A 62,130-nucleotide genomic window follows, 5' to 3' on the forward strand; every position below is an offset into this window, starting at 1 on the left:
CTCTCTTCGAATCTACAGTCTCTAGAAACTTCTTTATTATCCCAAGCAACCCCACTTTTGCTCTCAGCTGTCACCTCTTCTCAATGTCAGAGAAATGGTTGGCTGGATATAAACCATCTCTTGCTCCTCACGGGTGGCCCCCTGAGGGTGTCTCCCCAAGCTCACACCCTCTGCTCCAAGAACTTATCAATTCCCCAAAGCAGTCAGCTATTGTGAGGAGGTCTCTGAGAAGAGACGGGGAGCTGATACGTTCATTCCACATTTGCTCCTGGTTTTTCCTGTTATCAGTAATGCTCCCCGCATTTTGGCAGATGGATCGTCACCTCGAGAGAGGATCATTAGAGCACAATGAAGAGAACAAGAGCTAAATGTTTGGCTTTGAGTATCGAAAGCCAAGATCCAAGTATGGAATAAAAGATCTGGAAAACTGTGATTGCCACAAGCCCGTTACCCCTGCTCTTGGAGAGGAGATCAAGTATGCCTCAGCAAGGGGTAGGTGTAGGGCAGGGCATGGGAACACAAGGCTGTAGCTATCTGAGGGCTCCTCCTCTGTGGGCTGAGCCCCTGTGTATTTTTTTTTTTTTTTTTTGAGCAGGGAGAGGTGATGCAGGGGGATTCAATGGGGCCTTGAGATAGGTTTGGGGAGCTGAGGGGCAGAACCACAGAATGAGCCTCTGTTCAGCGTGATGTGAAGTGGAAGAAATATTTGCATAGTTAATGATAACAGGACCAGATGCCGCTCATTCTGACCCCCTTGAAGACGAATGGAACAGAGAACAATTTCATGTACTATTTGGGATGTTTCTCTTGCAAGTAACAGAAAATACCTCTCCTGTTGACTTAAATGAGAGAGTTTATTGGCTCATGTAAATGAAAAATGCAGGGATAGGGTGGTCTTCAGGTGCAGTTTGATTGAGATGTTTCACAACAGCATCAGTGTGTGGCTCCATTTCTCTCCCATTCTCCTGGTTTTGCACTTTTCCCCATGTAGGCTTTGTCTTCAGCTCATGGTAGCCAGATGCCACACGTTTCCTTGCTTGTATCTTGGGGGAAACAGAAGAGAAAAAGATTGCATTTCTCTCCATCTAATTATTGGACAAAAGTCCTGAATTTTGCTCTAAATGGACTAACGTGGGTCATAGGACTTGAGCCAATGTATGGCCTACCATGAATGAAGGGGAGAGGTTGAGGGGGGTGAGTTCCTGGAGGTGGGCAGGGGCCACATCTGGGGCGGGGACTGGATAGCCAAAGTAGGGTCTGGACTCTATTCTAATGGCTTGGAGGAGCCAGTGGGGATGGAGCAGGGGTGTGATATAATCTAATTTACATTTTTAAAAGAACACTGTGCTAAGAGTGGAGAATGGATTAAATGAATGAAGCTTTTTGGTGTGGAAAGAAGTGAAAACTTTTTGCTACTTACAACCCCTGCTTCTTTTTAAGGAGAGTAGAGTCCATTGTATGAAAGACCCTTTTGTCTTGCTCTTGCAAAATCTGAGAGTAAGGGCTGGGCAGAACTGAATTTCACTGTGCAAGAAAAGGGAATAATTTTTTTTTTTTTTTTTTTTTGAGATGGAGTTTCATTCTGTTGCCCGGGCTGGAGTGCAGTGGTGTGATCTTGGCTCACTGCAACCTCCTCCTCTCAGGTTCTAGAGATTCTCCTGCCTCAGCAGACTGAGTAGCTGGGACTACAGTTGCATGCCACCACACCTGGCTAATTATTATTATTTTTTTTGTATTTTTGGTAGAGTCAGGGTTTCACCATGTTGACCAGGCTGGTCTTGAACTCCTGACCTCATGTGATCTGCCCACCTTGGCCTCCCAAAGTGCTGGGATTACAAGCATGAACCACCATGCCTGATGGGAAATAATTATTATTGTTGGAAGTTGTTCTTCTGAGAAAGAGGACAGAGTTGCGGGGAGAGAAACAGATGAGGCCAGGCATGGTGGCTCACACCTGTAATCCCAGCACTTTGGGAGGCCAAGGTGGGTGGGTCACCTGAGGTCAGGAGTTCAAGACCAGCCTGGCCAACATGGTGAAACCCTGTCTCTACTAAAAGTACAAAAAAGTTAGCTGGGCGTGGGGGTGGGCATCTTAATCCCAGCTACTGAGGAGGCTGAGGCAGAATAATTGCTTGAACCTGGGAGGTGGAGATTGCAGTGAGCCGATATTGCATCACTGCACTCCAGCCTGGGCAACAGAGTGAGATTCTGTCTAAGAAAAAAAAAAAAAAAAAAGATGGATCTAGTTAAGATCAGAAGTCTAGAGCTTCCATTTCAGAAATGTCTGGGGAGGGGCCATAGGAGATGGAGGATAGGGGTGGATCCCTAATGAACAGACTAATGCCATCCTGAGGGAGTGAGTGCGTTCTCAATCTTCCAGGAATGGATTAGTTCCTGCAAGAGCAAGTAGTTAAAGAATCTGGCTTCCCCAGTTTCATTCTTTTTCTTGTCTTGTGATCTCTTTGCACGTTTCCTTCCCTTCTTTCCACCATGAGTGGAAGCTACCTAAGGCCCTCACCAGATGCAGCAGCCCAATCTTGGACTTTCCAGCCATCAGAATTGTGAGCAAAATAAACCTCTTTTCTTAATAAATTACCCATCTTCAGCTATTCTGTGATAGCAACACTAAAAGGACTAAGACGGGGCATTTTTAGAAACTGGTTTATTGAACTTTGAATTTTAAGTTGTATGTGTCCTAAGGTGTGAGTCCTTCCAGGTACCCTAAAGTTTCAGTAGTCTGTGCACTATGAATAACTTTATGTGAGGAGGGTGTGTGCATGTATGTATTATAGAAAAGAGCACAGTCCCAAGTCTAGGTTAGTGTGGCACAGGCCACAACAGCATGTGTGGGATTATGAAATGAACCCAAATGGAATGATTTCAGGCCCCTGCCCACCTCCAGGAACTCACCCCCCTCAACCTCTCCCCTTTATTCATGGTAGGCCATACTCACATTGGCTCAAATCCTGCGACCTAGGTTGGTCCAATTAGAGCAAAATTTAGGACTTTTTTCCAATAATTAGAGGGAGAGAAATACAATCTCTTTCTCTTCTGTTTGGAGCTACAGTGAGGAGCTTGAAGTGACTTTAAAACTATCAACTCCCCCACTTCTCACCCTGCATCAGGAGCTTCCAAAACCTTGGGTGAGGCAATGGCTTAGGGAAATTCTGTAGAATGGAGATTGGAAGTGCTATTACTTAGAATTTAGGAGTAAATCATCACCGGCTGACATCTCAGTTGTAAATGCTTTAGAGTTTATAAACTAATTTTGTATGTTTTATCTAAATATAAAGTGAAATCCAAAAAAAGGCCTTCCCTGAGAAATTACCACCCTGTGGTTTTGGAGTTGAAGACTTATTCTGAAGGGGTGTGAATTGCAAGATCTTTCTGAGATGCTATCTGGCAGTGTCTACTGCAATTTGAACATAGGTTTCCTCTGTCGCGTAAATCTTTTAGACCACTTTTAGAACTTTGTCCTACAAAATAAAACTGCCAGTACAGCAGGAGAGATGCACAGTAATTATTACAGGGTCATTTATAATAGTAGAAAACACACCAACAAACCAACAAAAATCCCTAAACCTGAAACAATTTGAATGTCCATCAACAGAAGACTGGTTAATAAAATCATGGCACCTCCACACAATAGGATGCTATGCAGCTGTTAAAAAAGAGTCAGAGCCATATCTCCTGAGCTGGAACAATGGCCAGGATATATTGTTAAATTTTTCAAAAGCTAATTGCTTGTCCCAGTTTTGTCTGGGGGAGAAAAGCCAATAGGGGAATGTGTATTCATAAGCATTACATTAAAAAAGCATGAATAAAAAAAATCAATGATACACATCAAAATAGTAATCCTGAGAGTGGTGGGATTAGAAGGAAAGAGGAGAAGACCGTGAACTTTAAAATCTATATATTCCTATATAAAACTTTATATAGTGTGTGATTTGGTTCTATATTTATGCAATAAAGTAGAAAAATTTCCAACTTACTCTGAGGAGGAGCTGCCATTCCAAGCAGTGGGAAGTATGTTTCAGGGCTCTGTGGATGGCTGCTATTTTTCTCAGGGTCAAATCAGGACATCCAAATACCTGATTCTTTGCTCAGCCACCCAAGAAACATCTTCTGCACAACAGCGTGTGCGTGTGTATGTGTGTGTGGGTGTGTGGGTGGAAGGGGGGGCATACCTCCAGCCAGTCCCTATAAACCCCTCATCTCACACATCTTAATCCACAAAACCTCCAGGATAACCAAAAACAAACAAACAAACAAACAAAAAAAAACATGGGTGGGGGTGCAGAACCACTGTTGGGAATGGAGTTCTAAAATGGAGGCTGAGTTTCCACACACAGAGGAAGTAGGTGGAAAATTTGACAAAACTCTGGAGATGGCTGGCAGAGACCCAGGAAAAATTAAATTATCTCCAGATTTGAGTTTTTCTGGTAGAGGCTTAAAATCTCCTCATCCCGTTGCATGGGGAGCACAGCTGGCAAAGGAGTGTTGTCCAACATTGGCCCCTGCTGGATTCTCCACTTCCTGTCCCTCCACTTCCTGTCTCTCTGCTTCCTATCTCTCCATTTCCTGTCTTTCTGCTTCTTGCCTGACTTGCCTCTCCTTAAGTATCCTAACCTGCTGCTCAATGCTCTGGGGCTGGCCTGGGAGTCCAGATGGCTCTTGGTCTCAGCCCCAGTAGAGTTGGCTCCTTTGTGGGAGAATTGTGCCCAGGTGGCCCCACTCTGGCTCCGCAGAACAACATCACTTGGCGTTTTATCAATGGATTACTTTCCTGGTTTTGTTTACTCTTTCCTTCTCTTTTTAGCACCAGAGTGAGGAGAGGCTAGGAGGAAGAGGAGACTTTGAGAAGCTGCTTCTTTGCCAGGTGAACTAGGACTTGGACTGGAAGGGAAAGTGAGTTTTCTCAACCCTGCAGGCTTAATAGGAGGCAACTGGACACTGTCTCTTCTGGTGCCTGCCAGGAAGGTTTCTAAATCACACTCCCTGGGGTCCCTGGACAGAGCCTCAGCAGACTCAGGCTTGGGTCATTCAGCATAAAAAAATATGAAATGAACAATGACTTTCTGCAAATAAATGGCAATGTTCCATTGGGGAAAATTTATTTTCCATTTAAAAGCTAATGAAAACCAGTTATGGTGAAAAACCCAGCCAAAGAAAGGATTGAGTCTTTCTTTTCTTCATGAGGAGAATAATGCCAAATTCTGGCTGGTTCTTTGTGGAATCCAGATCTCAGGGAGAAGAGGGGCTGGGCCATGTGGAGTCCCTCAAACCCTGGTTGGAAAATGTGTCTTGGGGTCAGACAGGAAGCTTGATGGGGTTGGCAAAGGCTGGGGGGAGCCCAGGAAACATGCTCACTCTTCTGAGGGGGTGTGGGACATGCTTGAGCAGAGGAGAATTCTGGAGCATCTAAATATAGCATGAAAGGCAGAGCCCAAGAGCCCGAGACAGGAACTCAGTGGATTTAATACATCTGACACTTTCTCAGCTCTTTCTTTTTTAGTTTGCCCATGCTGAGGTGGAGGCAGGGAAATCCAAGACTGAGTCTGAAATGCTCCAGGTTTCATGTGCCTTGTCTGTGGCTTAATTTGACCATTGCCTTTTCCTATCAACATGCTACCTTCATCTGAGCATTGGGCCTAACTGGAGTGCCCTGCCTCTAGGAATCTTGTTGGCTCACCCTACGCATGTTCTTCTCTCCCATGACTCAGAGCCCTGACAATATGGTTTACTTCTACTGACCTGTGATCTTTCAGATGCTCTCTTCCCTGCTTAACAACCTTCAATGGCTCCCTATTGCCTCCAGAAGTTCTATTTTTTAGGTTTCTGTTCAAAGCTCTTGCTTCTGCCTCCCTTCGCAGCTACGTCTCCCACCATTACCTTGAAAACCTCTTAGATTTTAGAATTGAGCAAATAGCTCATGCCCCCTAACTGTGTTCTTTTATACCCAGGTGTTTTGCATATACTAGTCTTGTTCCAGGAATTCCTTGCCTTGCCTGGCCTGCTGGAGGTTGAGTCATTTAAGAAGCAGCTCAGACACTATTCTTCCCTGACCACAACTTTCTCTGAAAAGTCAGTCTGAAGCTCCCAAGGCAACGTGTGCAGGCTCTAGTTAGAGCACTTTGGACACCTAGTGGTGATTATTCAGACGATGGACACATTCCAGAGTCTAAGCTTCCTCGTCTGCAAAATGGGGATACTAGGACCTCCTGCATGAGAGTGGGTTAGGATTACAAATGAAACAAAGCATGCAAAGCCCCTGGAAGCCCTCAGTTGCTGAGTGGAATTATATTATTAGACGGTAAACATTTTGAGGACAGGGACAGTGTCTCATTCATTTTTGTATCCTCGACTCCTAAGGCAGAAGTTGGTTGGAGAGTTTTGCTGTGCTTGTTTGTTGAAGAGAGGGATGGCTGTCTTGTGGTGTGTTATTTGTCTCTCTCTCTCTGTGCATGTCTCCAACTAGGTCTGAATCCTTCCTGACGATTCTTATCCTCTTTCCCCCACAATGCACGGCTTACTGCAGGGGCTCAATGAACATTAGCCCAGCAAAGAGAGGCAGGGAAGGGGAAAGAGATGAACATCCTAGTGCTCCCTTGAAAGGCTCCTCTTCCCCTCCTCAGACACCTGGGGAGGCACCGTTTCTTCTCTCCAGGGAGCCAAGGCTGGGGACAGTGACCAGCCCTCCTAACCAGGGCTTTGCTTGGTTCTGTGGGGGAATGAGAGGGCCCCTCAGATTTTTTTTTTTTCTGAGATGGAGTCTCACTCTGTAGCCCAGGCTGGAGTGCAGTGGTGTGATCTCAGCTCACTGCAACCTCTGCCTCCTGGGTTCAAGCGATCCTCCTGCCTCAGCCTCCCGAGTAGCTGGGATTACAAGTGTGCACCACCATGCCCAGCTAATCTTTGTATTTTTAGCAGAAATGGGGTTTTGCCATGTTGGCCAGGCTGGTCTCGAACTCCTGACCTCAAGTGATCCACCTGCTTCGGCCTCCCAAAGGCTCATGCTGGGATTACAAGCGTGAGCCACCGCAGCCAGCCCCCCTCAGATATTTTGAGTCTCCAGCAGGATGAGACAGAGGCAGAAATGGCAAGTGGCAAGGAGGCACTTCCTCAAAAGGCAATGGTGCATTTAATCTTCAGCAAGAGAGCAGCCTCCTCTGTGCCCGCAAGCCACCAAGCATTGTGTGTGCATTCTCTTGTTGACTCTCACAAGTCTAGTGGGGCAGGCACTGTTATCCTGCCCATTTTACAGATGAGGAAACAGGCTCAAAGAGTTCAAGAGGCTTCCCGAGGCCAGCTTGTTTATAGAGGGGCTGGGAGTTGAGCACAGGCCAGCCTGAATCTATAAATTGGGCACATAGATGCCAGGTATAGAGCAAAAGGAAGGCATTGTTATACCACGTGTGGATGTACCATGCAGATGGCAAGGGCTTTAACCTGAGCTAGCCAGTTTACCCATCTGGTGGTGAGGGCTTTAACCTGAGCTTGTCCATTCACCAGTCTGGTGGTGAGGGTTTTAACCTGAGCTAGCCCGTTTGCCCATCTAGTGGTGAGGGTTTTAACCTGAGCTAGCCTCTTTGCCTGTCTGGTGGTGAGGGTTTTAACCTGAGCTAACCCGTTTGCCTGTCTGGTGGTGAGGGTTTTAACCTGAGCTAGCCCGTTTGCCCATCTGGTGGTGAGGGTTTTAACCTGAGCTAGCCCAGTTGCCCATCTGGTGGTGATGGCTTTAACCTGAGCTAGCCTGTTTGCCATCCAGTGGCTCCAGGGAGGTTCTTTCCAGCTCACAGAAGAAGAAAAGGGGATTTGCATCAGGTGGACCTGTTGCAGTCCAGCTGCATCCAACCACAGTGTCTTTGTTGCAGACCAGGCATGACCTCCCAGGTCCTGGTAAGCTTGTCTTTAGGAATCTGACTCCCACCACCATCCCAATCACCTCTGAGAGTGCTCACCTGCTTCCACCTCTCCAGGCTGAACCCAAAGATACAAGCCTCACCTGCAGCCAGAAGGGACTTAGGAACCCTGAGTTTCTCTGGCTGAGCTGCAGGCCAGCAGCCTTCTGGGCTGGGGCCCCTCCTTGAGGTGGGTCTCGGCCACATGACTCCAGGCATCTCCATCCTCCCTCCTAGGCACAACGACTTAGTTCCATCATGAGGCTTTGATCTCGGGCTGATTCTTCCTCAGGGGTCACAGTGCATGGGCTCCAGAATCTGTCTGGGGGTGTCCTGCCCAGTGCTGGGGACCAAACTGAGCCCTGGATGAGCAGGTGCTTCCACTGGACCCCCAGGCACTGTTTTCAGAGTGGCTGCCCTGAGATGTGTCCTTAACGAGGTGAAACTCTCCCTGTGGTGCTGGTGGCTGGGAGGGAATTTTACCTGTGGCCTCTGTTTGGAGGTTTGAGAATGGGCCATGTTTACTTTCATTAAAAATTTTAAAAAGTATATCTGGGTGTTTGAGACTAGGGGAAGGGTATATTGGGGCAAAAGGAGAAGGACAGATTATCATAGAATGGCAAGGGAAGCCCCCTGAATACCTTTGCAAAGTTTAAAGTGTACAGGAAGAGGCTGGGTGTGGTGGCTCACACCTGTAATCCTAGCACTTTGGGAGGCCGAGGTGGGTGGATCACTTGAGGTCAGGAGTTCAAGACCAGCCTTGCCAACATGATGAAACCCCATCTCTACTAAAAATACAAAAATTAGTCAGGCGTGATGATGCATGCCTGTAATTCCAGCTACTTGGGAGGCTGAAACACCAGAATCATTTGAACCTGGGAGGCGGAGGCTGTACCCCAGCTTGGGCGACAGAGTGAAACTCTGTCTCAAACAAAGCAAAACAAACAAAAAATAAAGTGTACTAGAGGAACACAGAGCCAGTTAGCTGCTCTGAGCTGCCTGCTCTGAGCCCCACCTGGGACTCAGTGATGGAGGGGTGGCCTGAGGACTGGCTAGGCAAGGTGTCCGGCTTCCACAGCTCCCCTTTGTGTGATAGCCGGGGGTTAGCTGGGAAGGCCCCTATTAGGGCTGGGACCCCAGGGCCCATCCCAAAGCCAACCCCTCCCATTCTAGAGGAGGAATCTGAGGCCCAGAGAAGGGAGAGACATTCTGAAGTCACTCAGGCAGGTGAAGCCAAGGCTGGCTCAGACCTGGGAGTCCTGCCTGTCATCATGATACTCTCTCTAATGCCTTGAACCATGCCTGAAGGTGGTGAGTGAAGATGATAAATGATGAAGATGATTAGTAAAGAAGACTCTTGGCAGGGCACAGTGGCTCACACCTGTAATCCCAGCACTTTGGGAGGCTGAGACAGGTGGATCACCTGAGGTCAGGAGTTTGAGACCAGCCTGGACAACATGGTGAAACCCCGTCTGTAGTAAAAATACAACAATTAGCCAGGAGTGGTGGTGGGCACCTGTAATCCCAGCTACTGGGGAGGCTGAGGCAGGAGAATCTCTTGAAGCTGGGAGGCAGAGGTTGCGGTGAGCTGAGATCGTGCCATTGCACTCCAGCAGCCTGGGTGACAAGAGCAAAACTCCGTCTCAAAAAAAAAAAAAAAAAAAAAAAGACTCTTCACCAACAGGTTGGGAGTTAAAGGTCAAAGGTCAAATTATCATCAGGATGCCACTCCCATTCCAAGTCCAGTGACTCAGGTCAGGGGATGACAGATCCACACTGTAGAGAGTCATGGAACATGCCTTCTCCTGGCTTCAACTGCTTGTTGTGAAACACTTTCACAGGGGCATATTTCCCTGGGCATGGGGCTACTTTCCAGAACTTCACAGACACTTGAATCTTCTGGACAAGTGCGTTTCACAGTGAGAGAATTCTGGGACTTTGCCTACTCTCCCAGGTAACAGGATCGTGGTCACGCTTGGGCCTCCGTGTGGGTCAATGTTGAAGAGAGATGCTAGACAAAGCATGCAGGCCTAAAGGCAAGGATTTCTAGAATTTCAAGAGCAGAGGGCAGGTAAGAGCCTGGGTTCCAGGGAGGGAGGGAGGGAGGGCAGGTGGGCAGTGGTGGCTAGGGAGCAGAGACCAGCCCAAACAGGAATGAAGTAGGGTCAGAAGATTCCATGTGCTGGAGATGGGGACACACGTTCCCCATCACGTACATTCTGGATGAGAGGGCCCACTGGCAGAACCTCTTAGGAGGGCACTGTGGCGCTATCTAACAGAAGCTAAAGGGCACATACCTGTTGGCCCAGCAACTCCACTTAAAGGTATTTATCTGATACACTCCCACATGTGTGCAAAGAGGTATTCAGAAATCATTCTTTATTTAGGTGAGAAATGAGATATCTCATTAGACCACCTCACTGGGGGACTGAGGCATCAGTCATACAATAAAATGCCAATATGTGATCCAGTCGAAAGAATGAGGTGGCCTCATGTAGGTGGATCTCTAACATATATTAGGTTGAAAAGCAGAGCAAGTGAATGACAAGGTGCAGGATAATACGCATAACATGCTCACATTTGAGTAAGAAAATCCTATTAATGCGTGTGCTTGTGTATGCGTGGAAGTGCTTCTGGAAGGACATCGAAGATGCTGGGGACAGTGATTGCCTCTGAGAAGATAACTGGGAGGCTGGGGTGCCAGGAGGGAGGAAGATCTGCTTCTCACAGTATGTCCTTGGATTGCTTACATTACCATGTTCAGTGCACAATGTATCAGATCCTTCTTTCATGCCCCCTCCCCTGTCCCCCGACAGCTGCAAGACAGGGAGGGAGTGATGGCCTGAGCTAGTGAGACCTGAAACACAGGGCCTGACTGATGGCCCCAAGGTGAGGGTGTGGGTGAGGACACACCCAGCACGCCAGTGTCTGTTTTGTGCTGATGAACAGATTTGTCATTGGCACTTTTGCAAAACTGCAATGAAATTCTGGCTCAGGGCACAATCACCCAGCTGGGGCCCCGAGGCTTTTGGAATTCACCCGTGGACAGCTTGTCAGCAAATCTTTATGGAGCAACAACTCTGTGCTAGGTGCTGAGTACACAGTGATGAGCAAAACATGCAAAGACCGTGCCCTCTTCAACTTGGATGGCCAGGGGGGATTAGGAAAACAAATAAGTCAACAAACCCACAATACCATCAGTGTTGTGTTCAAGTAGGCTATGCAGAGGGACAGGAGGGCCTGAGGGCTGCTTCATACAGTGTGAGGATGGAGGGGTTCTGAGGAGGGATGTCCAGGCTGAGACCCAAAAGGTGAAAATGAGCTGATAGGGAGAGGTGGGTGGCAGCCAGGAGTGAGTAGAATTACAGGTGGAGGGGCCATGTTGGGAGGCTCCACGGAGGACAGTCTGGAAGGACTGAAGGACAGCCAATGTGGCCAAAGAGTAGTGAGTGTGAGAGATGGGGAGCCAGGTGAGGTTGGTGGGGAGGCGGTAGGGATGCCATGCTCCTGCTGCCCTGACTGTGGGGCACGGGGTGGCAGTCAGGCCTGTGGGTCACCCACCTTCTCAGGGGCTGGCATTTGCCTTTTCTTGCCCTTTCAGTTGGATGCAACCACTCCATGACTCCAGTGGAGGATGAGACCCTGGGATCAGTTCCTGCCCTGGCCACAGGCTTTGCTCACCCTATGTTCTAATGATCAATATTTCTGCAGTAACATCTTGCAGAAATAGTTTTAGTTCACCCATGCTGAGGTGGAGGCAGGGAAAACCAGGACTGAGTTGAAAATGCTCCAGGTTTCATGTGCCTTTTCCGTGTTCTAGATGATCAAGATTTCTGCAATAGCATCCTGCAGAATTAGGTGGTGTGGACAAGGGGGCTTCAGGGTGCATCAGGCAACATTATGTTTGGCTGCATGGGACAGAAAACGCCAGATCATGTAGCTTAAAGAAGATAGAGTTTTATTTTTTGTAGATAAACAAAGTTTGGAGGTAAATCTAGACCCTTGAATTAGTCCTAGATCATCCATAAGAAGCTACCACATGGCCCAAGATGGCTGCTCAAATGCCAGCAGTTGCATCTACATTTCAGACAGGAGGAGGAATGTGTGGGGAAGAGAAGGGCACACTTCTGTTTAAGGTCCCTTCATGGAAATCGTATATGATTTACTTCTGCCTGTATTTCATTGTCCAGAATTTATCCCAGGGCTGCCCCTAGCTGCAGGAAAAGCTGGGAAAGGTAGTTTTTATTCTGGGTGGCGATGTGCCAAGCTAAAGACATCAGGAGTTCCATGTTAAAGGAGGAAGAGGGAAATGAAGAATGCCAGACACAGCATTTTCTGCCACATATGATCAAATAAATTTGAGAAATACTTGGTTAAACAAAATGAAATAGGTTTCTTTACTGCAGAATGTCTCAGCCTTTAGTGCGCTCATGGACATTGCTAATCTGTAAGAGGCTGTAGTAGTATGTAGCCTTTCCAAAACGTATTAAATTATAGAACTGGTGTGTGTGTGTGAAGCACTTTACGGAATTGGTGTTCTGCAGAGGCTATTCAGGTAAACGTAGTCCTTGATTATAGAGTTCAAAAATAACCAAGCTAGGCAACATGCTTTCATTTTAAAGACTAAATGCCATTCCTTCAATCAACCTAGACCACCTACCCTGGGAACGACAGGCCCTGGGCCAAGTGCTGGGATATATGGCTGAGTCATGATTCCTGCTCTCAATAAGTTCAAAGTCAAGAGAGACACATTCTCAGCAAAATAATGACAAGAAATGCCAGAATAGAACCTGGACTGGAAGAATGTGACATTGGCCTGCAGAATCAGGTGGCTGGGGTGGAGGCTGTGGATAGCATAGAGCGGGGTGGGCGGAAAAGGGTTGGTGCAAGGCAGTGAGTCTGGAGGGGTGAGTGCAGCCAGTGGTGAAAGGCCTCAAGTGCTGTGCCAAGGATGTGTGCCTTCTCGTTGTGGCACCTGGAAAGAGACCGTGGGGTACAGAAGGGCCATGTACCAGGGAGTGGATCGTGGTCTTTCCTCCTCCCTGGCTCCCAGCCTGCTGCCGGTATGAAGGGCTTCTTCCTGTCCTGACACAAGACAGTGAGTTGGTCACCAGAACACATAGCCCTCCTCCCGTTGCAAAGCTCTGTCATCTCCTTTCTCTTACATTGTCACAAGAAGCCTTAGAAGTGGAGCAGGCCGGGCGTGGTGGCTCATGCCTGTAAGCGCAGCACTTTGGGAGGCCGAGGCAGGTGGATCACCTGAGGTCAGGAGTTTGAGACTAGCCTGGCCAACATGGTGAAACCCTGGCTCTACTAACAATACAAAATTAGTTGGGCGTGGTGGCAGGTGCCTGTAATTCCAGCTACTCAGGAGGTTGAGGCAGGAGAATCGCTTGAACCTGGGAGGCGGAGGTTGCAGTGAGCCGAGATCGTGCTATTGCACTCCAGCCTGGGAGACAGAGCGAGACTCTGTCTCAAAGAAAAAAAAAAAAGTAGAGCAGAGAGGGCTGCCCTTCCCCCACTTTACAGAGAGGCAGGGACAGCTCCAGCATCCTGCCACCTGCAAGTGGCAGAGGTAAAGGGGAGGGATTTCACACCTTGGTCGGGTGTGCGGAGAGAGGAGGCTGAGAGAAGTTCCTCTGAGGCGGGTCTGAGCTCCATGTGGTACCTCTTCCTGCTAGCAAAGGCTCCCCTTGGAGGCTGCTCCACCAGGCAGGCAGGGAAGGGCCTGTATCCATTCCTGAGGGCTGCCATGATGAAGGACCACAGACTGGGTGCCTTCAAACAAGGGAAATCTGTTCTCCCATGCTTCTGGAGGTCAGAAATCTGGAATCAAGGCATCAGCAGTGCATGCTTCCTCCAAAGGCTCTAGGGGAGGCTCCTTCTCACCTCTTGCAGCCCCAGGGGGTTGCTGGCAATCTTGGCGCTCCTTGGCTTGCAGCTGCATCACTCCGATCTGTGCCTGCATTGTCCCATGGCGTTCTCCCTGTGTACGTGTGTCTCTGTGTCTTTGAATGGCTTTTTCCTCTTTGTGTGTCTGTGTCCAGATTTCCCTTGTCTTATGAAGACACCAGTCACTGGGTTAGGGCCTGACTAAATCAGCGTTGCCTCATCTTTCCTTGATTACATCTGCAAAGAGCCTGTTTCCAAATAGCACAAACAGAGGTACCCAAGGTTAGGACTTCAACGGATCTTTTAGGGGAACCCAATGCAACCTAAACAGACAGTTTTGCCTCTTCAGCTCACACCTGAGCCAGCCTGGGGCCATGGAAAAGACCCAGAGCTGACGCCAGATCCTGCAGCTCTAACCTCCAGCAAATCGACAAATCCCACTTATCTCTAATTTATTAGCCTTTGCATGGATCTAATGCCCTTCAGTGCAGAGCCCTACAAACACACACTGTTTTCCTACTGACTCCTAGCCAGGTATGTGGTGGGGGAGCTGGGCCAGCTGGCAGAGAGCATCACCTATTGCCAGGGAGGCAGGCAGGGATGTGGCCAAATTTTCTTCCTGGGCAGCTCCTCCTAGCCACAGGTGCTCCTTGGCAACCAGGCAGTGGGGCAAGCTGGCTCTGCAGGCAGCCTGGGCCCACCTGGAGCCCATCTCCCGCCCTGGCCCTCCGGCCTTTTCACGTGGCTGCATCATTTTGAACAGCTTTGAAAGTGATGGCCTGGGGTGGTAGTAATAGGGGCGCTTCGATTCTATTATTTTCAACAACTGTGGCCAGTTGGCTTTCTCTGTGCATTACAAATTCCTACCTGTCCTTCAAGGCTGTGTTAGCTCACTAGAGCTGTTGCAACAAAGTACTACAAACTGGGTGTTTAAATGACAGAAATGTAACATCTCACAGTTCTGGAGGCTGGAAGTCTGAAATCCAGGTGTCAGTAGGGTTCTTTTTTGTTTTTTTGAGATGGGGTCTTGCTCTGTCACCCAGGCAGGAGTGCAATGGCACGATCTTGGCTCACTGCAACCTCCGCCTCCCAGGTTCAAGCAATTCTCTTGCCTCAGCCTCCCGAGTAACTGGGACTACAGGTGCACACCACTGCACCTGACTAATTTTTGTATTTTTCTGTAGAGATGAGGTTTCACCATGTTGGCCAGGCTGGTCTTGAACTCTTGATCTCAAGTGATCCGCCTGCCTTAACCTCCCAAAGTACTGGGATTACAGGCGTGAGCCACCGTGCCCGGCCTGCTTCTTTTGGAGGTTCCTTCCTTCCTCCTTTTTGCTGGGAGGGAGAATTTGTTCGAGGCCTCTGCCTGGCTGCTGGTGCTTTGCTGGCAATCTTTGGCGTTCCTTGGCTTATAGCCGCATCAGCCGGGTCTCTGCCTTCATCTTCTTGTGTGTCTGTCTTCAAATTTCTGCTTTTTATAAGGACACGAGTTATATCAGATTGGGGTCCAACCTCTTCCACTGTGACCTCATCTTAACGAATTACCTCTGCTATGCTTCTGCTTCCAAATAAGGCCACATGCTTAGGTACTACAGGTTAGGATTTGAACATCTGAATTTTGGGGTGGACTCAATTTAGCTCATAACAGAGGCCAAGCAGAAATCTCGCCTCCTCCAGGAAGCCTTCTGCACTCAAAATCAGGCAATCCCCCTTTCTGGAACTCCCATAGCACATAATGTCTGAGGAACTCAGTGGCCCAGGGCCACTTGGGTATTTATATTCTGTCTCTCTGAGGCTGGACTTAACTCTGGGTCGACGGCATTTATAGTTTTTGAAAATAAGTGCAGCACAGCAGAAGCCCTTTTATCTGATGTTATTAGGACTGGTAGTTGGGTAGTAAACTGAAAATCCAAAAGGAATGCCAGCAAGCAGCATGGCTCAACATGCGGTAGGTGGCAGATTGATGCAGGAGTAGAGAGCAAAGGTTAACCACTGTGTTAGTGAAATCGACGTTGGCTGGGAGAGATTCTCCTGCACAAAAAACAAACAGCAGCCACCAAAGCCCAAGATGGATGAAATCTGGATGCGAAGTTATCCAGCTTCCCATTGAGAGTGGATTTCCTTTTAAAGAAACCATCAATACTCTGTGTCATTTAAGACTCCTATCTGGTTTGGGTGTCAAGGGAAGTGGCCATACAAGCTGTTTGGGACTTTAAAAGTGGAATGGAATCCAGGACACAGTGAGGGTCCCCTATGGAACCTGAATGATTTTGTTTTTGTTTTTTGAGATGGAGTCTTGCTCTGTTGCCCAGGCTGGAGTGCAGTGGCACGATCTTGGCCCACTGCAACCTCCGCCTCCTGGGTTCAAGCGATTCTCCTGCCTCAGCCTCCCGAATAGCTGGGATTACATGTGTGTGCCATCATGTCTGGCTAATTTTTGTATTTTTAGTAGAGACTGGGTTTCGCCATGTTGGCCAAGCTGGTCTCAAACTCCTGACCTCAGGTGATCTGCCCGCCTTGGCCTCCCAAAGTGCTGGGATTACAGGTGTGAGCCACCGCACCTGGCTGGGAACCTGAATAATTTTGGAAAATAAAGTTGTCTTTTGAGAGTTAAACTATAAAACAAACATAATAGGCCCAAAGCAGGGAGTGGCAAAGACTTTGTTTCACCTGCTTCACAGTGTCAACATACCCCCAAAAGATTGGCCATCAGAAGTGTGTGTGTGTGTGCAAGTGTGTGTGAATGTATGTATGTGTGTTGTGTATGGCAGTGTATGCATGTGAGTGTGAGTGTGAGCATGTCTGTGGGCATGTGGGCTTGTGTAATGTGTATGATCATGTGCATGTGTGTGAGTGGGTGTGGATGTGTGGACAGCCAGGGAGGCCAAGGAGAGGGAGAGCATACTGCCTTTGCCTAGCAAGGTGTAGCAAAGCCAGGCAGTGTGTCCCTGGCTTTCCCCAGGGGAAGAGGGGGACACTGGGCCAGAAACTTGAGCTCCTGGCCTCTGCTGAATCTCTGTGCATTCAGGGGAGATATGTGCATGAATTCATTGCAGTGTGACGCCTCTGTACTCATCAGATCACCCACGTCATCTAATGCACTCCCATCACATTCCAGACTCAGTGCTGCCATCAGCTCCCTAGGAGCTCTCCCTCCAGGAAGGGAACGTGTCCACCGTCAGACACTCAGACCCAGCATGTGGGGACAGAGGCTGATGGCCTGTGCGGCCATTCCTCTCAGTTCCTCTCCTCACTAGCTTGTGTCCTTGTGCAAGTCACTTACCCTCTCTGAGGTTCAGTTCCCTCCTCTTTGAAGTGGGTTTAATAATAGTACCTGCCACATAGGTTGTTGTGAAGATTGATGAGATTAACCATATAATGTGCTTAGCACAATGCCTAATGTATGGCAAGCCTTCCAAAAGTATACGCTACCATCATAATGATCAATATGATAATAAATCAAAACATCCGTATTGTTTTTCATATGTGCTCCAGCGGGCTGACTGTGCAGTCGGCTTCCTGATGGCACAATCTGCCATTCATCCTGTATCCCCAGAGCTGAGCTCAGGGCCTGGTGTATAGCATATGCTCAGGAAGTGTTTGTTGCAGAAGTGAATGAATGATAGTGAGTGAGTGAGTGGCAAGTAATGTTTCTAGGCCCATAGGTCCAGGGCTGATAGCTTTGCACAGGTAAGCCGTTCTATACACTTGCACTTGGCAACTGGGCCACCTTTCCCTGGGGACAGCAGACCCCAGTGAACTCTGGCACATTACTCACTCTTGGAGGGGAGGCAGGAAGGGAAGGAGTTTGGAGATAGAGCTCTCTGAGCAGCCACTTGGTCACCAGGCCAGGGCTTGGGTCATTATCACCAAACTTCTCAGGCTGTTGAATTGGGCCATTTATGTCTGCTTTTGTTTTATTTTAGTCTGGAGGGAAGCCCAAGCATCACTGAGCAAAGTCAGTATCCTCCTATACCTTGCTACTTATTCTAAGTGTGTTTCATGGACCAGCAAAATGGACCTCATCTAGGAGCTTGTTGGAAATGCAGAATCTCAGCCCGACTTACGGAATCAGAATCTACATGTCAACAAGATCCCCAGGGGCTGTGTGTGCACATCAAAGTGTGAGAGTTTTCTGCCCTAGTGCCACTGCTTTAAGAACTACAGCTTGGTCATCTCTAGAAGAAAATCTAGCATTTGTGAGTTGCCACTTCTCCTGCACTCCAAAATGCACGTCCCAGCCCCTGACCCATTAGAATGAGGTTGTCCAGGGATGTACGGTGCTCTTGCTCCTTCTGGCCATCTCATCTCCCCTCTCCTTTTCTGAAGCTCTTACACTGGTCAGCAACCCGGCCCTTCTTTGCCATTATGAGAGAAACTTCTCTGCTGTTTGCTGATCGAACTGATAATTTGTTTTCTTGAAAAGCGTGTTTTAATTCAAGGGAGTTGTTGTTAAGGCAAGTCCGTCTGCTGTGAGTTTTATCTCCTCTCTGTTGCTTCCTGGCAGTGCCACCCAGGGTCCTGGCATGCATATTCTGGAACCCAAAGGGCAAACAACACCCTTAGACTTCCACACAATCCCCGGCTTCTCCTCCACATCTTTCCTCATCTATCCAGCTGTGCAGAGCTGGCACACGGGCATGCCCTGCCTTCATTCTTCCCAGCTCATACCTGCTCTGGAGAGAATACAAACATACGTCAATGACAACACATAAAATCCAATGACAGCCCAAGAACTCCTAAATCTTCCAAATTGCCATCTGCACTTCCTCTCTCTTTATATCCTGGCATGCCTGAGCTGACCTGCCCCCCAGATCCAGTCCCAGCAGCTGTAATCATGTGTCTGTGTCTTCCAGCCGCTTTGGGAAATGCTGGGGCTCTAGGTACCAGCGTCTTCCTGGCTGCACCTCTCCAGAGTTGGATACAGCTAAGGAGTTAGGGTCCCTGGGGATTGGGAACAGAGGACAGGGCCTAGAGCACTCCCAGACCCAAGTGTCCCTTGGCTTTCCACGTGGAAAACCAAGAAATGACTAAATCCAGTGAATTAGCCACAGGAATCCCACTGCGGGAAAAAAAGAGAATTCCCAGTTAGAAGAGTTGTGGCAAAGGGAGAGTGCCTCCTTTCCAAGCAGCTCTATGCTAAATAAGGAAACTCCAAAGAAAGGTTACAATTTTCCTTGAGCATCTGGAAATTAGGTTCTGTTCTCAGGTTCAAGTTAAAAACAGTGGTTGGGATTCTGGTATCAACTTTGCCAGATAAGGGGGAATTGGAGGAGCTCCTCGGTGGTGACGTGACATCCTGGCTGGTCTCTGTGCCTCAGTATTGATGAAGGATTTTGGGAGACAAAGGCTCCAGGACAGCCCATTTACTCATTACAGGTGCAAAGAGGCCAATACTTGGCCTCCAACCCTTTTTTTTAACTCTAGGAGAAGCAAAGCCATTTAATAACTCATTTCTTAATGAAGAATGAATCATTTTTAAAAGCTTTCCACCTCTTTTACCAACTGACCCTATAATTAGACAAAGCATTCATTTCCTTTTTACTGCTGGCTCCCCAAAGCAAGATCTAGTGGTCGGGGCTATCAGGAAACAGGTGCACACTCAAATTAGGATGCTTTAAGGAGTCCCTTAAAAAAAATGTGTATCCTGCCCACACCTGCCTTGACTAAGGTGTGGGCAGGGTATACAGAAACTGAAAGGGCTGGTGCAATATCCTGGAGCTGGGATCTCAGTTCAGGGCTCTTACCATCCCTGGGCCTAAAGGGCAGACAGGAGAGAGTTACCGAATCTGGAGGGAGACAGTCAAGCAGAGAGGTGGCATTGACAGGAGCTGGGATCTTCAGCTGAGGCGTGCAGCCAGCCTGAGATGACCCTGTGAGAACAGAGACAGAGGAATAAATATGCCAGCTTCACTGACCAATTTCCTTCTAGTCTATCAGAGACCCCATTGACCAGACCCAGCCCAGAGCCAGAGGGGGTGCAGCCTATTACTGTAGGACAGACAGGTCAGTCTCGTGGGGTAGAGAGCAGCATGGAGAGGGGCAAAGGGTGGATCTGGAGAGGCTGAGAGGAGCCACCTGGGACTGGAGCTGCTCTTAGATTCCCTCTGCACCCCAACTGATGCATTCCTTCTTAAAACTGCTGCCATGCAAGCATCTTGTCATTTTGCTCTGGAGCACCCATTTGTGGTTGTCATTATTATATATTGCCTGGATCTGTCTTCTGCCAAGCCAGCTTGCAAGCCCTTAGAGACAGAGATTGTGTCTCTCTTGGATTTACCCACCACCCTGGGGTACATATGTTCCAAGTCTCCTTTGGCTTTCTACATGGAAAACCAACCAAGAAATGAATAAATCCAGTGAATTAGCCACAGGAATCCCACGGCAGGACAAAAGAGAATTATCAGCTGGGAGAGTTGTGGCAAAGAGAGAGTGCCTCCTTCCCAAGCAGCACAATGTGTATGCAAAACATGTGGACAAGTGCATGTGTGTGTGCTTGCTCATCAGTGAGGAGAGGCCATGTGACGTTGCAAGTAACAAGCACCCGATCTCAGCAGCGTTGTACAATAAATGTTTTCTTTTGTTCACATTACCTGTCCATTGAGGGTCAGCATGGAGTGGTGTCATAGTTTGGGACCCATGATGGCTTCGTCTCAACACACACATCCCCAGTACAACAGAAGAGAGAGTATGAAGTGAATTACTCACTGGCCCAATGTGTCCCTTCTGTACACATTTCATGGGCCGAAGTGGGCTTGTGGCCATGCCTAACTTTCACAGTCAGGGAAGGAAAAGCCTCACACACTCAGAAAGCAGAGAACTAGAAACATTTGGTGAACAGTCTCCCAAAGTGGCTGAGGTTGGTCTCTACCAGGGAGCCATGGAGGAATGAATAATTTTGAATTAAATGGAACAGTGGGTGTCAATAAAAATTAAACGAATAAACAAATCTATGCCTTTTGACATAGTAGTTCAAATCAGTCAACTCAGCAACAGAAAAAACATGAGCAAATCAAGTACCCAGGAATTATAGAAATCAAATGATTTGTAAGACACAGACTAGTTTATACTACAAGACCCCATGTCTTGCTGGTTTTAGCATAGCCTATGTTGTTTGACATGAATTGTGCCTGGGATGTGGATTCTTCATTGGGGGAGAGTCGAATTCTCCCCCAATTCGATTATGTTATGGTTTTCCAGATTCTCATGTCCTTGGCTATTCTTTAAGACTCAGACAGATTGATAAAGATCTGCTCATTGATCCTGATGCCCTCTGTGGCTCAGCTCCAAAGAGGACATAGCCGCTGCCACACCTGCTTCCCTGCCTTTTGTGGGACATCCCCATGCATGGCACTGTGTACTACCCCCAGGCATCAGGTTATAAAATTGCCCTATCCTGAGCCCCTCCCAAATCCCTGGACCTTACAGGAAATCACCTCACCTCAAAAGTAGAAAAGGGTGAAAAAAACATTTTCAGATCTGGGCAATCACTTTGTTGAAAAAAATTGAAACCAAGTTTTCAGGATTATTTTCAAAAGCAGAAAAGCATGTTCACTCATCTTCAGAAATTGTCCATACCTAAAAACTGTTTAGGTAGTGATGCAGGTGGCTGAGTTATCATCAAATTGCCTCAGCCACTTGGCTTCCCAAAGAAATTGCCTTGAAAAATCATGAAGAGACTGTGACAAAAGATGTAAGAGATGGCAATATTTTTTAAAAAAACAAACAAGATAAAAAAACTACGATATCTCTTCTCTGTTCCCTCCTATTTTTAAGTAATCTTTTGCACATCATGAACCCTGAAAGCAAATGCTAATACTGCTTCCTCAGAGTAAATTGTCAAAGTAATTTTGATGGCTGGACTTAGGCAGGTGGTTGTTTTATTTACAATGCCAAACCGGATATCCTGGGATAAACACTAATTCATGAGATCTCTAAGCACTTTTGTGTGCCTAGAAGAGAAACATGAAAATGACCCTGTGACTGAAAATGTGCATGATCTCAATGAGAAAGTTATTGTCGCAGTAATCTTACAAGCCTATAAAAGTTGGGTGGCTAGCAGGGTCCTTCCCTGTCTTCTGAGGGGTCTGGGTCAATTCAGCTCTGGGACCTTCTTAAGGGCTCTTTTGAAGTCCTGTCATCTTCAGTTTTTTTAGCAACTCACATTCTGATATGACCTGCCACGGAGAGGGTGAAAATGATCAGCAATGGCAACTTCCACTATTATAATTCATTTTCCTGATGGTAAAACTAGGACATGCTCATTGCAGAGAATTTGGAAAGTATGAAATAAAAAGAAGAAAATAAAAGGTAACCATATTTTCCCACCCACTGATAATCACCATCAACTTTCTGATGTCCTTCTCTTCCTTTTTAAGCTTCAGTTTTCCGGGTCTTGATTTTTAAACTATTTCAATCATGCGTTCATCCATATTTATTGAGAGCATACTATTGTTCTGTTCCCGTCATCAGTGATGTAGCGATAGAATAAATAAGGTCCTGTTCTCATGGAGATGAAATAATATCAGAGACAGTTACTAAAATTCAGAGGGCAGAAAGACCATGGGAAAATCTTCAAACACTTGGAAGTTAAACGGCATACTTCTAAATAATTCATGGGTCAAAGAAGGAGTCTCAAAGGGAATTAAAAACACATAGAACTCTAAGGTGCAGCTAAAGCAGTGCTGAGAGGAAAATTTATAACACTAAATGCTAACATTAGAAGAGGAAACATCTGAAATCAATAATCAAAGTTCTCACTTCATAAAACTAGAAAAATAAGAAGAAAATTATGCCCAAAGCAAGCAGAAGAAAGGAAATAAAAATAAGAGCAGAAATAGATTGAAAATAGGAAGATAATAGAGAAAAATCAATAAAACAAAAAGATTGTTCTTCAAAAAAACCAATAAAATTTATACATCTCTAGCAAGACTGACAAAAATAAAAAGAGAGAAGACATATTACCACAATCTCAGAGTTGAGACAGAGGATATCACTACAAATCCTGCAGTTGCTAAAAATATGATGAGCAGATGCTTTGAACAACTTTACGCTCATAAATTCAACAACTTAAAAGAAACGGACCAATTCTGTAAATACTGCAACCTATCAAAACCCAACCCAGATGAAACAGACAATCTGAATAGCTCAAAAACTATGAAAGAAATGGACTTCGTAATTTAAAAAGCTTCAGAGATGGTTTTTCTGGAGAATTCTTAAAAAAAAACACGAATTTTACACCATGTTATTCAGAAACTAGAAGAGAAGGGAATACTTCCCAATTCATTTTATGAAGCTAGTTTAACCTTGATTCCAAAGCCAGATAAAGATTGCACAAGAAAAGAAAATCACAGACCAGTGTCTCTCATGAACTTAGATGCAAAAATCCTCAACACAATATTAGCAAATCAAATCCAAAGATGAATACACATACCTAGGGAGGTAGGGGTGACTTAACAAAATGAGCTAAGACTTCACACTTAGACAGACTTAGTTTCAATTACCAGTTTCCCATGCGATACAATAACTCTCTGAACCTCAGTTTACCTATCTGTAATACAGGGGCAACACACATATTTTAGGATTGGTTCATGTATCTAGTAAATGAAATTATATGTCTAAAAAAAGCCAACGGAAGTTATATTATTTTGTCATGTTTCTTTCTTCTTCTTCTTCTTCTTCTTTTTTTTTTTTTTTTGATAGAGATGGGGTTTTGCCATGTTGGCCAGGCTGGTCTTGAACTCCTGAGCTCAAGTGATCCACTGCCTTGGCTTCCCAAAGGGGATTACAGGTGTGAGCCACCACACCCACCAGGTTTTCTCTTATGGAGGAACTAAATGTTACAGCAATACCTGGTATTTTGTTATGGCAGACAAAGGTGACTAATATAGTCATGGCCCTTAAACGTGGCCCATGAGACCCTGCACCTTCTGGCCTCCCCTCTTTCTGATCAGTACCATGACCTTTCCTCGTGGCCCTCTCCCCCCAGCACCGCAGGCCTCCTTGGTATTCTCTGAATGACATGAGCGCATTCCTACCCCAGGGCCTTTGCACTCCCAGCCAGCCTCACTCTTCCTCCATGGAAATTTCCCTCATTTCCTTCAAGCTTTTGTTCAAAAAGCTTCAGCCTTCTCAATGAGGCTGACCCTGAAAACTCTTTACAACTCACCTTTCCCCATCGAGCACTTCAATCCCCCCTTACATGTTCTACTTAAAAAAAAAAAAACTTCCCACATATTGATCACTTCCTAACATATGGTATCATGTATTTGTGATATTGTCTATTGCCTGTCACCCTCTGAAAAATGATAAGCTCCAGAAAATCAGGTATACGAGTCTCTGTTTTGTTTACTGAATCATTCCAAGTGCCTAGGACTCTGGCTGACACATATTTCCGGCTCCAGAAATATCTCTTGGCTGAGTGAATGAACCTCTTCCCCCAGCGAGCGAGCCTGTCGGCCGAGGAGACCACGCCATACCAGGATTTTCCAGCAGGTGGCAGCCGACGCACGCCAGAGACAGCTGGGCGCCTACACTTTGAACTCAAGGTTCTTCCAATTAAGTGCAAGATAAGGAGCTTGGAGACTCATCGCGTTTGGCTTACTCCTGACGCAGACTTGCACTGGAGGTTGTGTGGAGGGGATGAGCCGGTGAGCTGATAAAGCCTTTATCTAATACGGGAGACTGTTTACCCACAATTCAGGGGTAAAAAAATGTAAACAGCTGTTGAGAAGAAAGGTCAGAGTCCTCCCACGGTGGGGAAAAGGGGCAGAAGAAAGCCTGTGGCCACGGATTGGCGTCACTCCTGCAGATGGAAAAGTGACACTGGACAACTACTCAGGGAAAAAGGTGAGCCCCTAACACACCGCTGGGGCCGTGGACGTTTCTAGTCTTCCTTTTTTTTTTTTTTTTTTTTTTTTGAGACTTTTTTGAGTTTTGCTCTTGTTGCCCAGGCTGGAGTGCAGTGGTGTGATCTTGGCTCACTGCAACCTCCGCCTCCCGGGTTCAAGCGATTCTCCTGCCTCAGCCTTCTGAGTAGCTGGGATTATAGGCGCCTGCCACCACACTCAGCTAATTTTTTGTATTTTTAGTAGAGAGGGGGTTTCACCATGTTGGCCAGGCTGGTCTTGAACTGCTGACCTCGGGTGATCCACCCGCCTTGGCCTCCCAAAGTGCTGGGATTACAGGCGTGAGCCACCACGCCCGGCCTAGTCTTACTCTTGACACACCAGAAGATGCTTTGTTATGAAACCTTGAATCTTCCTGTGGGCTCCTGCCACGCTGCCCTCCTCCCGGGTGCTTCTGTTATCCATCCAGTCATGGAATTGAGTTGCAGTGGTAAGGAGCCCTTTAAAAGCCAAGTGCAAGGTGAACCTGCCTTCCATCAAATTCAGCGTTTAAGTGTGTCTGTTTAGCAGGAGGCTCTGAGGCAGAAATTGCTTGAGAATCTGAGTCTACAGGCCCAGAACAATCCATGCCAGCTGATCAACCTAGTAACTACCACAGTGACTACAAGACCTAGCATTTATTGAGTGCTTCCTGTGTACCAGGCATGGGCTGGATATGTTTACCTGCGCTATCTCATTCATTCTCAGTGCAGAGTTCTGAAGTTCACCCTCTTCTCATCCCCAACTCACAGATGACACAAGAGAGGTTGTCACTAGCCCAAGGACCCAGTTCGGTGCTCCGAAGCTCACCCTCACCCCTGGAGGGGAGGAATCTGTGAGTTGTGCCCCGGTGACCTGATAGACCTCAGAGAACATCTAGTCCACCGCTCCGTGTTGACAGATGGGGGAGCTGAGGCCCAGAGAGGGGAAGGGACTGGCCAAGTTTACACAGAAGCCTGCCCAGTCCCTGTTCAGAAAGAGCAACCCAGTGTGCCTTTAACATTCCCAACCAATTTCAGGAGGTCAAGCACAGGCTTTTATTATTTATTTCTTTGTTTATTTAGAGACAGGGTCTCTCTCTGTTGCCCAGGCTGGAGTGCAGTGATACGACCATAGCTCACTGCAGCCTCGAACCCCTGGACTCAAGCAATCCTCCCTCCTCAGCACTCCCCACCCCCAGTAGCTGGAACTACAGGCATGTGCATCACCGTGTTGTCTTGCTCTGTTGCCCAGGCTGGTCTCGAACTCCTGAGCTCAAATGATCTTCTCACCTCGACCTCCCAAAGCGCTGGGATTACAGGTGTGAGCCACCATGCCCGGCCAATCACAGGCTTTTAGTTTGCTTTCCTCAGATTCCTCATTTGCTTCAGTCCTTGCTGGCACTGAACACTTTTGCATAAGAGCTTGTGAAAATAACACCACCTCTCTTATTTTAGGAGTTTTATCAACTAGTAGACTGTTCAGCTGGAATCACTGGCCTCTCATAATGTGAATTCTGGTTTCTGTGGTTATTAGCTGGTGACTTTGGTCAAGCTGGTTTGTTCATTGGTAAAATGGGGGTAGTGGTATATATTCATGAAAGGCTAGATTCTAAGCCAGTGCCGTCCCATGCAAATGTAATGGTAGCCACATACGTAATTTTAAATTTTCTAATAGCCACATCAAAAAAAAAAAAAGTAAAGGGCGAACCAAAGCACATACCATGATTAATTTTCATAAATTGTTTCATTGAATGCAATAGCTTCCAAATACCATCATTTCAACATCTAGTCAATATCCAGTTGTTCATGGGATACTTTGTTTCATTTTCACATGAAGTTTTCAAGATGGGGTGTGTGTTTTGCACTTACGGCACATCTCAATTTGGATTGGCCACGTGGCAAGGGGCTGCCCTGTGGGACAGGACTGTTTTCGGGCTCCGTAGCATTTTGAGCACGTGGCTCTGTGCTTTAGGAGGATCTTTGTATCTACACCTTTTCTGTAGAGGGTCATCATTTGGGACCCTAACGGAACAGAGATGGCCTTCTTCTTGGCCTAATAAGTCCCCAGTACTCCCCTGTCATCAGCAGGCCTCTGGGCTGCCTTTGAAAACCTTCCCTTCCCGGATAGGTTTCCTCCAACACCACAAACAGGTCTTTCCCATTCTCTGCAAATATTCATGTCCATTTTGTCCTTGATGTGGTGGAAGTGTTCTTAACAACTGCACAGCAGACTGAGATACAGTAAGAGAGAGGAATGCAGAGGATATGGGGTGATGGGGGAGGTGGAGAGATCGCATCCTCCCTCAGGATGGGCTCGGTATTGTGGCAACCTGGGGCTCAGGGCTCTGGTCACTGTGGAATGTTGTCTTTGCTTGCCAGCTTAGAGCCTCACCTTGCCGCACCCAGCTCAACTCTGTGGCCTCAGTGGAAACACCCTCATTACAGGAGTGCCCCACCTCCGCGACCGCGACTTATATTTGATAATAAGCAGGTGTAAGGGGGGCAATTGTGCATGGGCTGTGCTCAGAGAAACGTGAAAAGGCTCAAACCATGCTTCACCCTCAGGGGCCTGGGCTGGGAGATGGGAGCCAGCGTCTGCTTGGGTTCTCCTGACAGCAGTGGTCACTGGGGCTCATGGAGAGTGACAAATGCAGGTGGGGTAGCTCAGACACAGGGCTCTGGGCTCTCCAGTGGGTCTGGGGGTGGCAGAGGCCCCTCTAACTCTCCCGTCACTCCCAGCTCCCAGGCAGTTCCATCCTTTTTATTTTTTCTGGAAGGCAGAGGTTGATGGCCAGAGCTCTGCATTCAGCCTGCCTTTGTTCACATTCCAGCTCTGCCACATCCTGTGTGGCTTTGGTGAGTGACCCAACCTCTCTCTGCATTGGTGTCCTCCTCTATGAGTGGGGTGGTAACTCCTTTTCTGGGTTTTCTGAGGAATAAATGAGGCAATAAACAGGAGACTCAGCATCAGACCAGGGTATCATTATTATATTTTACAGGGAGAGACCTGGTTCCCAGTACTTTGGCTTGTCCAGAACAGAGGCATCTTTTTTTCCCCAATCAATGTTATAGTTAAAAAATACAATATGAATAAAATCTATGCTGATAGAGAACAATCTCCGAGATGTACTCTGAAGTGAAAAAAGCAAAGTGCAGAATAGTGTACAATATAGGCCAACGTGGAACATACATGTGTGACCTGTGTTTGGGATGGCACAAAAGTTACTGGTAATGGGTGACTGGGAAGGGGAGCCGGGGACAGCGGTGCGAGAGAGCTTGACTTTTCATTCTCTAGCCCCTTGTAATATTCCCATCTTACCAGGAGTATGTATTCCTGCTTTTTTTTTTCATTTTGAACGTGAATTAATTTTTTCAGTAAAAAAAAAAAACTAATTCAAATATCCTTCCCTACCCCCACCAATGATAAATGGTCATTGTAAAAAATTTCCCAGTTCTGAAGAGAGAGCCTGAAAATGCTGTACCATTTCATTGCTGGGTGTTAGAGGATCCAGGGTCCCTGCCTGGGAAGTTGGTTTGCTCCGAAATTCGTTTTCCATGTATCACCACTTAAGCATCTGTCAGGGTTTAACTTGGGCGAGAGGAAAGCACCCAGCAAACACAGCACCACAGCATTTCTCTCTCACACACGCACGCATGCACACACACACACAACGTAAGGACTACACACGCACCCCTCAACAACCAAACCACTTCATACCCACATACTAACAAATGAGCCACTTCACCTATCCACATCCAATCCCAAAAGCCCTTTACACCTACAAACGCACAACGCCCACCCCAACAACCAAGCACTCCACACACCACAACAACCTTTACACACATGCACCCATTGACCAAAGTACTTTACACATGCAACCCAGAAATCAGAAGGGCTTCACACATCTGCCCAATAAGCAAAGCACTTAATATACACACGCACAGAGCTTTACACACATACACACCCCAACCAAAGGGTCCACACACATACTCCAACACCCAAAACACTTTGCACACACACCCACATGCACACCCAAACAGCTATACTCCTTCAACCAAAGTGCATCATACACAGTCCCCAACAACCAAAATATTTTACCCCCATGCACCCCGACAGCCAAAGCTCTCCTTACAGACCCCCCTTCAAAAGCCCCAAAGTGCTTCAATTGGTTTGATGCAGCGGCAGATACTTGAACACCAAGACATTAGAATGCAACTTTCTTTTCAGATTAATGAGCAGAAAAAGATTGGAGGAGGGAGGGGGTGAGAATGGCGGGAGAGAGCAATTACACCCAAATCTTTTCTCTGTTGATTAGGGATTCCTTCTCTAGCCTGCTTTGGCTCCAGCTAAATCTTTTTCTAATGAGATGTGGCTTATCCAGATCAAGGCGCTGAGAAAAAAAGTTGCAATTAACTTTAAGAAGAAAAAGAGTGAGTGAGAAAAGGAAGGAAGAGTGGAGGGGGCGGCCAGGGATTGAGGATGGGGGCAGGGCCAGGGGCCTGGGCGGGCAGGCTGGGAGGAGCCCAGGGTCTGGAGCAGGCTCCCAGCAGGTGGAGAGGCGCAGGCCCGGCTGTGGTTCTGGCGTTTAGGGAACGGCCCTGTGATGCCTCTGCCAGCCTGAGTCAGGCCTCGTGGCCACTTCAGGCTCAAATCAAGGTTTGGGAATGGTGAGTGCCCTCGGGTTTGGGCTTTCCCAGCTCTGCACCCCCATCCCTGGCAGTGGCCTCTCTCCCTTCTGTCTGCCTGCCCTCTGGAGGACATGGGCCCTCCACTGTCCACCCAGAACCTCAGGTGGCGTCCGGTCAGCACTGACTCTGCTCTTGGGAGCTGGTGGGTTCAGCAGTCCTCCAGCGGCCAGGGGCCATGGGCTTGACATGTGCCTCAGCACTGATGGCTGCTGCTGAGGTCCCCCTGACTTGCCTCACTCTTTCCATCTGGGAGTAAGGTCTTGAGTTATTTTCATGTGAGCCACTTAGAAGGGTGGACAGGGCCTAGGACAGAAGGAGACACTTCGTGTTGAGATGCTAAAAACACCTCAAGATCCTAGAACTGACACAGATTGACCTTTCTGTGCTTCTCTCTGGATAAAATCAAGCTAGATCTAGCCACAGCTGATGAATGGTCACTTCTTCTCTCTGATGCTCAGTTTCTTCACCTGTTCGGAAAACTAAAGAAGTGGGGCAGTGGATCTCCAGAGTCTCTGCCAACCTGACACCCCCAGATTCAACAGAAGGCACAGATGCAGACTCCACGTGTCCTGATTTGAGTACTCATGGCTCCCTCCCCGACTCCCAAGCTCTGCTTGGCACATTCACGGGACACTTACACCTTCCTGAAAGTTGTTATCCGTGCAGAGATTGGTTTTTGCCCTATTTGGCAAGAAATATCCAGCAATGCCTGAAGGCAGCTTTCACAAATCTTGAGGTCTCTAACCTGGCGCTTGTGGTGGGGTCTCGGCTAATAACTCGACATCTGTATGCCAGCCGAGCTGGGGACCCTGAGCCTGGATCAGATGGAGTTAGAATGGGTGGGGTGGATGGCGGGGGGTGCAGGAGTGGGCTGCAGTCTCCCTTCTCTTTGGTCACACACAGACACACACAGCCAGGTATGCAGAAGGGGTCTGGGCAGATTGTTTAAAGCTGAAGTCCTTTATTTTCCTACTCACAGCATTTCCTTTTCCCATTCTATGGATCTCCCAGTGCAAATTAAAAGGGATTTTGATGGCACGCTGGTGACCCCGTGGGAAAAAGTGAATCTGGGTCTCCGCAACTTGCTTGGCTTCCAAAGAAGCAGGGCCCTTGCATGTTGGTGGCCACCCACACACGTGGGCTTCCTCATGGGATGTTTGGGTGACCCCTTGCCAAATAAGCCATGGAGATGACCCCAGGCCTGGGCACAGATGAGCTGGGCCCATCTTTCCTGTGTCTAAGTTCTAGAGAGGTCACACAAGTCCCCACCTCCAAGCCCCAAGAATTTCTTTTGAGCCTGGTTCCCGGGTCCCCAGCCAGCCCTCCCTTCTGTCCCTGCCCTCCACAGTGTTAGCTGCTGGAGACAATCTGGGCTTTCTCCTGTCTCTCTCTGGCTGTCGCCAATGTAATAAGCATATGTGCTAGAAATCCTAGCTGCAGTGCTAAGTTAGAAATTCTTCTTAAACATATAGCAAGGTCAGATGAAGGGAAAAAAAAATAGAAAACAAAACACAAAACCCCGAAACAGAAATTGGACACAGGAGGGCAGATGCAGACTGAACAGGAAGTGCTGGCCCGAGGCTAAATGAAACAGCTGTCACCATTGTTCTGGACTGAAAACTGCCTTTGCAAACTCCATGCGGTCCAGGCTCAGAAAGCAGATGTTAATAATTACAGCACATGAAACGAAGGGCACAGGATTAGGCAAGTGACGAAAAAGAAATGGTACCAGTAGATTTATAACTCGCCTAGGCAAATCTGCTTGCTGGTGTGGGGGGTGGGCTGGGCGGCTTCCCTGCAGAGGCCCCTCCTCAACCCCCTTCCTAGTTTGGCATTTTGGCTTCCGGGATGATCTCAGAATTTGGGGATTGTTTTATGGTGGGGGGCCATGGAGACCCATTCAAGCTGCCTTTCCCGGGACCCCATGCCTGCAGGGCCATAGCCGGTTGCCTCTGACCTACAGGAAAAAGGATAAAACCCCTAATGCTCAGCCCAGGTACCAAAAGGGGATCTGTAGGCAGAAAGTAGTTGGATGGGTTCCTGAAAGCAGGGACTCATGTGGACACAAAGCTGGGCAGCCATTCTTGGAGCTCTTGCTTTTACCAAAGAGTTCACGTCTAAAATCCAGGAGCTCAAGTTCTTTGCAGCAGAAATTGATTCACACTTTAAAATCAGCCAGCCCCTAGCGTCTTGGCAAGGGAGCTCGGGTAGAATGTTGGGACACTTGAAGAAAGTAAGCAAGGCGAGTTTCTTGGGCTAATTACATAAGTAGAAAAGGCAGAGTCTTCACATGTTTTCTGAACATTCCTCGGTGCTTTTCCATGTGAGCCAGAGTTGTAAAAAACAAAACAAAACAACACACTCACATCCACAAAAATTCCTGCCATCCCACCACCCCCTAGAAAGGACGTTTCTAGGAAAGGTTAGGAAGAAGGTAAAGCATGTGTTTGGCATCTTTAGGCCTGATATGGAAACCATATGCTTAAATACACTAGCAAACATACTTAATATAACACTCTCTTTTATTAAATGTGGTTTTATAAACGCTCTCCCCAGCCAGGGCACCTTCCCCATGCTGGAGGCTGGAACTTGGCAAAATAATCTTCCCGCTGTTACATCTATTGATACACATTTTTTGAAAATGAGTCTCGGACCCTTGGAAAATAGACTGGTTCTGATTATTATTGCAAGAGGGAAGGGGCACACGAGGGCATCTTTTTTCCTCTGATAAATTAAAAGAACTGTAACGGGTGCTTTCTGCAACCTGTAAAAGGGCAGAGCCATCTGTAATTCATTTAGCAGCTCCTTATAGAAGATTTATTTGATTAATTCAGTCAGAAGAGAGAGTATGGATTTTCCCCTTCTCTGAAAGGCACATATACACTCACACATGCACACATACACCCACCCATGGGTAGACATCTCAGGAATGAAAAATTACTAATCGTATTATTGGAACTGGTGAACGCGGGGCCTCAGTGGTGAGATAGCAAGCTCCCGCCCTGCCGATGGGAGGGCCGGTTTCAGAAGAGATTTAATATCCTCAGGCCCAGTGCCACCAAAGAGTGAGCCCAGAGGATAATACCGTGAACTACTGGATCGCTTTGCTTAGGCATTGATTACCGAGTGCCAGGCACTGTGTTGAGCATTTTGAATGCATTATCTCATTACATCATCACAATGACCCTCGCGGGAGGTACTGTCGCCATCACCACTTTATAGACTGGGAGACGGCCCCATTCCCAGCAGCCCTCAGCTCAGAATTCTTTTCACTTTTTCCAGCGGAATTTTGCTTTCTCAGTCCTCCATGCCTACAGCAGACAGATGGAGGCCACGCCTTACATTTATCTAGTGGTGGGTGATCTTGGAAGGGGTTATCCACATTGGCTATGCTTTATCCCTGTAGGTTTCAGTTCAGTGCTGATTAGAGAAACACTCTCCTTTAGGCTTATCTCTAGTCTCAAGGAAAGCTCTGGCCTCCTCTGGCCTTGGTTGCCTCTAACTTACGTGACCCAACCCTATAAGCAATCATCTCTAGACCACTGTCAATTCCTGGTCGGGGGAGGTGGCAACAGCCCCTGAGAGAGGTCTTTGCAAAGGGCAAAGAAAACAGTACAGGTGAGAGGAATCATAAAAGCACACAAGATCTGAGCCAAAGAAGACTATGGATGTCAATGTCAAGAGTGGCAAATATATGGTAAGTAAATGTGTCACTGCTCTCTTTCCCTTCCTCACAGCAGACATTGCTAATTGATCCCAGCTCTCTCTTCTACTAAGCCTCAAAATCCTCAATACAGAACTCTACGCAGCCTCTACCAATAGATTAGAATTAGCAAAAATAGTTGAAAGCAGTTTGCAGTCCCTTTCAGTTGAATGTTTCATTTTGTGGAGGGAGAAACAGGGGCCCAGATAGAATAAGTCAGCTACAAAAGCAGTCAGAGAAGGTCAGTACCCAGCCTCAGATCTCTGGCTTTCTCTGCCCAGTATTTTCAGCATCCACACCAGTGGGGCTGGTCCAAGCCAGGGTGCAGTGGATCAGAAACCTCTGTATTTTGCTGGGTCTCTGCTGTCACCCCCTCCCTGCAATAGAACGTCACCGAAGCTGCTCTGCAGACAGGATAAAAGGCATCCTTTTGAAGGTGGCAGAAAATTGAAATCTTTGTGACTTTAACATAATTAACCCCAAACCAGGATGGAGTGGGGCAGCCTGAGCCCATGATCTGTTACAATCCAGGGTCTAAGATTCTAGAAAGAAGTAGAAGTTTTCATTTTGGAAATACTGGCATCAGTAGACACTCCTCATTCTCTCACTGGCTGGACCACAGGAAATGCCTAGATCAAAGGCAACCAGGACTCAATAGGCTTAAGGTATTGAGGGCTTGTCTCGGCTGCAGGGCTCTCACCCCGGCCCTCAGACTTTTCAGCTGGGCGGAATTTCTCTGTGGAAAGAATAACAGGATTTTGTGAAAGGAAGAAGGAGGCTTCAAGTTCAGAAGTTCCCTCCAGAGCTCTTTCCTGCTGCTCCCTTGCTAGGACCTAATCTTCAATGTTTCTCAGCCTGACGTGGCTCAAGGGGGATTTTGTGGCTCACTACTTAGTTCTGTTGAATATCTGATTGGTGGAGAAAAGCTTTTCCATAGAAGAATAAGACTGAGTACCAGGACTTAGGTTCAGAGAATCAGAGGGTGAGTCTGAAATCCAACATATTTTGAAGGGAGGCAGTCATGGCCCTTTCAGTATGAAAAGCGTTTTCACTATCCCATTGGCAGGGGTGCCTGTGGGGTCTTTAGGGGGCCTGCTTAAAGAATAGACAAGTATCGTGTGCAACTTGCCTCTCAGCCCTTGGGTTGATCCTGGTACTCCTGCTATTTTTGAGGAGGCTTGAAAACACTTTGTTTAAACCTTCCTTCTACAATCCTGTGTATACTATGAATTTCCATTATCTAAAAAGAAAATTTTGTTAACTGAATCAAACTCTAGCCCAGCCCAACTTCTTGAAAAGATCACAAATATTGGACGAGTGAGGTCCCAGATACTGAGGATTTTACAGGGCCCAAATACCGCCCCTTGAGGGGGTTTGTTGACCAACATCATTTGTTGAAAGACGATGCTTATATTACAGAAGTGGTTTTCCAGAATGTTCCTGAGTGGGTGATTGGACAGTCCAGAGAAGGAGCCAAGTTGGGGGGCAGGTAATGAAGAGAGGAGGTCCTCTGTGTGCCTTTTTTTTTTTTTTTGATGGAGTCTCTCTCTGTCACCCAGGCTGGAGTGCAGTGTCATAATCTTAGCCCACTGTAATCTCCCCCTTCCAGGTTCAAGTGATTCTCCTGCCTCAGCCTCCTGAGTAGCTGGGATTACAGGCACCCATCACCACAACTGGCTAATTTTTTTTGTGTTTTTAGTAGAGACACGGTTTTGCCATGTTGGCCAGGCTAGTCTCGAACTCCTGACCTCGGGTCATCCACCCACCTCGGCCTCCCACAGTGCTGGGATTACAGGTGGGAGCCACCATGCCTCGCCCCTCCCTGTGCCATTTCTGATTCCACTTACGGATAAACGAGCAGGCTGAGGTGCATATGCATTACCCTGAAGACACAACTCAAAAGAGGACTGTGTGCCTCTGGGAATTACACTCAGTGGCTAACCAGATCTTCACTAGATGTGTGATTTTGGACAAGTTAGATAACATCTCCTATTTCCTTCTCTGTAAAATAGCAGTAACAAAAAGCACCTAACTCACAAGGTTGTTGTGAGGATTAAATGAGATAAAGCACTTAGAACAGGGACTGACACAAAGTACCAAGAAAATATTATCTCCCCAATGTCCATCAGCTGACGAATGGATGAAGAAAATGTGGTCTATCAATGAGATGGAATATTATTCACCCATAAAAATAAATGAAGCGCTGATACACAGTACCATGTGGACGAACGTGGGAGACATTACGTTGAATGAAAGAAGCCAGACACATAGGCCATCTATTGTATGATTTCATTTATATGAAATATCTAGAATAGGCAAATCTACAGAGACAAAAAGCAGAATCATGATTTCTTAGGGCTGGTAGGGGTGGGAGGACGGGGAAGTAACAGCTAAAGGGTATGGGATTTCTTTTTGAGATGATGGAAATGTTCGAAAATGGACTGTGGCGATGGTGGCACATATCTGTGAATATACTCAAAACCATTCCATTATATACACTTTGAATGACTTGTATGGGATGTGAATTATATCTTAATAAAGCTGTTTAAAATAAAACTTTTTGGGCCAGACGCGGTGGCTCAAGCCTGTAATCCCAGCACTTTGGGAGGCTGAGGCGGGTGGATCATGAGGTCAGGAGATTGAGACCAACCTGGCTAACATGGTGAAACCCCGTCTCTACTAAAAATACAAAAAAATTAGCTGGGCATGGTGGCGGGCGCCTGTAGTCCCAGCTACTCGGGAGGCTGAGGCAGGAGAATGGCGTGAACCCGGGAGGCGCAGGTTGCAGTGAGCCAAGATTGGGCCACTGCACTCCAGCCTGGGCGACAGAGTGAGACTCTGTCTCAAAAAAAAAAAAAAAAGAAAACTTTTTTTTTTAGGTGAGTGTGGTTACGAAAACGGGATGATGGAGCCTTTGACAACTGGGGAGTGGATGCTCTACCTGGAGACATTCAGATAGAAAATAAAAACACGCCTGCGGGCCAAACTCAGCCTCAATTTCCCCATCTTCTAGACAGACAGAAGTTCCTCCCTCAAAGGGCCGTTGGAAGGAAAAATGAGATAATTCATCTACAGCACTTAGCATGGAGCCTGGCATATTCCAGGCACTCAGGAGGTAGCAGTGGCATTGCCATTATTCTTTTAGACTCTAGAATTCCATGCTGGAGGAGTTTGGGGGGCAGTCTGGTTGGAAAGGAAGTGGGTAACTAGGGGTCGTGTCTTGAAGCTACATTTGCAAATGAAGCCTACTGCATCCGCTTAGGTCATATGTTACAATAAAAAAGACATTTGCAAAGTTTTCTAAACATGCCTTTATTCACACTTTCATAGTGTTGAAAACACACCTGTAATCAAATAATAACATTGTTAAAAAGTTGAAGTGTCTTTGATGAGAGGCCCATGAGGATTTTGGAGGAATTTGAGTCTCCCTGATCCCTGAAAACTGATGCCATAGGTGCCTGATTCCATAGGTGCCACCACTGTTGTTAGAATTAATATTTAAGTGACCACCTGTGAAGGGCACTGGACAGAGTGAAGAGGCTGGGCTCTTGACCTGACCCAGCCACTCACCAAATGTGCAACTTAAGGAAAATAGTTTAATTTCCCTGGACTTCAGTGTTTTCAACTATAGGATGAGAAGATGGTGGGTGCAACCTCTGAATGTCCTTCAAGCAAAAAACTTTAGAATCCATGATAATGGCCCAAATCTTATCGCCGCCTAGGTAAGCCAGACTGGACTGTCCGAAGGATGTCTCCCATAGACTGGAACGTGTCCCTTCTATTCCAAGGGTCTTGAGTTCTAGATTCTAGGCCAAAGCTCACAGCACACTTGCTAGAGAAGAGCCTCACCACTACCTCCATTCTGATTCCCCCTTAGGCTGAAGTGCCAACATAGTTAAGCCTCTCTCTGGGGCTGGAGACACCTGAATTGAACAGTATCACCCCTAAATTCATGTCTACTGGATCCTGTGAGAGTGACCTTATTTGGAAATAGGGTCTTTGGAGATGTAATCAAGTTAAGATGGAGTCATACTGGATTAGGTTGGCTCTTAATCTGATGATTGGAGTCCTGCTAAGAAGAGGGAAATTTGGAAAACATGACACGGAGAGGAGAACACCATGTGTACGTGGAAGCAGAGATTGAAGTGAAGCTGCCGCAAGCCAAGGAAGTCAGACTGCTAGCACCAACAGCTAGGAGAGTGACATGGAACAGCAATGTGATCATCCCAAGGGCATGGCCAGAATTTCGTGGCATCAGTGATGCTGTAGCTCACGCCTCCGAACTTGCTTCACACAGTCCCAGAGTAACTTCTACACCCTGCCAGCTTTCTGGTGCTCCATGTTTTGGGGGCCAGACACCAACTGGACAGTACCCTAAAGCTGTCCTATTCTCCCTCCCTACTTTGACTTGGTGCTGAGCCTGGCCTGTGGGTTTCTGCAGCAGTGAGACAGGATGGGGCTGAAGGCTTGGCATTTCCTCAGGCATGAGGGATAACCATGGTTATTGAAGAAGAATGTCTAATGACAGAAAAGTGCTCATGGTTCATTTGTTCATTCATTCAACAAATATTAATATTACTTGAGCACCCACTCTGTCATAGGCACTGTCTCAGGCACTGGAGGTAGAGCACTGCTGGTGGGAATGGGGATGAGCCAGTCCAGGGATCCTGGGGCTCTAGGGTTGGCTGAGATTGTTCTGTGGACCCCTGAGCATTTTTGCAGTTTCTTAATCTCTAATGGAGATGGTATAGTTACTCCCAGCAAGATCACTTGGGCTGACATGTCACCTTCCTTTGCAGGAATCTGGAATGACATCAGCTGGAAATGGTGATGCTAAATATCTTGTGGTCAGAAGCTGCCTGAAAGATAGGACTGCAGTTAGAATTAAGTTTTTTTGTTTGTTTGTTTGTTTTGAGATGGAGTTTCTTTCTTGTTTCCCAGGCTGGAGTGCAATGGCATGATCTCGGCTCACTGCAACCTCCACCTCCTGGATTCAAGCGATTCTTCTGCCTCAGCCTTCTGAGTAGCTGGGATTACAGGCAACCGCCACTATGCCTGGCTAATTTTTGTATTTTTAATAGAGACAGGGTTTCGCCATGTTGGCCAGGCTGGTTTCGAACTCCTGACCTCAGGCGATCTGCTCGCCTCCGCCTCCCAAAGTGCTGGGATTACAGGTATGAGCCACCATGTCCAGCCAAGTTAGAATTAAGTTTTTAAAATAGGAGAGCAATTAGTACATTATAAGTGCCTTGGCTTCGTAGACAAACAACTTTCAAAATGTAGAACTAGAGGGAAGGGCCAAATAATTGAAAGTGTTCTTGGGGAGAGGAAAGCCCTTTATTCAACTTAATACATTGACTAAGTTTATTTAATATATACCTTAGAATAGAACCTGTGTGCTAGGCCCTGTGGTTGGCGCTGGGGACAGCGACACACAACACAGAGAAGGTCCCTGCTCCCACGGGGCTGACGCACTTACTACAGGAGACAGCCAATAGGCAAACAAAAGCCACCTTCTTAGGCACTCAATACGTGACAGTTATTCACTGGAAACAGTGAATAACTAGAATAACTATCATGTATTGAGTGCTTAAGAAGGTGGCTTTTGTCCCACACAGGCACTACCCTGGGCTCTGGAGACTGAGCAAGGAGCAGCAGAGGCCAGTTCAGGCCAACTCCTTGCTGTCCTGAAACTTCCATCCTATCAGGGCAGGCAGCTAAGAAGCAAATGGGGAAAAAAAAATCCAAACAGGAAAAGGTCAGATGGAAACATCAAACAGAGTGACACGGTCGAGACTTCCAGGGAGATGGGAGGGGGGTACTGTAGCAGGTAGTCAGGGAAGACTTCTTAGAGGAGGTGGTCTGGAACTAAGGCCTGACCAAGAGGCAAAGATGAGGAATCCCAACACTCACTTCTTTCAAGAGGCAAGGTGAAGGATGGAGAAGCACGATTTCTGCCTAGACTTGGCAGGTCCGAGCTTTGTAGGGACTAGCTAGCTTTGCTTTAGGGCCACAGGTAGGTAAACTGAGGTGATGTGGTCTGTCTAGGGTTGCTCAAGAAGTCAGTGGCAAAGCCGGCCTAGAACTCTGGGTTTGGGCTCCGTGGGCAGTGCTCTTTCCATGCTGTGTACCATCCTGCCTCTCAGGAAATGACTTCCTGAATGCTTTTATGGACCTCTGGCCGCACAAAGGATGTGTCTCTGTGTCAGGCGGGTCTCAAGGATTTCCAGAAGTCCTAAAATGTGCATGGTGCTATGCCAGAAGCCACGAGGAGTGTGACAGTCCAAGCTATGAGGGATCTACACTCTCACAGGAAGATGAAAGCAGCAGTATCAGAGGGTGTGGGTGTGGATGTGACAGTGTCCCATCGTGCTGCTGAGAGAAGCGGTGGGTTGAAGGGGCTCGCGGGAGGAGAGGCCACGGCAGTTGGGCTGGGAGCTTAACTTCTCATTTACTCACAGACAACTTCTCAGCCCGCATTTCACCGGCCCCCCAGCCCCCAGCATGGGGGCCCAGGGACAGGAGGAGGTCTTGGCACAGCTGGGGCTGGAGGCCTTTGCTTGAGCCCTGGGTTGAGGTGTCTTCGACCTGCAGAGAGGTCCCTGCCCAGGGTTCCTATGGGACTAGCCCTGCCCCTGCTCACTTCTGTTCCTTGTTGCTGTGCCACCGCCCCCCACACCCCCCGGCTGGCTTTGATGTTAGTCCCACTCAGCCTGGCCTCCTGCTGCGACGCCCCAGGATGGCTCTCCAGCTCGCAGGGACTCTCCCTCTCTGTATCACAGCCCAGATCTGGCCTCCTGCTTGCTGGGCTGTGGCAGTGGGATCACTCTGGGGCCCAGGGAGAGGTAACGAAGGAACAAGGTAAGTTTGGGCCAGATTGAGGGGGTTTTGTAGGCCTGGGGTCGCTAGGCAGATGTGCTCTGATGGATGACGGGGAGCCCCCCATTCCTGGCCATCTGAGTGGCATGTGAGGCCTAATGGGGGTAGTTGGAAACAGTGGTCAAGAGTTTCCATTTCCTCCCTGAGTAGCCATGGTCAAGTTCCTTAGCAATACCTGCCTTGTTGACTTTACTCTGTGCCTCAGTTTTTCCATCTGTAAAATGGCGATAATAAGAATGGGCAATTCACAGGGTTGTTATGAGGACTAAATGAGGATGTGCCCGGCTCACTGTACTCTCTCTAAACTGTAGCTGTCGTTGATGCTGAAGTCTCTGCTGGATTTGGGAGGAATTAGCCCTTTGGAAGCACAGCTGCAATGGTGCTTGGACCCTCTTTGCTGCCTTCGGCATGACAGGAGCCTGCCTTCCCTGTCTTGAGTTTGTGTTTTCCTCCTTCTCTGGCACTTGGCCCAGTTTGGCCCTAATAAGCTTTGAGGGACCTTCATAGCTGACCCCCAGCCTCTTTCTGCTCACAGCTGCCCGATGGATCTTCCAGCCCTGCTCAAAGTCCTCTATGGCTCCCAGGGGCTACACAGCAAATATAGCTACCTCCTTAGTGTTTATTTAAGATCTTCTGCAATTTGACCTTTGTCTTAACCTTTCAGCCCCATGTGGATCTGGGGAGTCCAAGCCTGAATTTGAGTCTGGGTTCCACTGCATCTGAGCTGTGAAACCTTGGGAAATGCACGTAACCTGTATGCACCGTGGTTTTCTTATTTGTGAAATGAAAATAATTAATCCTGCCTTGTGGACTTCACAAGGATGTTTGAGGATCAGAGGAATGGGGATGTGTATGGTGTTCGTAACCCAGAAAGCAACTCGCTGTTTGGGGGCCATACAGTGGTTTCCTTTCTCTAGGCCTTTGTTCACACTATTCCTCCACCTGGAGTTCCTTGTCTCCCTCGGTTACCATTGTCCAAATGGGTATAGCTATGTTCAGAGCCCAGGGCAGATGCCATGTCTCGTCTGTAAAGACGCCCTGACTATTCTGCCTGAAGTGTATGTTTCCTACATCTGATCCTCACACCTCTCACAGACACGTCTTCCTGTATCTGCTGTCTCCTTCCTTTGACTGGGAGCTTCTAGAGGGCAGGACGATACCAAAATCAGCTCTGCTTTTTCCACGGCACCTTGTACTCCACACACAACAGGTGCTTGATGAGTACTTGGTAAAAGGATGGGAGAGTGTGTGGATGAGTGAGTGAATTTGGGGAGAGTGATAGCGCACTGAAGCCAAAAGCCTGGCCCCATCCCCTCTGGGACCTATTTCATGGCCCTTGATGACTGTGCCTAATGGACAGCCATTTCCCACACGTGGCTCAAATTTTCACAAATAGGATAGATCCATTCACCTCTATAAGGAGGGTTTAGGGGCAGAAATCTGATTGGAAGTTGGAGAGTGGGCTTGTCTGGACATTATATTATGCAGACCAAGCATATGTTTTGAAAAATTATGTATATAGCTGAGTGCAGTGGCTCACACCTGTAATCCCAGGACTTTGGGGAGCCAAAGTGGGAGAATTGCTTGAACCCAGGAGTTTGAGACCAGCCTGGCCAACATGGAGAAACCTTGTCAATATGAAAGAAAAAAAATTAGGCTAATGTGGTGGCAAGTGCCTGTGGTCCCAGCTACTCGGGAGGCTTAGGTGGGAGGATCACTTGAGCCCTGGAGGTTGAGGCTGCAGTGAGTGGTGATTGTGCCATTGCATTCCAGCCTGGGCAACAGAGCAAGACCCTGTCTCAAAACAAACAAACAACAACAACAAAAACCTCAAAAAAAGCCCAGATCAAACACACACACACGCACACATGCATCATCCCTTCAATGTGGGCGTGGCGGGGGTCAGAGGCACATCACACAACTAGATCAGAGAGTCGGGGTGAGTCAGGGCAATACCTCCCTCCTCCCAGGTTGGGGTGGGGGAAGACTGGGGCTACGTGGGAGCTGAGGAAGTGACTCTTGGTGACCTGAATTATGTTCCACACTTAGGAGCACCTGATTTATTATCAGGGACTGAAACACACAAAAGAACAAAGGGCCCTGGGGACATTTGTGACCCATCTGCTCCTTCTCCACATTGCACGAAGGCACTGCACTCTCAGCAGTTCTCAGTGTCTTTGCATCTTTGCGGGAGCCCCTCCTCAACGTCCCCCTCCCCACCCGCCCCACTTACATTCTAGGGCCACACATTCCTCAGGCCGTGCTGAATCCTAAGTATTTTAATGCCTGATATCTATCTCCGTATGGATTTTTTTTTTTATCATGAGGCCACTGGAAAGTTTTTTGATATCTCTTTGAAACAGATGTCAGCAAAAGCTTCCAGCACAGATCAAGGGCAGGTTAAGGCCTTTGAGATGGGTCTGAATGTCCCTTTAACATCGTTCAATCTGATACCCAAATATACCTCGAGTCATTACCCTGTTTTTATAAGAAGCTCTGAACCATATGTTCGGGAACTAATTAAGCATACAAATCAAGCCCTGGGATCAGGTGGCGCTCTGTTTAAATATCTTAACCTTTTATGATTATCTTAATTTAGAGAAAATTCAAAACACATTCAGAAGTCTTAGAAAATGAGTTCACTAGGAATTTACTGGCCGGCTTTTTTTTCTTGATGTTGGGATCCTTTCTTTCCAAGTCCAGCCGAGATTCCTGGGGAAGTCCTCCGAGCTCACACCTCCCAGGAAATGTAGACATTTGCTGGCCTGGGGGGCCCAAAAGGCCACACCTGTCTTTACCTTCCCCTAGCAGCCTCTCCCAGCCAGAAACTCCACCTGTCCCCACCTCCCAGCCCACATGGCCCCCATTTGCCAGAAGGAAGGGGAGAAAAACCATGGACTCTGCACTTGGAAGTTTTGCCTTCCTTTTAGATAAAATAAGGTATGAAATGAGTTGGGGGGAAACATTCCTGCAGCCCATGTTATTTTGGGGGAAGCCATGGGAGGAGCTAAGGGCAGAGACTGAAATGTGATTGCACAAACCTGGCTCCAGAATGGCTACAGGTGGCTGAGAGGGAAGACAAAAGCTGGAAACCGTCCTTGTTTTAGATTCTGGGTGATTCTAGCAGTGGGAAGTGCGGGCTGGGGTAGCAGATGGGGATCTGTCTTCTCACCTACCTCAGGTAAAGGAGATACTTGATCTAGAAGGCATGTCTAAAATGTGTACACATACCAAATTGAATTGACTTGTGACAAGTTCTTCTAATCTTTTACCTGCTCAGCCAATATATCTTTATTGAGCACCTACTATATGCCAGGTCTGTTCTAGGCATAGTCTTTACAAGGACATTAAACTGCCTTTGACACAATTGCCCAGTTTACTTACAAAGACTGGACTGGATCTCAAAAACACTCTTTCTTAATGTTCTTAGGACCAGTAAACCTTTACAATAGGGTTTCCAGATAAACTGTAGGATGTTCAAGTTTAAATTTCAGATGAACAACAAATACTTGTTTACTCTAAGTATGTCCTGAATTTTGCATGGCACACACTTATACTAAATCATTATTCGTTGTTTATCTGAAATGCAAATTTAGCTGGGTGTTCTGTGTGTTTATTTGTTAAATCTTGCAACCTGACTTTAGAAAAAGATATAAATAGATATGGGTGCTGTCTCAATCTTGGATGTTAAATACTAATTTTGGAGGAAGGCAACAGAAAGCAGCTTTGTACAAGACCCCCTTACATGTGTGATTTGACTTAGACCTGTATTAGTCCGTTCTCATGCTGCTAATAAAGACATACCTGAGACTGGGTGATTTATAAAGAAAAAGAGATTTAATGGACTCACAGTTTCATGTGGCTGGAGAGGCCTCACAATCACGGCGGAAGGCAAAGGAGGAGCAAAGTCACGTCTCACATGGTGGCAGGCAAGAGAAGAGCATGTGCAGGGGCAACTCACCCTTTATAAGACCATCAGATCTCATGAGACTTATGCACTATCATGAGAACAGCACAGGAAAGGCCCACCCTCATAATTCAATTACCTCCCACCTGGTCCCTCCCGCAACACGTGGGAATTATGGGAACTACGATTCAAGATGAGGTTTGGGTGGGGACACAATCAAACCATATCAGACCTCATCACAACTCTAGGAAGGGGGTTCTGTGATCATCCCCATTTTGCCTGTGAGTGAGCTGAAGCTCAGAGAGCTTGAGGGACTTACCCAAGGTCATCCAGCTTTTTCTCTAGCCCAGCTCTGCTGGACTTTGAAGCCTGGGCTCTTTACAGTGACAAGTTGATGGTTATCTTTCCAGAGTTCTTATTTTCCTAGAGCTTTCCCTGGCTTCTCTCAACTTCTTCCCCCCTTTCCCACAAATATGCAAGGAGAGATTCACTCCCGTCAGATCAATGTCACTGCCATAATGAAAACCACCACCCGAGTTCATGAAGGACGAGATCTGTCGAACCCTAATGAGAATGGTTCCGATTATGCAAAAAGCAACCTCATGGTTATTCTAATGTTACAAGTAAATATAAAACATTTAGAAATACTTGGCTTGGATATTTTTTTTAAGTACAGATGTCTGACTCTCTGCCAGTTTGTTATTAAAAATGCTACAGTGGTTTGGGTACAAAGTTGTTATAAAAATAAAAGCTAATGCACTCTGAGCACTTGTTTTGCCTTTGTGGGGACCTCAGCCACGGTAAGGCCAAAGGAGATGGTGGCTAGTGGTGGCTCTTAAGCGGGCACCCCAACATTCATAGCTCTGTTAGTGCCCTGCTTAAAATGATGCAGGAGCTTCCTGGTGTCCCTCAAATCCCAAATCTGCTCCTGCAATGTTCCAGCCCTATCTGTTCCCGCTCCCTCTTGCTTACTGGCTTTTTCTAGCTCACCATGCATTTGTACTTGCTGTGTCCTCCACCTGGTGTGTTTCTCCCAGCCCTTCACCTCGATGGCTCCTTTTCTTCCTCGGCCTTCAGGTCTTCTCTGACCAGCTTCTCTGTATGGCTGTCCTCTTGCCTCCAGTTACTTTCTATTGTAACTCTCTGCTTATTTCCTTTATTTTTCTTATAACTCTCTGAAGTTATCTTGCTCACCTTTTGTCTTTCCCACCAGTAAGTCAACCCCATGAAGGAAGGGACCCTGTTTGTTTCGTTGACACACATCATCTTCAACACCTAGAACAATGTTAGGCACATAGTAGTTGCTCAATAAGTATTTGTCGAACAAGCGAATGCATCTACCAAAGCACCTGAAGTCTTGCATTGCTTAATCCCGCCTGGGGCCATGGGCCGGAAGAAAAGTAGCAGCGTCTACAATTTTTTTTTTTTTTTTTTTGAGACGGAGTCTCACTCTGTCGCCCAGGTTGGAGTGCAGTGGCATGATCTGGGCTTACTGCAACCTCCGCCTCCTGGGTTCAAGCGATTCGCCTCAGCCTCCTGATTAGCTGGGATTACAGGCGCATGCCACCACGCCTGGCTAATTTTTTATATTTTTAGTAGAGACAGGGTTTCACTGTGCTAGCCAGGATGGTCTCAATCTCCTGACATCGTGATCCGCCTGCTTCGGCCTCCCAAAATGCTGGGATTACAGGCGTGAGCCACCATGCTGGGCTGCATCTACAAATTTTAATCAACTCATGGAAAACAATATAACTTGGGAGAATCCTAAACTCCTGTGAATGATGGTTTTGAGTCTAGCAGGAGTTTCCAAGACTGTGCTTCAAACCATGGCAATGAAAAACTTCATTGCTATAGCATTTGCCTATGTGTAGAAGGTGAAGTGTAAACAGAAAACTGGGGGTGTTCAAATGCATCAAGGAAAACATTGTCACCCTAATAATCTTTCAGACAAATGTGTTGATGTGAACAGAACCATTTTGGGGTCATGGGAGGGGGATCACTCCTTAGAGGCTATTCCCCTTAGCTTGGCATTCGAGACTTTGCACACACTTGCTGAGGCCTGCCTCTCCTGATTTCTTCTGCCTCTCTCCCTGCAGCCTGCTGTCCGTTGGTCCCGGGTTGTCGTCACACCCCCACTCCTTGCATGCTTTCCCAGGCTTGCTCCTTTATCTTGCTCTGAAGAATGCTCTTCCCCATCTGTGCATATCCAAAGCCTAATCACATGGGCCTGGTTCAAAGGTCGTCTCCACCCCAATCTTATATCTCATCTACCTCTACCTGGTGGCAGCCTTTCCCTCCTTTGAAGTCTCTGGGCATTTTTTTTTTCTTTTCTTTTTTGAGACAGGATCTTGCTCTGTCACCCAGGCTGGAGTGCAGTGGTGCAATCATGGCTCACTACAGCCTTCACCTCCCAGGCTGAAATGATCCTCCCACCTTAGCATCCCAAGTAGCTGGGACTACAGGTGTGCACCATCACACCCAGCTCATATTTTATTTTCTGTAGAGATGGGTCTCGCTAAGTTGCCCAAGCTGGTCTCGAATTTCTGGGCTCAAGCAATCCTCCCACCTCGGCCTCCTAAATTGCTGGGATTATAGGCATGAGCCACCATGCCTGGCCTCTGGGCAATTTTTTTTTCTCATCACCTTCTACTTGACATCAAGCCTGACTTCAAGCTGCTAAAGGACAGGAACTGTGTCTCATTTTTGTGTCCTCCACTGCCCCAGCACAGTCATTTTTGTTAATAGTGAGTTAATGATGTTTTTTAGGATACACAGCCCCAAGTCTTCAGCTCCCGACAATAGTGGTGCTGTGTCAGGAAGCTATAGCCAATCGGAGTCCATAACATCACCTGCCCCCACCCCAAGGTGTGAAGGAGAAGTGATGTGGTTTACAGTGTGGACAATGTAAACCAGTGTCTGCATGACCCCACATGTCCAGATGAAAGACCCAGGGGGCCAAAGATCCAGAAAACAGACTGAACTTTCCCTTTTCCATTCAGATGTTTTCCTGTTGGGTGGCCCAAAGCCTGAAACAGCTGAATTCCTGGGCACTCTATAAACCTCTCCCATTCCAACCTTCCCAAATGTTTTCTTCCAAAACTCTGTCCAAACAAAGAAACAAAAAAAAATCCCTCAAGAAACTCAAGTGCTAACACTGAACACATGAGCCCAAGAACCAGTGGTCCAAGGGGAAACAAATACCCTGTTTTTGCCAGACAAACGTTGTCAAATATATGAGCATGCAAATATATTTATCTCAAATGAGTTATAAGGAGAGTCGCACAGGGTCCAAAGCCACTTGCAAAAGATGGCAATCGGTTTTGAAGAATTTCACACATATTAAGCCAAGGATCCTCCCTTTCTGCACGATCTAGGAGATTTGGAAGTGTTCTGCGAGCAATGTGGTTTTCAAATGAGGTCCAGTACAAGCTTTTGATCTATATAGGATAGTATGAATTCATACGCAGTACTGATGAATTGACAGGCCACATTTAAACATTCCCCTCACGTACACAATCTGGATTTATGATTTTGTTTTTGTGCACACATATCCTTTGAGTTTCTACATATATGACACATGGAGAGGCAAGGAAGGAACTCCTGGTAATCTTTCAAAGGCTGACACCCAAGTGTGATCTTGACAGCTTTGGGGTCATTGTCATATTTTTGACAAGCAATCGCACTGTTACAGAGGGAGCTAGTAAAAATGTTTTCCTGAACTCATCGTGGATTGCAAGAGGAGGAAACACTCCATCACTGGAAAGTGACACTAATGCATTCTATTAGATTTGCTTATCATGTTAAAGAGCATATTAAAAGGAAATGTTTGGAAAAGAGATGCCATAACTTGGTATGATGGGTTGAAAATTCCTAATTTGGAAAAAATGTGCTAAGACAACATGATTGATGTGAGTGACCTACTTTATTTCATAAGAAAGTATGAGTTGCCTCGGGCCCATTGGTACACATATTTGGAAAAAGTTGTTTTTTTTCCACATTAAGTTTTTATTAACATTTCAAAAGAGCAAAAACACCATAGAAGGATATAAGTTGTAACTTGTCAATGCAGATGTGTTTGTAGTCATTTGCTGCTGAGAAAAACATATCCCCCTTGCTGGAAGGGTTTCTGAATTAGGTGAGTTTCTTGCCTAGCGAATACCTGATGGGGAGAAATATGACAGTCTTTTCCCTGATAAAAAAAATGACAGGGAAGAGGCGTTTTTATTTAAAGCACAAATGACTCTTCTGCTACTTGTAGGCAGTGATCTCTTAGAATGATTAACATTTCATGGAGCCTCCCAGCCACCTTTCTGTGTAGGTGGCAAAGGATTGGGGCTGAGTTAACCATTTTAGCTCTGCTTGAGAAGATGGAGTTCAATGCCCTGATCCTGTTCCTCAAATGAAGTCCCTTGGTTTGGAAGTCAGGAGCTCTTAGGTTTATCTCAGGCAACAGAAGGGACAGCCGAGGGTCCAGCAGAGGGTTGGTCCTGTCAAAATACTCTGTTACCATTCAATCAGTATTGCCACTGAGTTTAAGACCTCAGGAAATGCCTATGATACAATGTCTACTGAAGAAAGTAAGATTAAAAAAATATATAGACCTGGCACAGTGGCTCACTCCTGTAATTTTCTACATGAAAAAAAACAAACAAAAATAAGAAATTAGCCAGGTATGATGGCACATGCCTGTAGTACCAACTACTTGAGAGGCTGAGCAGGAAGATGGTTTGAGCCCAGGAGTGAGTTCAAGGCTGTGGTGAGCTATGATCATGCCACTGTACTCCAGGCTGAGTGATAGAACCAGACCTTATCTTAAACAAAACAAATATCTTAATAATGTAAGTGGGAGAATAAATTGGCACAAACTTTCTGAAATGCAATTTGTGAATTTGTCACAAAAGCTTTAGATTGTTGCATACCTTTGGACCTAAAAATTCCACTTCTAGAAATTTCTTCTAAAAAACAACTATGAATACTTATAAAGATATAGCTAATAAGATGTTTACTATATAATTATTTATAATATTAACAGATAGACTCAACCTAAATGTCTGAAGTTAGAGGATTGCTTAAATAAAGTCATACAATTAAAACAGCCATTAAAACGATAATGTGTAATGTATAAGAGTTATGTGGGCCGGGCGCGGTGGCTCACGCCTGTAATCCCAGCACTTTGGGAGGCCGAGGCGGGCGGATCACGAGGTCAGGAGATCGAGACCATCCTGGCTAACACGGTGAAACCCCGTCTCTACTAAAAATACAAAAAATTAGCCGGGCGTGGTAGCGGGCGCCTGTAGTCCCAGCTACTCGGGAGGCTGAGGCAGGAGAATGGCGTGAACCGGAAGGTGGAGCTTGCAGTGAGCCGAGATCGCGCCACTGCACTCCAGCCTGGGCGACAGAGCGAGACTCCGTCTCAAAAAAAAAAAAAAAGAGTTATGTGGAAGAAGGTTTGTAATATTTTACAGGAAAAGTAGGTTATAAAACATGCATATTATAATGCTATTTGAAAACTATACATATGTCTACTTAATTTTTAGATATCTACATATGTCTACTTCAGTAGACATATGTATAGTTATGTATATATTCTTATACTGTCTTTAACTATATGCATATATATGTGAAGGACATTTATCAAAATGTTAAGTGTAACTATTTCTGAAGGGTAAGTCTTCCAGGTAGTTTTTGTTTCTTTCCTTTTGTATGTTTTCATTTTCTATGCTAGCCATGCTTTACTTTGATAATAAGTAAAGCAGTTATTAAATGGGAAAAATCCAAGAGATTTAACGGGTTACTTAACAGAAATAAGAGAATTCACAAGGATTACCAGGCACAAACTAGTTTTCTCATATAATAGTAAACAGGTTAAAATATAAAATGAGAAACTATTCCATTCACTATAGCAAAACAAAACAAAACAAAACAAAGCATAAATCATCCACAAAACTGAAAATGCAATGACTAATTCATGCAGGAAACATCCAAGACCTATTTAGAAGCAAATAATGAAGTACATCAAAGAAAATCTAAATAAATTATTGTGTTTCTGGTTGGAATGACCAAATATTGTGAAGATTTCAACTCTTTCCCAAATTAATTCATACATTTGATACAATTCCAATAATGGTTCTGATTAAAATAACTGGCAAGTTGATTCTAAATATTATCTAGGAGAACAGATGCATGAGAACAGTTTTCCTAGGTGAAGAAAGATGAGAGCAGCTTTGCCCTATTGGATTTTAAAAGATATTACAAAGTCAGGGTCATTAAGCAGTATGCTAATTTTGTAGGAATATCAAATATGTTAATGAACAAAATAGAATGCAGAATAGAATAAATAGAAGAAAATATAAGAATCTAGTATGCGATAAAGGCTGTATTTCCTGTTAATGGAGAAGGGCTATATTGTTCTGCAGATGATGTTGGAACAATTAGTTATCCATTAAGAAAAAAAAGTGGGTCCTCACTTCAAGTTACATTCACAGAAAAAAAGTCCAGATGTATTAAAGACGTACACATTTTAAAAAATTATAAAAGTTATTTAAAGGACTAAAAACAATAATCCCATAATCTTGAGAATGAGAAAGACTTTCTTGAAGAGAGATAAGCCTCAGACTCCATAAAGGATAAAACCAACAATTTTGCCGGCATAAATATTTAAATCTTTGGTATGAGAAACATACTATGAGCAAAGGACAAACTAGGAAAAAAATGCAACTTGTATGACAAACAATAGATTAAGAGCTTTACTATATAAAGTGCTGTTTTCAGATAAGAGAAAGATTATCATTCCAATAGAAAAATTGGGAAGATAGAAGCAAAGCTTTTTATAGAAAAAGAAATATGAACATACAAAAAATGCTCAACCTCGCTAATAATCAAACAATTTAAAATTAGAACAATAAAATATTATTTTCACTCACCACTGTCAAAAGTTTTAAAAGGGAATGATCATATTTAACGTATTATGAGTGTAGAGAAATACTTTGATGCAGTAATTTCATCTCAGGGAATTTACTCTGTGTAAAGATTCAGAAAAGGGTTCCAAAAGTCTGGAGTCCTATGCAGTTGGTTAAACAAATGAGGCAGACCTGTGCACTGATGGAGCAAAGTCCGAGGTATATCAACACATGAAGAGAACTGGCAGGAAAACAACATAGCCTTGTGATCCCAACTTCTGCTTAATAAACATACATAGCTATTTGTATATATAAAATAATTTTTATAGCAGATGTTCCATGGCAGTAGGATTAGGGGGTGATATGGTTTGGGTGTGTCCCCACCCAAATCTCATCTTGAATTGTAGTTCCCATAATCCCCACGTGTTGTAGAAGGGACCTGGTGGCAGGTACCCAGTGGGAGGTAATTGAATCATGGGGATGGTTTCCTCCATGCTGCTGTTCTTGTGATAGTGAGTGAGTTTTCATGAGATCTGATGGTTTTATAAAGGGTTTTTCCTCCTTTGCTCAGCACTTCTCTGTCCTGCTTCCATGTGAAGAAAGACGTGTTTGCTTCTCCTTCCATCATGATTGTAAATTTCTTGAGGCCTCCCCAACCATGTGGAACTGTGAGTCAATCAAACCTCTTTCCTTTATAAATTATGCAGTCTTGGGTAGTTCTTTATAGCAGCATGAGAATGGACTAATGGCAAGGGGGTGAGGGGGGAGCACCTTCATTTGGACTTTCTCCTCTTCTGTCATATTTAAAATTTTTAGGATGATATATCACTTTCGTAATAAAAAGCAACACACATCTGACAAATCTGCCTAGAGAGGTGAGGTGAGTTGCCTAAGGTTAATAGCACATGAAGACCAGAAGCCACTGGGTCTCCTGATACCCTGGCTCTTAGTGCCCCCAAAGAGTCCCTTCTTCTTATTGAGGAACCCACGGGACCATGGCATAGCCTCTCTCTCAAAGGAGCCCACAAATGTCCTAAAAATGCTATTTGCAGCCTCCTATCAGGCTGCAGATCACCCCATCCCCTGGGCACTCTTGGATGGGAGAAGTCACATATGCAGCATTGGGTTGATGAGTTTCAGGGTGGGACCAGTGCCCTCAGAAGTGCCCATGCCAATGCCAGCTTGCCCACTTGCCTTGTAAGGAACTCTGGATGGCCCCCTGTAGCCCACAAGTGGTGAGCAGGCCAGGGATTCCTTCCCCAACCCCCATGACTGCTTTTGCACCCACCATACTGGAAACCTCACACAACAGACCTGGCAAAGCGGGATGGGTCAGTTAGGAAGCAGGAAGATACATCACTTCAAAGTACAACAACATTAGCTTATATCTTAAAGTGCTTTATAATTTACCTTTCTACCCATCACCTTGTTTGATCTTCAGAATCATCATCTGAGAGAAGAACAAGTGTAATTGTTATCATTCCCATTTCATGGAAAAAGAAACTGAGGCTCAAGAGGCTGAGCCACTGACCTGGTCACATAGCAAGGAAGTGTGGAGAGAGAAGGAGAGGTTGGGTCAGCTTGGCACAAATTCTCCACTTTTGCCACATTCCCTCTTTTCCTCTCTCCTGAGTAAACTCCTACCCACCCTCAGCCCATGGAAGCATGTTCCCCTTAATCCAGCTTGGTCTTGGCCAGGGCACTATGGCACTTCCTGCCATAGTACAGTTTGACTTCTGACCCCAGCCCCTGACTCAGTGTCTACTGCACCTGGGCCTCCCCAGCAGCCTTCTGCTCCTTGGGGGATAAGACTGGTTGGGGAAATTCTCTGGAGCCCCCAGAGAAGGGCACAGATCTGAGGGTTCTCTAACTGAGGATACTGTCCTGTCCAGGAGAGCTTCTAACCACTCACATCCTGGTCTGTAAGGATGTGAGTGGTTAGAATCATATATCACTTTTATAATAAAAAGCAACACACATCTGACAAATCATTCCATTGATTCACACTTGTGCTCCCACAATCTAGCAAAGCACCTGGCATACAGCAGGTGATCAATAAAAGTTTACTGAATGAGTGGAGTGGCCAGAGGACCCTGAGTCCCATCACCAGTCCACCTAGAACTCCTGTGACTTCAGGCCATCCCTGTCCCCATGCTGAGACTCTTTATTCCCTCCTGTAAATAGGTGTGAGTTAGTCTCTAAGAACCAGAAGCCACCCAGCAGAGGTAGAGGCTCTACCAGCATTACATTTAGAATAAAGGGACTGGAGGAACAGAGGCCAGTTTTACCCAAGAGATCCAGAGGCAGAGAGTGGAGAGGGATCCCCACACATCTATTCTAAGTCCAGTTCTGGGAAACTGTCTGAGTTTCTAGCAGATCCACCAGCTTCAACATCTTCAAGAATTTGATGCCACCACGAGCAGCTCCTTAAGGCCAGGGGATGTGCCTCCTTGCTTCTCTGTCCCCAGCACACAAGCAGGTGCATGTAAATGAATGCATGGATGGAGGGCTCCTGTAACAACTTGTCATAATAGAAATCAAAAGTTTGGGACAGGAAATGACATTAAAGGCCATGTGGTTCAACTCCTTCCACTGGAGACCCAGAAACAGCAAAGACTTGCCCAAGGTCACAAAGAGAGACAATGGAAGAGATTTGGGTGGGATACATTAGCTGGTTTTCAGGGATCAGCCAAAGCTAAGGCCAGCTTGCTTGAGTTGGTTCAGAAACCAGGGGAATCCTGTTGGGAGCCACTCCTCACACACTAGAACCCCCACATTGGCTCTACCCAAAGCTCAATTACTGCTGGGAGAGGCCTTATGCTCTCATAATGAAGTCATATCTATCGCAAAGATCCTTGAGGCTAATAACTGTGAAATAATTACATGTGCCTCAGAACTGGGAGATCAAGGATTTCCATCCAAAATCCCATGATGCTCTTAAAAAAGGTTTCACTATAAACTGCAGGAGGGGTGGGGAGAGGCGAGATTTCCAAGCCAGGTTGCCATATTTTAATTCCACCTTTTATGTGTTGGCATCATCCCATCTATGTGTATCTCACTCCATAGACATATTAAAACAACATCAAAGGAGATTAAAAGAGTAACAATTGTCACCCATAATCATATTGCTATAACTAAATTATACCCACACGCATGTATCTGTCTCCCTGTTCAATTATGCAAGCAATATGTGAATGTATTCTCATCATCAGAAATCAAGAAGTATACGTTGTAGTCAGAATAAGTACCATGACCACACCAATTCCTGCAAGTTCCCCTCTCTTCTCCTGAAGCAATGCAGTTGTCAGGTTGGTGTGTATTTTTCCAGAACTTTTCTCTGAATTTATATCAAGTATTCACATATAACTATATATTAGTATGTGAATACACACATGCACACACACAAACAAGCACAAACAAGTAGTATTTATTTTAGGCATTAATGGGATCATGTCATGTATTGTCCTGGAGTTTGCTTTTCCCCCCTTAATAGATCTTGGAGGTCTTTCCATGACACTACAGAAAAAGAGCTACTTCCATCTTTGCAATAGCTATATTACACAGTTTTCCATAATATGGAAACATACTTAAAAAAAAGTCCCCATTAAAGAACATTTAGTCTCTTGGGTTTCCAATTTTTCAATATTTCAAATAGTGAATATGCGTATATATAGAGAGAGATAGAGAGTATATATATATATATAGTCTATATATATACTATATATAACTGTGTCTATATAACTATATATATAACTACATCTATATAACCGTGTGTGTGTATATATATATAGAGAGAGAGAGAGAGAGAGTTCAGCCTTAAGCACTCTCTCTCACATGGCTGATCAATCTTTTTATTCATGTCTGCAGACTGTCCTGCTTGGGGAAATGTCAGCTCCACCAGGGTAAAGATTTTATCTGCTTTTCTCCCTGCTATATCCTGAGTGCCTGGAACAGTGCCTGGCTTAGCACACAAGAAATATTTGTTGAATGAAGACCAGCAAGGGGAGAACATAGCCGCAAACTATTTTAACAAATAATGCTTGTCTAATGCCTGCATTTTCCAAAGGCACTTTGACTCCCTAATCACATTCTACCTGCAGAACAACCGTGGGGGCTCAGTAGATCCTGCATGGTTAATACCCCGTGCTGAATTGTGTTCTGAAGTCAGGGCTTAGGAAACAGACAGAGAAAGGTTCAAATCCTAGCTCTGTCACTTTCTCTGTGTGTCTCTGGAGAATTTACTTAACCTCTGTAAGCCACAATTTTTTAATCTATAAAAAAATGGATATACATACCTTCCCTTGAAGGATTTTATGACAATTAAATGTGATCTTATATGTGAAGTACCTGAAATACAGTAAGCACTTAATAAATGCTTGTTCTCTTTTGTCCCTTGCTCAGTATATTCTTTCTACCTGCTCAGGTCAATCACCCATGGCCCTCCTTGTAATGTCTTACTGTCTACCAATTACTGAAATACCTTACAGTTTTTCCTAAAAAATATCCTGGTATATCAGTTTTCCTCCACCCCACAGGAGTTTCTTGGGAAAGAAACAAAAGAAATATTTTCTTGTCTGTGTTGTTTAAATATAACATCAGTGGCTTTTCCCTGAGCATTGTATGTTTGGGCCCTTATCACGTTCAATAATATTTAGCTGTCTAGTTCCCTAACTGGTTCTCAAGGGCAAGGACCATGACAGACTCAATTTTTTAACCCTGTTAATTACAGGTCAATTGCAAATTTCCTTATAAATGGTAAATGCTCGATACTGGTGGAACTAATAAATGATCTGAAAATACTATAAATATCTGATTTTAAGTGATCCCATACGTTCATACTTCTGGGAGCACAGGGACTCCTAACCCACTCTGCTCTCATGATAGCACCCAAGCTGTCCTGAGCCAGCTTCATCATCCAGTGGTTGATGTGGGGAACTGACATTTTGTTTCTTTTCCAGTGTTGGGGTTTATGCTTTTTCCTTCCTCCATACTGAGTCAAATCCCCCTCTGGCAGTCCTTCTCCTGGGTTTACATACCTTTTAAATCTTCTTTTCTTTTCCCTTTGAAATTGCAAGTTTTCTCACCTCTACTCCCTTCAGATAATTTGAAAGTCAAAAAACAATCAACCCACCCCAACAGTGCTTGAGAAGTTAAACTGTAATGGTCTTATTGTAAAAGAAAGAGACATTTGGAAATAGTGTCAGATCCAGGGCCATTGTGCCCATGAACCCTGAAAGTCTACCTAAAGGTCTTCATCTAATTCCTTACCCCATCAGCCCTCCCTGCTTTAAAATTCCTTTCCCCTTGCCAACCAACATTCACTTCTATTTTTCTGTTTTGTTTAACTGTGATGACCTCTATCGCAATGTCTGTGAAGATTTTATTGTACTTATGTATTTACAAGGTTAGTCTTCCTCGGCTAGCTTCTTGAGGGAGGTATCATAGGACTTTTCATTTTTGAATTTCAAATGCCAACACAGTGTCTGGCAGATAGGTATAATTTTGGGAAAAAAAGAATATTGTTTTCCTCTAATTTTTTTTTTTTTTTTTTTTGAGACGGGGTCTTGCTCTGTCGCCCAGGCTGGAGTGCAGTGGTGCCATCTCAGCTCACTGCAAGCTCCGCCTCCCGGGTTCGCGCCATTCTCCTGCCTCAGCTTCCCAAGTAGCTGGGACTACAGGCACCGGCCACCACGTCCAGCTAATTTCTTTTTTGTATTTTTAGTAGAGACGGGGTTTCACCATGTTAGCCAGGATGGTCGCTATCTCCTGACCTCTTGATCTGCCCGCCTCGGCCTCCCAAAGTGCTGGGATTACAGGCGTGAGCCACCATGCCCGGCCTCCTCTCATTTTTTTTTTTTTATGACACACAACCACTATCACTTAGGAAACACAGTTTTTCCTAAAGAATCTCCTAGTATATCAGTTTTCCTTCACCCACCAAGCTTAAAATTCTGTATTTTTATGAGTAGACATTGAACAGATTTTTTAGGGTAGCATCTTGACCACCACGTATAACATTGCTTCTGAGAGACCACATTCTGAGTTCCAGAGAGTGGCTAAGAAGGAAACTTTTGGAATCTTTTTGAAAGCTAAGGCCTTTTACCTTCCTTCCTGACTCAAGAATGGATTCTCGTTACATTCCAAGGGACCCTCACCCCTATCAGGAAATGCAGTGCCTCACTGTGAACGTGGTAGAGTGACAGCATTAAAGAAGAGGGAGGCTGGCAAGCGGTGAGGCCCAGCAGGACCTTAAGATTGTATTACCCATTTAAGGATCCAGCCCTCTTGGATGTACCTGCAGCCTGCCTAGGAGGGCCTCTGAGAGGCTGGAATGGAGGGGAGCCAAGCCTGGTCTTCCTCTTTGTAAAGCTCCAGGTGTTGTGTGGCTGGTGTTAGCTCAGCATCTCCTGCTTTTTAGGTCAGTCTTTTGCTACTTCATCTCTCTTGTTTGTTTGTTTTTTTTTTGATATAATATTTGTCCAAGATTCTTTCTTTTTCTTTATTAAGGTCTAAACATTTACAGTAAAATACTTTAAAATCTTAGGTTTGATGACTTTTTGCAATTGTATACATCCGTGTTACCATCACCCAAATCAAGATATAAAACCATTCCTGGCAGCCCAGAAAGTTTCCCGGGCCTTTCCCAGTCAACCCACTCCAGAGGCAAACACCATTCTGAGTTCCATATCCGTAGATTTATTTTGCCGGTTACCTCACATAAACAGACTCACATAGCCTGTTTCTTCCCTTTCTTTCAGTCACTAAAACAACAATGACAATGTTGTTAGACATATCTAACAATATTAGATGTTAGACAAATGTAATAATAACAATGTATAGGCATAACCTAATTCCTTTTTTCTTTTTTCTTTTTTTTTGAGATGGAGTCTCACTCTATCACCCAGGCTGGAGTGCAGTGTGGTGTGATCTGGGATCACGGCAACCTCCACCTCCTGGGTTCAAGCTATTCTCCTGCCTCAGCCTCCTGAGTAACTGGGATTACAGGTGTGTGCCACTACACCCGGCTAATTTTTTGTATTTTCAGTAGAGCTGGGGTTCACCATGTCAGCTTCCTAAAGTGCTGGGATTACAGGCATGAGCCACCACACCCAGCCCTAATTCCTTCTTTTGTTTCAGTTAACATCTCAAAATGTTTGGCAGTGGTGACCCCCAGATAGGGGTAATTTGCATGATTGTTATTGACTTCTTTACACATTCTGGCATAATGTAAAAAAAAAAAAAAAATATATATATATATATATAACATTTCATGATAATGAGGAAAAAAAGCTTCTTCATGGGGTAGGAGAGCATAGCTTTTGTGGAGAGGTAAACAAGTGAGATTCAGAATGAGCCTGATGAGGGAGCTTTGGTTGTCCGAGGGCTGAGAACATCCTTCCCTCGCAGGCTTTTCCTGGTGGCAGGGGACTTCTTACAGTATCTCAAGATCAGAGACCCCTTGAGCCACTTCCTGTCTGCATTCTTGTTTGTCTCTTTGAACATGGAACTATTTGACCAAAGAATTCCTTCTGCCTCAAATTCTTCCTCTTGGATCTTAGCAAAGAGAAAACATTGTCTAAAGCGAGAGTTAACTGTACTTTGAAAGTCATGACACACACACACACACACACACACACACACACACAGAGCCATACCATTGAAAACCCTTGACCATACATTTGAGTTTGAGTGACACAAGTAAGGCAAATGGTAATAGAGCAAAATATACAGTTATCCATAAAACCTATACACCATGAGTATAGGTCTCTCAGTATCATCTGACCACAGATAAGGGGCAACTCCTTGTTCTGTTTCCTTGATGGCTTCGCAGTACAAATGGGTACATACATGGAAAAGGTATGAGTCTCAGAGAGGCAATAAATGCAGAAAAAGTTGGGTCCCGAAATAATATGTGCAGGAATACTTAAAACATGAAAAAGAGAAAACTTAGCAATTTCACAACACAATGCAAGGTCTAACTTCACTGGTTAAATGGTCCCATATGTGGTAATCTACAAAGCTGGGAGACTTGGAATGGGTCAGCCAGGGCTCTGCGCAGAATGGATGGGGAGTGAGCACCTTGTGCAACCTTGTTGAGTCCATTCCTGCCTCTCTAAGTGGAGTAATAATGACAGTGTCCACCTCACAGGGCTGGTAGGAGAGGTGACTGAAGTGAGGTATGGTCAGGCTATTTGTAAACCATCCATGCTGTCCATGTGCCAGTAGTCTGTTGTCTCTTTCAGAGTTGGAATAAATGCTCTGGAGGGGATGTGGGATCCAGACTCTTTATCCTATGGTCATTGACTTTTTGGAGGACTAAAGAGCAAAGTGTTGTCTCCTTCCTCACCCAGTGGCTTCCTCTTTGGGGAAAGGTGGGCATTTTGATATGAAATCAGACGTAGGGAAGGGGGGAGAAAGAAAACCTGTTAGAGTCAGAAAGACCTGGGTTGGAATCCAGACTTCCTCATTTACTAGCTGTGTGTGTGACCTTGGATGAACGTCTTAACATCTTAGAGCCTCCGTTTTCTCATATGGAAAATGGGAATAGACTTCAATGGATTTCTGGGAGGACTAGATGAAATAAATCCTCGTAATGGGAGCTCAGCACAGTACGTGGGACTGGTGCCATCAGTGATAGAAATGAATTATCTCTCATGTGAGATGTCCTGGCAGCAGATGAGAAATGAAATATAGTCTATCTCGCTTTCAGCACACCCGGGCAGCTGCCCTTTAAACCAGGATCATGGGGACTCAGAGAACAGGGTAGAAATAAGGAACGCTGGTGCTAACACAGAATAAAGTTCTCCACTACACCGGGCAGGGACGAGATGGATCACCTGGATGCAGAAAATGCTGCAGACAGGCCAGGTGTGCCCAAGCCCATCTGGGGAAGACCCACATCCACATGGTTGGCACTGCAATCCGCTCCTCATCTGGAAGGCCTGCCATTCTGTACGTGTTCAGACGCCTCCCAGTGCTGCCAGGGCCAGAGACTGCAGCCACTGGGGTGAGGGGAGTGGGTTGTTTTATTTTTAGCAACAAGAAGACAATTTTAGCCCTCCTCTGATCTCAGCCCCTCTACCCACTTCCCAGCTCATCCCAGCAGGTGCCTGGGAGCCCCTTCAGGGACAGAGCCGGGAGGTACAGTCTCTACTTCTCCACACCCACAACAACCTTTCCCAAGGCTGGGAACTGGACCAGATCCCAAGTGGGCTCTGGGCCTCACTGAACCTCAAGTTTTGCCAGAAGTGGGGAGACTAAACTGCCTGTTCCAGGTTTTAGCCAAGTTTCTTTGTTTTGTTCTACAAGATGTTCACCAGGTAACCGTTTGGGGGTTTTTGCTTTTGAGAAATAAACAGCCCACGGCATCCTGACAGTCTCCTCTCCCGCTTGCCCTTTCGCTGAGCCTACCCTCCCTACCTCCCCACCTCACCAGCCCAATTTCCTTCCCCAGCCCCCAAGCTTCTGAGTTAGCAGCCTCCTGTTTATTAAGCTGTAAAGTTAGGACGGTTCTCATTTCTGATCTTTTCTTTGGCTACACCTGACTTCGTCTCTTTTTTTCTTTTTTTCCCCCACCTCCCTAAACTAAATCACTTGCGCGGTTCTTGCCTTTTAACGGAGCGATAACGTGAGGACATCTGAAATTCCGACTTTATTTTCCTCCAGCACACCTGGCCCCTGCCCTCCAACGGGAACTCCCGACTGCTTGCTTATTTTAGCTCTCAATTGGTATTAAAAGCAGCCTGTAGTTGGGACCATCTGATCTGTAAACGATGCAAGCCCTAGACAGCTTTTCCCAGTCCGGGGTAGGGACGGGCGGCCGCGAGCTGGGGCAGAGGACCTGCGGGAGCCCGCGCAGCGCCTCCGCTCTGCCAGGCCCGCCCGCATCGGGCACCCAGGCTGGAGCCCTGCAGTTTGTCGTCTGGAGCCCGGAACCCGAGGTGAAAGGCCTCCGCTGAGCTCCCAGACGCCTCAGCCGAGCATATGCTGCACTCCTCATTCATTTTTAATTCATGACATCAGTTTAGGGATCACTAGAGCCTCTAAACGGCCTCTCTCAAAACCAAAACAACCACCATAACACAAGCGAGGACAGGAGACGGCCGCGGAGTCCAGAACATCGGCTCCTCTGTCCCCGGGGAATAAACATTTGGAAAATCACTTTCCAATGGGGACCTGCTGTCCCTCACAGCAGCCACCTTCCCCCCAACGTTGTCCTAGAGCCGACAGTGGACTCCAGGGTGTTTTGCTATAAAGACATAGCTGGTTTCAAAGTGGCTTCGATTAGGACTTTATAAAGTTACATTAAAATGATCAAATGCATACTTGGAGATTAAAGGCTCTCCCAAATACATTCACACACACACACATCTAGAATTGTATACAACATACATTGTATAATAATATATGATAAAACATTGTTAGATAAGTAATATAACAATATTATATCGGAACTGGATGTTAAATATTAATGATATGAAACCACATAATACATATTTATATGTTAAACAGCATATAATACAAACGGACCATCTATGTTATAGATGGTACATAGGAGACATCGTGTCCTCTGAAATAGCCCAGGTACCGATCTGCTCCTTGTCGCCGAGCACCAGCTCAGTACAAGGCGCTGGAGGGGAAGGAGGGAAGCACATCAGGGTCTCCTCATAGTGATGCAGCCACCCCAGCCCTCACCCTATCCCAGTTCCCCACGCGCCCACGTGCCTTTGGGGTGGATGAAAAGATCTCAAACGACCAGCTCCTCATTGGGGTAAAGGAGTGAAGAGATTATCTCTGATAGAGGTCAAACTCCAATTGGGAGGAGGGCACCAATTCTGTAAATGACACCCGAGGGCACACTCACCAGGTTCACTGCAAGCCCTGAGCGTTTTGCGTTTGGTGCCCCGAGTGTAAGCCTAAGTATTCTGTCTCCGACACGTAAAACAACTTAAAGTGCCATTTTCCAACGGAGGCATTTAGAGGCAATTTGAAAATTGAAACGAATCTTTATATGCAAGACTGGAACGTTCCAGAGGCCCTTTAAAGCTGCGGTTAGAAAGGCAGTTAGGGAACTCAGTGATGGGCTGGAAGAAGACGATTGAACGCACAGCCAAATGCACAGTTAGAAATTTGATATTAAACACGCTCTCTCAAGTAATGCAGTTTAATGATAATTGCTGCGTGTTTACTCTTCACTGGCTGGGGAAATAGAAGAAACATTTTGACAGAAAAGTTACCCTAAAGAGTTACACCATTTACAAGGGGAAAATATCTCAGTGGCCGCTGCTGGCTTACTAGCAACCCAAAACAGTGTGTGGGGGAATTAGTTTTTCTCCAGAGCTACCGAGAAGGGGAACCTCAACATCAAGTGTCTGGCAGATGGGAGTGTGTGT

At 46.1% G+C, this 62,130-nt stretch overlaps 1 long non-coding RNA gene across 1 annotated transcript; it reads right to left on the minus strand.

Moving 5' to 3' along the window:
* Positions 1 to 11,838: 11,838 nt before the first annotated feature.
* LOC134731112 (uncharacterized) lies at positions 11,839 to 52,111 on the minus strand. Its single transcript, XR_010113211.1, has 3 exons — positions 22,136 to 52,111; positions 19,578 to 19,666; positions 11,839 to 18,469 (listed from the first exon to the last, which is right to left on the minus strand). It is a non-coding gene; the product is annotated as an uncharacterized LOC134731112 (long non-coding RNA).
* Positions 52,112 to 62,130: the final 10,019 nt, after the last annotated feature.

The sequence above is a fragment of the Pan paniscus genome, chromosome 8 (genome assembly GCF_029289425.2).
Source record: "Pan paniscus chromosome 8, NHGRI_mPanPan1-v2.0_pri, whole genome shotgun sequence".
Classification (NCBI taxonomy): Eukaryota; Metazoa; Chordata; class Mammalia; order Primates; family Hominidae; genus Pan; species Pan paniscus.